Raw genomic sequence first — 71,900 nt, forward strand, 5'->3', positions numbered from 1 at the left:
CCATATAAACTATAACTCATAATCATTTTTGTACAATTTTTAATGATTTTCCAAAGTCAGAACAGGGGAACCCGAATTCATTCTGACCTTGTCTCACAAAATCTATTATATCTCATGATTTACAATTCCATTGCTCACATCATTTCTTTTATAAGAAACTAGACTCAATAAGCTTTAGTTTCATATTTTATTCATCCTCTAATTCAATCTATACAATTTTTGGTGATTTTTCAAAGTTACACTACTGCTGCTGTCCAAAACTGCTTTAGTGCAAAATGTTGATTTCCATTTTGCCCCAAATTTCACAGTTTATACAATTCGGTCCTTTCTCAATTAACCCCTCAATTAATCTAATTTTCTCAATTAGTACTTTACTAGACATTATAAGTTGTTACACAACTATTGAAATTCAGAATTTCCACATATAATTCTATCTTCAAACTCTTTTACTATTAGGTCCCAAACATTCACTTTCTATTCAATTCTTTCAATAAAATCAGCATATGAACAATTTAAAGCTCTAATTTCATGCTAAATCATCATATACTTCCAGCACATATTCATATCAACTTTTAACTTCTTTCATAAAATCAAAAACTAATGGATTTAACAAGTGGGCCTAGTTGTAAAAGTCATAAAAATACAAAAATTTCAAGAGATAGTCAAGAATTGAACTTACTTGTAATAAAAATATGAAGAACCAGCTTGAAGAAGCCCTTCCATGGTGTTTTAGCTGATGAGAATTCAGAAAAATGAAGAGAAATCTAGATAATTCCACTTGGGTCCTAACTTTATTAAGCAAATTTTGCAATTTTCCAATTTTGCCCTTAATTCTCCGTACTTTCTTGCTGATTTCATGCCTCTGCCGTCCAGCCCAAATAGACCTTGGGTCTATTTGCCTTTTAAGCCCTATTCCTTTTATCATTTAAGCTATTTAATCATTTCCCAAAATTTTGCATTTGTTACAATTTAGTCCTTTTAGTTCAATTAATTATCGGAACTTTAAAATTTCTTAACGAAACTTTAATACTAACTTTTTAACACTCCATAAATATTTATAAAAATATTTATGGCTCAGTTTAAAATCCCCGAGGTCTTGATACCTCATTTCGATTCTAATTATTTTAATATTTATTTCTAGTGCACTATTCACTATTTCAAAAATTTTCCTAACTTCATATTTAACTTATACTTACTAAATTAATAATATTTTCTACCCATTTGTCGAATTTAGTGATCTCGAATCACCGTTCCGACACCTCTGAAAATTCAAGCCATTACATTTTTTTTTCGTCGGATTTGTGGTCCCGAAACCACTGTTCCGACTAAGCCTAAATCAGGCTATTACAACTCTCCCCCCCTTTAGGGATTTTCGTCCCCGAAAATCTTACCAGATGGTAGGTTAATGGTTTACTTCCACAGTATATTTCAAATTCACACATGATTTTGGATTTTCATATCTTTTACAGATAATCACATAGATTCATAAGAAAATCAGGATAGCGATATTTCAGCATCTGAAGCTACACAAAGTATCGAAAAATTACAATCCATATAGAATGATATCCATTTTGATAACCTGAGTAGTTTTCAGAACTATCAAATATTTCTCTCTTTTTATATTGTCCTCATTTTCTAATTCATTCACTTTTCCGACCACATTATTATTCTCCCGTACACGAACTTCTGTAACACTACACTCGTAAGCTTATTCAACCAAAATCTCACAAATTTCATTGTAACATTTTACTAATATGGGGGTGAGTGTAGTAAAGCCTCAAATTTATCTTACACATAAATGCGCATAACACATACCATCACAAATAGCCAATTCATTACTAAGTTCACATTCTCAAAGCATTTAATAAACATTTGCTTTTAATCACTTTTGTTCTCAACACAAAATTCTAACTCAAATCACTAATTCACAATCAAAATTTCTATATAGCATCATAATCCAAATATCATAACTCATATGCTTGTATAATTATAACATTCATCAATAAAAAAATGTTTTATTCTTTGATCCATACCTTTATGAGTTTCAACTCATAATCAATACATTTTCACTCAAACATTTTAGTATTTATTTCTATACTATTAGAATTAACTCAGTTGAAAAATATATCTGTCTCATCAAGATAATTTTCGTCATAGAACAATTCTGATAAGGGGGTGATGGTGAAGTCATAAATCTTTCAACTTGCTCTCATAGATACATATACATATATATATATATGATTTTGTATTCATCATCAATGTAATACCATCATAACCACGTAATTCATTCCAAGCAAATTAACACATCTATTTATTACAAATGTTTTCTGTCACTCACAATTTCACACAACGAATTTACTTACTCAAGCTCAACGTTAATATCTATTTAAATTCCAATACTTGGCTTCTATTTTACTTACCGACATTTGCCAAATTAGAGAACGTCTTACGAAATTGTGTACTTCGTTTTCTCGATGCCATAGTCCAACTATGGTCTTACACGTAATCACAAATCACATACCGATGCCATAGCCCAACTATGGTCTTACACGAAATCACATATCACTTACCGATGCCATAGCCCAGCTATGGTCTTACACGGAATCACATATCACACATATCACTTACCGATGCCATAGCCCAGCTATGGTCTTACACGGAATCACATAATCACATGTTCACATGTTGCCATGGTCAAACCATGGTCTTTTCCGTCAATTCATCACATATCACTGAACGAAAGTACTCATTCCTGCGTTCTACTCAATTTGACTTCCAATTCAAATTTTCATACTATTATAATATTCATGGTTTAGACATAAAACAAAATATCTTATTATCTTTAATTTAACAATTAAACATAAGATTCTATCATATGAACATACTAATTTCACTTATTCAAGCAGATGTACATACACACGTTCCATCTATTTAAGTAAATTTGCTTATCATATTCACTTAATCAAATATGTTGAGCACATAGCATTATATAATCACCAACATACTTGGATGAGCTTGTCACAACATAAACTTTTTTTTTTAACTTATAGTCATCTCTTTTCATACATGAACACATCCATATCACAAATTTTTATACTTACCTTTCCAAATTCCAACATAACGTGAGCATATTTCATTTATCTCAATATCATTTTTAGCATTATCAAAAATAGCTCGATTGAAAATCATCTCTGTCTTAACAAAGCAATTTCGTTAGAGCCCGGAGATATCACATCATCAAGAGTAATAACGTGGCATGTATAGCTAGGCTCACATATGCTACGTTTGGTCCGAGAACCGACTAAACCGTAGCTCTGATACCACTAAATGTAACACCCCTTACCCGTATCCAACACCGGAATAGGGTACGAGGCATTACCAAAACACATACACTTATAAACGTATTTAACCGAGTTATAAAATTTCATCAAAATTAAAACTTTCAAAATAATTAACATGTTTCTATAACTTTTCACAATATATCCTCAAAATATTATAATCATAATAATTAGGGCCTGCGAGACCCGATACATACTCATGCAATTTAATGCTTCATTTCCATTTCATTCAATTCGCAATTTCTCATGCTCATAATTTAAATCATATCGCTAGCAATTTCCATTTAATTCACGTACAATTCAATGACATCAAATTCAAAACTAATACGTATTTACCATTTAACTCAATGTTTATTGATTATACCATTCAATAACACATTTATGAAATTCTCAATTTAGCAATGAAAATATCACTTTAGTTTGAATAACAACATCGTCCTGATATAAATACACTACCACTTATCCATTTACTTTAATTCTTTTGGGCCCATTTGTCACTTACCATCCTTAATCAAATTAGGGAACGGTCACGGAAAATTGAGTACTTCACTTTCACTTTGCCATAGTATAACTATGGTCTTACGTATGATCAATTATCACTTGTCCCTGATCAGATAAGTGTAGCCACCTATCACTTTGTTTCTTGATCAGATAAGTGTAGCCACTTATCACTTTGTTTCTTGATCAGATAAGTGTAGCCACTTATCACTTTGTTTCTTGATCAGATAAGTGTAGCCACTTATCACTTTGTCCCTTTATCAGATAAGTGTAGCTAAAGCTATCACTTATCACTTTGTCTCTTGATCAGATAAGTATAGCCGAAGCTATCACTTATCACTTTTCACTTGTCACTTGATCAGATAAGTGTAGTCGAAGCTATCACTTATCACTTTGTCACTTGATCAGATAAGTATAGCCGAAGCTATTACTTATCACTTTCCACTTGTCACTTGATCAGATAAGTGTAGCTAAAGCTACCACTTATCACTTTGTCACTTGATCAGAAGTACTCAAATCCGGCGTTCCGCTCAATTTGATCATTTATTCATATATCAGGCTTACCAACATGTGTTAATTCATAAACCATTCATGGTATTATTTCATGCCAAATCATATACTGAATATACCATACACACATACTATGAAACTTTATTTTCACACATGAGCTTAAACCATGATCAATAATGCACAAAAATAAGCATCATTCATATTTCATCGTTTATGAGTTATAATCAAACATATGACCATTTATACACGAATCATTCATATATTTCCCAATTTTCCTCCTCCTCCTCTCCATTCCACATCCTTAATGTGTATAACACACTTAAACAACATTAACCATAATTTCAATATTAACTAACATGTATATTCAAAGCTGTTTATCCGAGTCAGAGTCACTAAATTATTTTTATCCGGAGCTACAGAGCTCCAAATTAAGATCCGTTAATTTTCCCTGAAACTAGACTCACATATCTTCATACCATAAAATTTTCATAATTTTTGGTTCAGCCAAATAGTACAGTTTATTCTTTAAAGTTTCCCCTGTTTCGCTGTCTGACAGTTCCGACCACTCTTCACTAAAAATTAATTATCTCATTGTACAGAATTAGGATGATGTTTTAGCTTGTTTCTTCTAAAAATAGACTCATTAAGGATTCTAACCATATAAACTATAACTCATAATCATTTTTGTACAATTTTTAATGATTTTCCAAAGTCAGAACAGGGGAACCAGAATTCATTCTGACCTTGTCTCACAAAATCTATTATATCTCATGATTTACAATTCCATTGCTCACATCATTTCTTTTATAAGAAACTAGACTCAATAAGCTTTAGTTTCATATTTTATTCATCCTCTAATTCAATCTATACAATTTTTGGTGATTTTTCAAAGTTACACTACTGCTGCTGTCCAAAACTGCTTTAGTGCAAAATGTTGATTTCCATTTTGCCCCAAATTTCACAGTTTATACAATTCGGTCCTTTCTCAATTAACCCCACAATTAATCTAATTTTCTCAATTAGTACTTTACTAGACATTATAAGTTGTTACACAACTATTGAAATTCAGAATTTCCACATATAACTCTATCTTCAAACTCTTTTACTATTAGGTCCCAAACATTCACTTTCTATTCAATTCTTTCAATAAAATCAGCATATGAACAATTTAAAGCTCTAATTTCATGCTAAATCATCATATACTTCCAGCACATATTCATATCAACTTTTAACTTCTTTCATAAAATCAAAAACTAATGGATTTAACAAGTGGGCCTAGTTGTAAAAGTCATAAAAATACAAAAATTTCAAGAGATAGTCAAGAATTGAACTTACTTGTAATAAAAATATGAAGAACCAGCTTGAAGAAGCCCTTCCATGGTGTTTTAGCTGATGAGAATTCAGAAAAATGAAGAGAAATCTAGATAATTCCACTTGGGTCCTAACTTTATTAAGCAAATTTTGCAATTTTCCAATTTTGCCCTTAATTCTCCGTACTTTCTTGCTGATTTCTTGCCTCTGCCGTCCAGCCCAAATAGACCTTAGGTCTATTTGCCTTTTAAGCCCTATTCCTTTTATCATTTAAGCTATTTAATCATTTCCCAAAATTTTGCATTTGTTACAATTTAGTCCTTTTAGTTCAATTAATTATCGGAACTTTAAAATTTCTTAACGAAACTTTAATACTAACTTTTTAACACTCCATAAATATTTATAAAAATATTTATGGCTCAGTTTAAAATCCCCGAGGTCTTGATACCTCATTTCGATTCTAATTATTTTAATATTTATTTCTAGTGCACTATTCACTATTTCAAAAATTTTCCTAACTTCATATTTAACTTATACTTACTAAATTAATAATATTTTCTACCCATTTGTCGAATTTAGTGATCTCGAATCACCGTTCCGACACCTCTGAAAATTCAAGCCATTACATTTTTTTTCGTCGGATTTGTGGTCCCGAAACCACTGTTCCGACTAAGCCTAAATCAGGCTATTACAGTAAGTGGTGTTTTCAGTGGTAGAATGAATCAATGTATAATAAAAGCTTATACCTCAAAAAATCAATTTTCTTTAATTCCAATATATATATTTTAAAACTTATTTTACTAAAAATAGTTATATTTTTTACAAATATAATGAAATATTTTTATATTTATTTTTAATATATAAATTTCCAGTAAACTAATTTTTTTGTTGGGAGCAACATTTACAGCGTGTTTGGTTCGCCGTGTTGGGTATGCGATTACGCCTCTATTACGCGCGCCCCACCCATTCCTGCGTTTGCTTTGCTGTAATGCCCTATTAAGGGCTTATGCGGTTACGGACGTATACGCGATATTCTCTGCTTCCTGGCTGATTTGCATTCCCTTCCAAAAACCACGATTACCCTATTACGAACGCATTCCCGAAAACCTTCTTTGTTTTACCCTCGCCGAAATCGACCTCCAGTCTCTCCCTCTCCCTCCCTCCCGAAATCGCCGAAATCAACCTCCCAACATCAACAGAAGCTGTTTCTACAAAATCACCTCCAGCCTCTCCCTCTCCTTCCCTCTCGAAATCGCCGCTCCCGTTTCACTCCACTGTCTCAGATCTCCGACCCAACTGTTTCGGCAAGTGGTTCTTCTCTTTTTTTCATCTCGGATTTTTATTTTCTTCCTCATGATTTTCTTTTTTATCATTTTCTTTGTTTATTCCCACCGGTTATTCCCACCGGCCGAATGTTGTTTATTTTTAGAACTGATTTGCTTGTTCTGTCAACATGCTGCAGATTTCTGTTCTTCAAATGCAAATAAACCCCCAAAAAAACCTTTCCAATTCAATCAAGGTAAACATTGTCTTCCCTAATCCCTTTTATGTTTTTAATGTTGCTGATGAAAGATTCAACATTTGTAGAAATTGAATCATGCATTCACCTGTAACATGAGGTTTTAGAAAGTTTGATTCATCAAATTGAAACATGCAGTCACGTTTAATAATGATACGACATTTTTTTTCTGAAAACTAACTAGTTGAATTGAATCATGAATCTGCTCTCTAATGATGAAAGATTGCACTTCTGGTTTGAATTGAATCATGAATCTGAATCAGCGAACCAAACACGCTGTTAACATATTCATAAAATAAAACTTCATTTTATTTATGCAATTCTGGTTTGAATCCAACTTTTCATCATGAAAGCCTATGACTGTTTTGAATTTAGATGGAAGATTGTTTTGAATCTGATCTGCAGTCTATTGTTCTGCTGAAGTTTGTCTTATTTAGATGAAGGTGAAGTTTGTTTTATTTAGATGATTCTGATCTGCAGTCTAATGTGATTTCTTAGGTTAAATATCTGTATGTTGTTTGACATGGCTTGCGTTTGGATGTGTTCTTATTTAGATTTGAATGTGTTCTGTTTTGACATGGCTTGCAGTCTAATGTGAATTCTTAGGTCAAATTTTCTTATTTAAATTTGAATGTGTTCTGTTTTGATGTTGCCAATATGAAACATCAGATCATCATGTTCTGTCATCCAGCTTTAATTCTAGTTTATTCTTGTGCTTTTCCTTTGCTGCATGGAACTACAAGGTTTCAGTCCCATAAATTGAGAAAATAAATCTGTGACTTGATATTAGAAAGTTGTTTTTGTGTTTTTCATGAGATAATTTAGATTACATAGACATGTACTGTGTTTGATAAATCTGTGTAGGCACTTTGACTGAGCAAAAATGTTACATGTACTGTGTTTGATAAATCTGTGTAGGCACTTTGACTGAGCAAAAATGTTGATGGATTTATTTTCTCTATCTATAGGAAATAAAGCTCTCTGTAGCAAAAATGTTTTCTTTTGTGAACTATGTTGTACAAGTTTTATCTTATTGCATTATTTGACTAAATACGTGCAGGTATGAGCCATTATCATTTGTATTAGGCAATGAGTACTTTCTTCACGGCTACGGTCCAATATATGCTCTTTCAGCTGATGTTTTGCAAGTTTGGTTCCTCTAAGAAGCGATAGGTACTATTAAATCCATAGTTATCTGTTAAATCGATTCCCTCTGTTCTTTATGTGTCTTGTTTGTGTTTTGTCTATATTTGGGTCGTAGATCTTGACTTGCTGACAATGTTGGTTTTGTATCTTCCGCAACTGTTTCAGCAAGAGATTATTGAAATGTTTCTTTGTTATTGAAATTTGGATTTTGAGCTACTTTTCTTTTTCTTCAGTTTTGTGGTTTTACTGAGTTTGCAGTGGCTGATTTCTCTTTTGTTAGCTCTGATTGATTTCTCTTTTGCAGCGGCTGACAATGCCTTTTTAATGTTGTTTATAGTGATTTTTTTTGCTTTTACATCTACTCGTGTTTGTGCAAAGTACTGTGTGAAGTGTATATGTTGGTGATTTTAATCAAATAAGTTGGTTCTTTCACATGCCATATTCAATATCTTGAATGGGATTCTTCAAATGATATGGGAGACTGCTTTGGGGAAATATATGAAGATTTAAGACGAAATTCAATTGTCGTGTTGTAGTTGATGCACGGCTTTCCTCTACATAACGGACTTTTAAAGTTAAACTATTTTATCTAGTTTTCATTTGGAGACCATGATATCTATTTAAAATTATTTCAAAATATTTTTATACAATGTAATTTTAAAGATAATTTATTATTGTTATTTAAATACTCGCTCTATTATTATTATTTGAATAAGCTATTTTATCTAGTGCATTTTGTCTATAATATTATCTTAATTGATATTATAAATAACTTAATTTTTATATTACTTAAAAATTTATTAGTTGAGAAAATTTTAACAATATGATAAACAATCTAAATAAAGGGTAATTATATTATTAGTTGTAATGTTTTAACAATATGATAAACAATCTAAATAAAGGGTAATTGTATTATTATAGAAAATTTGTACAATATGATAAACAATACGATAAACAATCTAAATAAAGGGTAATTATAATATTATAGAAAATTTGTACAATATGATAAACAATATGATAAACCTTGTATACATTCTGTAATTAATATTGTATTTAGTTAATTTCCAACAGTTAAGAACCTGCTTATAAATTGCGAATGTATTTAGTAGAGCGTAAAAATAGAAAGATTGAGCGTAAAAATAGAATAAAAAAAATCTCAAAAGAGGAAATACATTCATTTTAGATTAGTTGCTTGGATATCAACTATGAAGTCTGTTTTTGTGTTATGATCCATATCACAATGTTTCTACCTTCTTATTTATTACAAGTATAATTATAGTTTTAATTTCTATTTTGTACTTTGTAATGATTCTAAATTTGTATTGTTCATTTTTTTTGATAGTGTGTTATTGCTTCCTCTTCTTCTTTGGATTGTTTGACTGCTTCCTCCGCCCCCAGTTGAGCGTCTTCTTTTCACACAATCATTGTAAGTTCTTTGGCAATTAAATTATTTAATTCTATTTTACTGTTATTGAAATTATGATTGGAGAAATGTGACCCTTTTACTGCAATTTGACAATATGGAACACATTAATATCTTGCAGTAATGGCTCGTCTGCCTTTAGTTGCACAAAGTGTGAGGCGTAAAAGAATTGGTATTGCATTGACAATATGGTTCAAAATCTGTAGAATTGCGAGTTGGTTCTTACTTACATTGAGTGCCAGCCTTAGCCTACATAGTTATAGACCAAGGATTAGGTCCTATGTTTTAGATTTTTATGCAAAATGGGATTATGTGAAAAGGCTTGTATATGCTAGTGACGAGACCTCTATTGAACAAGTTAGGATGAATAGATTTGCCTTTTTCAAACTATGTGAGATGTTACAAACGTTAGGGGGATTGAAGTCGTCAAGGCACATGCTTGTTGATGAGCAAGTTGCAATGTTTTTACATATCATTTCCCATCACATTAAAAATCGAGTTATCAAGCATCACTTCAATAGGTCTGGGGAAACTGTTAACAGATCATTTCATAGTTTTTTAAATGCTGTCATACGCTTACAAGATGTGTTATTTAAAAAGCTAGAGCCAATTACAGCAGATTCTTCAGACACAAGGTGGAAATGGTTTAAGGTATTGGATTAAGTTTTATATATAGCTTATACATAATTTAGTTGATTTAGATTTAAATTTAGTATCCTAACTTAAGGTTTTATAACATGTGATATAGAATTGCTTAGGTGCTCTTGATGGAACCCACATCAAGATTAGGGTTCCAACAATTGATAAACCTAGATATCGAACGCGAAAAGGTGACATAGCAACAAATATGCTAGGTGTTTGTACACCTGAAATGCAATTTGTTTATGTTCTTCCTGGTTGGGAAGGTTCTGTTGCTGATGGACGAGTTCTTCGAGATGCCATTAGTAGGAGGCATGGACTAAAAGTTCCTCATGGTAAAGTGGATAGTTAGAGGACTTTGAATTATTCATTAAGATCAAAGTTTTTTGGGAAATTAATAATTTTAAAAAAAAATTTAGAGGTTGTTATTATCTAGTTGATGCTGGATACACAAATTGTGAGCGATTTCTTGCACCTTTTAGAGGAAAACGATATCATTTGAATGACTGGCGTCAGGGTTATCAGCCAAGTACTCCGCAAGAGTTTTTTAATATGAAACATGCCTCGGCACGTAATGTTATTGAAAGATGCTTTGGGTTATTAAAAATGAGATGGGGAATACTTAGGAGTCCATCATTCTATCCAATAAGGGTGCACAATAGGATCATTATTGCATGTTGTTTGCTCCATAATTTTATTCGAACCCATATGAGTATTGATCCTATTGAAGCGGAGGTGGGAGAAGGATTACCTAGTAATGTGGTAAATGACGATGAATCGAATATCGTCAATATTCATTCATTGGATGCTTGGGCTACTTGGGGGATGGAACTAGCCAACCAAATGTTCGATGAATGGCAAGCATCTAGAAATTAGTTAGGTTTAGAGAGAAAATTAGTTTGAGTTAATTTGTTTATGTTATTTTATGTATCTAGTTTGTGAAACTTTGGTGGTGTTTTTGTGTTTTTTGTATTGTACTAAACTTGTTGAATTATAATTTGATTTCTTTTCATTCATCATGTGTTATAATTTTATACAGTGTTGAGTTTTTGATTCCTGATATTGAACTCAAATTTAATTTTATAAAGCGTTCACCTTTTGATTCATGATATTAAATTTAAATTTAATTTATTTTTTTTCTTAAGATAATTATGTCAGGTGTTTCAGAATCAAATGTTCCTTCCCAATCATCTCGAGGAACCAAAAGAAAATGGATTCCAAAAGAAGATACAGCATTGGTTTCCTACATGGTGGACTTGCACAATGTTGGAACATTTAACGCTGATACGGGGTTCAAAGCCGGTTACTTAAACGAGTTGGAAAAAATGTTAGAAAGGCTTTACCCAATGCAATGTTGAAGGCTAGACCTAATATCGAGTCAAGGATTAGGTTACTAAAAAGGGATTGGTCAATCGTGTATGACATGCTTAATGGCCAAAACAATAGCGGTTTTGGTTGGGACGACCATAGGTAGGTCGTTGTTGCTAAAGATGAAGTTTGGGACTCTTATTTAAAGGTAAGAATGAGTTCAAGTCTTTATTATCTTATTTTTACCAAACTTATAACTAATATGATTTCCTCATTTTTGTAAAGTCATAAAGAAGCCGGTCAGTTCAGACATCGTAGTTTCCCTTACTACGATCAACTTACTGCCATATACGCAAAAGATCGAGCGACTGGGAAAGACGCTTAAACAACCGCTGACGTTCTTGAAGAAATAAATGCTGAGGATATACCTACTGCAGATATTAATGAAGAAAGAAACGAATACTATGACTGCGATGCTAATGTCTCTTTGGATGGCATGGATGTTTCTGCTACGGAGCCGCAACCAGACATAAACCAAGGGGGTTCCTCATCTTCAAAGAGGAAAAAAAATAATTCTGATGCAACTGGTCATTTTTCTTCTTCAGTTAATGATGCTGCCACTTTATTGGCTGAAAACATGCGGGCCATTGGCGAACAAATTAGTAGGAGTATTGCCTCTGATGTGGTAGTTCACCAAAGGTCAGAAGAATACCAGAGCATCCAAGAAAAAGCTACAAATTTATATCCAACCTTATGTGAAATAGAAGGTTTAACTGTGGATGAGCGGTTTTGAGCATTGAGTAAAATTCCAGATCATCCAACTCAAATGCTCGTTTTCTTTAGTTTACCTTCTGATGTACGATTGGAATGGGTCAGAAGATTTCTTGCTGACCATTAAAAATTATGGTTTTGTTGATGACATTTTCTTAACTTTTTCTGTTTGTAATATTTGGGATGGTATGTCATTACAATGTTCTAACTTTTTGATGTGGCAAAACTGTATAACATATGGATTATGACATAGAATTTCATGAATCTCATTTAACCTTTTGTTAATATTCATTGTTATTATGTTTATGCAAAATATAATTTTAAAGTTATTTATTACTGCTAATATTTTTATTGTAGAATAATTAAATTATTTGTTCCACAAATGATATTTTAGCACATTAAATATGTATTGCAGTTTAATAATAATAAAGTAGATTATAAATTATATTTAATAATAATTATTTAAATTATATTTTATAGTATTATATATTATGATTGTAGTAAATTCATATAAGAATAAGAATTTTATTAAATTATATATTATTAAATTATATTTAATAATAATTATTTTAAATTATATTTTATAGTATTATATATTATGATTTTATTAGTAAATTTATATAAGAATATTTATTAACAATTTTATTAAATTATATATTTTTATTAAATTATATGTAATAACAATTATGTTAAAATATGATTAAATTATTTATTATTTATATTAATAATCTTATTAAAATTTAATAACAATAATAATAATCATCTACCCTTAAAAAATTCTGCTAAGGGTATTCTAATCATTTTAGTTTTTTTCTTTATGCTATTACACCTCTATTCTATTCAACCAAACACAAGAATACCATTACGCCTCTATTCCATTACATTCAACCAAACAAAAGAATTACTTATTACGCCTCTATTTCATTACGCCTCTATTCCATTACAACGAACCAAACGTGGCCTTAGTGTCAACGGGAGGGAAAGAAGTGTGAATTAAGGCGGTTGTGAAGAGATTAATTCAGCCATTGCGAAATTCTGGTGGGGGTAGGGTGAAGAGGATAAGAAAATTCATTGCATGAGTTGGGTTGGATTAACAAGAAGGAAAGAGATGGGATTCAAGGATCTCTTGGTGTTCAATAAGGCCTTGTTGGAGGGTTTTGAATAATAAAGAGGGTTTTTGGGTTAGAATTTTGAAGAGAATTTGTTTTCCAAAATGTTCTTTTATGGAAGATGAAAAAGGGAGGGAAGGGGGGGGGAGCATCTTGGGCTTGGGTGGGAGAGATATTTTGAAAGAAAATGTGCAATGGCGAAGGGGATAGAGTTTTAATTTGGGAAGACAGGTGGGTACAGGGTGGTAAATTGGAAAATGGGTAGAAGGCAGTGAAAGTGGGTGAGAAGAATGGAAGTTGGATAGCATTAAAGGTGAGGGTGAGGGTGATTGGAGAATTTGGGCGAGAGTTAAAGAGATTAGAGCAAGAATGTGGAATGTGGATGGATCAAAAGATGAGGTGCAGATGGTGTAAGGAGTATGGATTGATTGGCCCCCTTCCTCCTTGGTAATGCCTTCACTACTAACTTTTGTTATTGGAGTCTTGATTTGTTGAATATTGTCATTTACTAAGAATAGCTTTGGGTTTGACTTTGACACATTTCAACAACAATTTCTCCAACAATAACTACCTCTTTTTGAGTCAGTTACGGCTGCCTCTGATTTCCCAACTTCATCAAATCTTTGATCCAATGAATCTGTCCTTTTTTTTTTATTTTTAACCTTATTTTTCTCACTAAAATGGAAGAAATATGATGTGTTGGTGTTGTGAAGAAAATATTAGCCTCATAATAAGGAACCAAAAAAATCCAAAATCCCTGAGTCATTTGCAGTAAGTGACCGTTAGCCCATAACTTCTTAACGGACGGTCGTTGAAAAATGTATTTCCCCCGTAACTACTTATTAACTGACTGATGACCTCCAATTTTCCCGCTTTCCAAAACAAGGCCTCCATTCCCCCTTTTTCTCTTTCCCCCCCTTTTTTTTCTTTTATATGTCTGCCATTGCCATTCTTTTGTTTAACCATTGCTAGTTTTCGTGAGTATTGAGATTTGAGAGTGTTAGAGAAGAGACAAAAGGGAGGTTATTTCTTTGTTTTCAACAATGGAGGACTGTGGCAACATATTTGAGAAACAAGTAATTGGGGTAAGCAAAACCAAAGTAGGGGGGAAACCACCCACCAGGCTACAAAAGCACGCCCCAGAATCTCTTAAGCTTGATCAAATGAAAGCTGCCGAAGCTCCAATTCCCATTCCGCTACTCACACCCCTCGCTTCCTCGCCTATTTCGTTCCCCGAGACAGACGGTTTCATGTTTCCGATGCCAAACAACATGAATGCTCCAACACCAACAACATTTGGGTGGAAACCACCAGTTAGAGCAGGGTTTAATGTGGAGGCTCCCACTTTGTTAGCTCTGTTTCACAACAAATGTGTTCTTGTCAACGATGCAAAATGATTACAACAACCAGTTCTGTTCATTAAATGGGGGATTTTTTCTCCATTGTCGATACCAGTGCCCTTCCCATCTTTTATAATTCGTTTCCCGTGCTTCTAGGTTATTTGATGTTTGCCATTACCTTATCAATTATGTTGATTCTTTATATTCTTTTCTTACTCTGTTTTTGCCTTACAATGATAGCAATACAGCTTGTTTGGTTTTAAGATTTGGCTGTTGGTAATATGCTAACAATATATCAAGGCGAGAGCTGTATTTCAGCAACAAGCAAGTAACGTAGACGCAAAGCGTTGGTTTAGATTTTGAAACCAAGCGGACAAATACATACATGTAAAGAAAACAAAGGGACTCGTAATTAAATTTAACCAAAATGTCTAAGTATATGGTATAAATGAAATTACATATTCCATTGCAGAAGTTTTTAGAACTGCAAGAAGCTGTCTCAAGTAGTCATCCATTCTAAGGCCGAAAATGCTCTCTTCCTTTATGTACAATACGACAACCATCGAACCCAAGTCTTAAGGAAGACATTAAAATAAAGCATATCCCATGCCCCTCAATCAACCTTTCACTCTAATAATAATTAAAAGACAAATTACGAAACACAGAATAACACCCCTTGACTTGCTCTTTTAAGGCAACTGCTGCAATACGATGGCGACTACAGTTTTATCTAACAAAATCAGAAATCAAATTCGCCTGTTGCCTGCAAATAGATAACATCACAAAAACTAGGGTTAGGAACAGAACAGACAATACTGAAAAGGTGAAAGCACCAAAGAGAAAAAAAAAAGCCATATCAGTGACATGCAAACCTTATTAAAGAGAATGTCTTTATTGTTTATATGCATGATGCCATCCTTAAGTGTGCACTTCCATCTGCTCTTTGTACGAGTCACCTACAAAGAAAAACATAGTATGTCATCATTTCTTGCCAGCATGAACATTATAACTTGTATAAATACAATATGAATAGGTCATAGGCAGCAATGATGCATGCTGCACAACAAGCAAAATCACCTTGTCAAATTGAGCCAAAACTAGATGTTGTGTGTTCAGCTCCTCTCCCTGGTCCACATCATCCAAATCATCTTCATCATCATCATCTTCATTCAATGGTTCATCATCGTCATCATCTACTATATCATTTTGGGGAGCAGGGGCAGGTGTTGAAGCCTGAAGGTCTGGCCAGGAAACAAGAAAAGCAGGTCAACCAAAAAACCAAATAGAAGATGCAATCCTCAATTCATCCATTGATTAAAGTTACCATTTGGAGCTGGTGTGTTCACCACATTGTAGTCTTCATTAACAACTCCTTGATAATTGTATATCTTCAAGGTGAGAGAAGAAAATCAGAAGGCAACAACATTAAGTTAGCCAACTCTCCAATGATAAACAAAGAAAAATGTCCATTTCCATACCACATGCACAAAGTGACACTAAGTCACAGAATTACACAACAAGATTAGGAATTCATCTAAGAAAGTCTATGATACTTACATTGGGAGTAGAAAGCATATCTTCGTACGAATCAGGAATTGGACCATCCAGTTGAGGAATCTTTGACGATGACCTAGCTAACTCTGCTAAGATCTTGCTTTTTGCAGTGGTTGTTGAGTGTCGTCTATCCAGGAAATTACCACCCCTACTTCCCTGAGATTAGAAATATATGATTAAAAAGGGTGTATAATCCACTAATAATAAATTCAAACATTACAACATTGACTCTGGTACAGGAGTACCCTTCTGGTTTAATTAAAATAAAAAAAATTTCCTCATAAATATTCATCAAATTACACATAGTTCAGAGCTTAAACTATATTTGTTTTTGCCTTTTTATTACCATAAAAGGTAAGCGAAAAATGAAAATAATGCAGGGGAAAGAGTACACGGTATGTCTGAAGCAGATCCAAGTATCTAACAATAATGGATAAAATGATTTAGGCTAACAGATAAAAGGAATTCATATAAGTGAAGCTAAACAAATCCTCTTATCACACTGATCTTAAAGACTTGTCACATACCATCTCTGAAGAGTTTTAACCTTTGAGAACATTCAGTGTCAGATCAAAATCTAATCAACAACACATCATTTAACCTTTGAGAATATTCTTTTCTGATTCATAGATAATAACTACAAACCTAAAACCCGTACCTATAAACATAAGACCACCATAACTCCAATACTGTCCAGAATCAGAATTTCCAGGATGAGATTGATCTGTGTCAAGTACTATTAATAAACTTATCCCTACTCTATTCTCCATTTAAATAGAAGAAACTAGCCATACTCCTACCAATCACCAAAGAACCAATATTTGATCAAAATAACATGAAGCCATCACAAAGGAGAACAATAAGCAGTGCAAGTTAATCAGATTAATCTTATAATTCTCATTTCAATATTAGCATTTTAGCCAGATATAATTAACAGATAGCTTTCTATCTGCCAACAGCTTATCAAGTGATGTTAGATTAAGTTGGAAAGCTCTCACCTGCATAAGTAAGACCCTCTGCAGTGATAACAGCCAATGGGTAGAAAGCATGTAATTACAGTATTTCCAAGTTTTGCAATATCAAATCAATGGTTTAAATTACCATGATATTTTAATCTGTAACGTCATAGATTCAAGAATCCTTTTTCTTGCCCCGAAGAAAATTAAAAGAACAAAGGATTCTATAACTTTCTGGGGAAGGAAGGCAAATCCATGGTCCACAAACAATGCTGAACATGATATACAGGTACTAAACAAGAGAACAACTAACCTCTGCCTTTGCAACTTCAGATGTAGCATCTCCAGCTCCATCTTGTTGGGGTATATATCCACCATTTTGATATTGTGCAAAATCCTCACGTTTTCTCTTTCCAGATGACATCATAAAGAAGTCCTGGAATTTTCTCCGTTATTAAAATTAATCACCAGCTTAAGTAATACCAGTTCATTTAGATGGGAACAACGATTATTGAAGGAAACATATCCCAAACAATTCAAACCATTGGGATTTGAAATCCTTTCTATGCGACCCAGAAGTTCACCCAAACCAAGAAAAACAAGACAATCTCTATGCATTGTGATGCCACTCAAAACAGTAATCACCTGTGTCAGGGGTTGATTAGAGGTTCCCCTGTCCACCTCCTCCCGCCCTTCCACATAAGCTACAAGAAAATGGAAGTGAATATTAACAAAGCATAGTGGGTTAAAACTAATTGCTCTTTTAATGTTGTCATACTAACCAACATTAACATCAACACTTAGTGGGGTCCTTTGATTTGACCAAGGAGAAGGAGATTGCTGCATAAGGGGTAAAAAAAGAATACATCAGCAATAAATCTACAGCAATCTCAAAAAGCTACGTTTCCTTTATGTGGCTAGTAGGTAATTGCAACAGCCATACACAATGTCGCATAAATGAATGTGACACTAACAGAACATTACTTACCATATACGGGCTTGGCCTTCCACCTTTTATGTCAGCATTACTGCCATTATCATTCACGGGAGTAGGATAATCACTACCTCCAGTAGGGATGTTATACATAGAACCATCCGCACTACCCGGCAGTGGTGTAGGAACTGGTGTTTGCAATGGAGTCTAGGCAAGCAAAAATCTCACATAAAAAATATCACAAAACAAGAACATCCACCATGATTTATAAATTCATAAAAGCACTGGAAACAGAACTAAATTACCGGAGGGAAAAGCATATCAGCTGTAGGAGTTTCGTATTCCTCCGTCCCTTCATAAGGAACATTAAGATCGTGCACAGGAGTAATTGCGCTACCGGGAGTAGGCTGCTTCTGCGAAGACCTCTCTATCGGACCCAATATTACTCCCGCTTGCATCATCTTCGCTTCCCAAATCTAAGACCCAACATCCAAGGCAATCAATTCAACTATACCAGCTCCATTGAAATAAGATCAATAAAAAACCCTAGTACTTCAATCAGATCAAATCCAGACCCGAAAGGAGTACTAAAAATATGTATTTTCCCCCTAAAATAATGAAATCAAATACTAAAATTTAAAAAAATATATAAAAAAGAAAATAAGAGAAGGATTGTGTACTCCTTGGAGTTCGTTGAGGACAGCTTCGCCAGGTCCACCGTTGTTGATGAACTCTTCGCGAACCTTGTTGATGACGTCTTCGATGACGTTGATGTAAACCGAACTCGTTGTGGTCGAGGCCATTTTTTCACAAATCTTCTATCTACAGCTCCTCCTCCTCCTTTCTCCTCCTCGATTCTTATGTGACTTCTTCCAAACAAAGAAATGTCTCGGATTCTTCAGTTTTCTCGGGAAAGAAAATATTAGGAGAAAAGGGAAAGGAGCATGGGATTGGGATTGGGATTGTGAAGCTTAAAGAACTGATCGATCAGATGAAATTAGAGAAGGGGGGGTCTTAGGGTTTGAAGAATCGGAGCTGAGAGAAGAGAGAGAAAGTGAGAGAAACAGAGGAGCGGACGAGAAAAGGAGAATAAAGACTACAATATAAATAGGTTTGCATCCGATTATAAGGAGTGAGCCACGTGGCGTAATCTCAAGGCCTCTCTCCAGCCTCTGTAGTCAGTACAATTTTTTTGGTCCAAATCTATCCTCAGTCCATGTACTTTGACAAAAGTTAGGATTTAGTCCATGCACTTAAAAAGTTAAAACCTAAATGTTGTTAATTATTTTTATTTGAAAATCTCAATTCAATCATTAACATAGTTAGTATTGTTCATCAAAATTTACCAACTCGGCTATGAAGTGGCATAATGTTGACAAAAAGAATCATTTTAAATTAAACAAATTTTGACAAAAAATAGTAACAATATTAATGATAGGATTAAGATTTTAGTGTGAAAAGTAGATATCAAATTCTGTAAGAACACAGGGACTAACAGCATATTTTGACCTTGTTGTTATCCAATCGGAGTATTTTGTTTTGGGGGTTTATTTATTAGATGTAGTAATATAATGGAAAGGAAAGAGGAGTTTGATCACCGTCCACGTCCATTGGATACTTACTTTTGTCCATATATGGGGGAGACACATTTTTATCTCTCTTTTTAACTTCAATACAAAAGATTGATTTGGTTACAGTTGAGCGTTAAGTTAAATAGAGAAAAACATGGCATGGTTGAGCACATTTCTTAACCCTGTTTGTGCTTGGTTCCTGTGGAGTGTGGACCATGGCTATGGGAGTTTGTGTTTGGTGAATGGATGAAGCCTGAAACAAATATAAAGTGTTGACGGTCGGATCTGTCATTTTCTGGTGGTTCAACATATAAAATCTAATGTGCTTCCTCAACGACTGGTGTTCGAGTCTCCTTTAGTAGATAAAACTCTGACTACGTGGCTCAACTCCATTTGCTGCCTTTCTATCACCTTTCTCATCTGGATAAAACGCAATTCGATTGCCATTAGCCACAGAGATTGACTAGTATTAACAACTAAATGGACCTTAGATAAGCATAGAATTGGATTGAAGGAGAGAGTCGTCCCTTTGCTTTGAGTTGGAACAAATCCATGGCTCCATCTCTCACCTCCAATTCCTTTCTCTTAACCACCACGCCCCGCTCAAGGGTAAACCTCAAGTACCAAAGGCTCGCAGTGTTTGCCAAAGGGTCCGGTCCCTTCTCTCCATTTCAGTTCGGGAAAGCTAAAGACAACCCTGAAGATGGTCAAGCTGAAGATACAGGCAATTCTAGTCCTTTCCGCTTCGATTTTGGTAAATTACCTGATGTTAAGACTTTGGTCCCCCTCGTCAGTAACCCTTCCTCGGGTTTATCGTTTGGGAACGTTAGAAGAAAAGACCCAAGCACTGTATTTGTGGCTGGCGCAACCGGCCAGGCCGGCATTCGCATTGCGCAGACGTTATTGCGCCAGGGTTTCACCGTTCGTGCTGGTGTGCCTGAGCTTGCTGGTGCCCAGGAGCTGGCCCGTCTTGCTGCCCAATACAAGGTTAGCCACAATAAGCTCAATTTGCTAGTATGATTAGAGATTTCAAATGGTGTCAAGGATGCTTTAAATTATATATCAAATGTCACTTTATGGAGATGATATATATAATTCATAGATTTAAGGATCATGTAAAGACCTAAATTTGATCTATCAACACTAACCTTCTGTCAGCACAGATCATATCCAATGAAGAATCAAAGCGTCTCAATGCTGTAGAATCCACCTTCCAGGATGCAGAATCAATAGCCAAAGCAATTGGCAATGCCAGCAAAGTAGTCGTCACGATCGGCCCTGGTGAGAACGGTCCCACTTCTGCGGTCTCTGCATCAGACGCTGTGCAAGTGATCCAAGCAGCTCAACTAGCCGGCGTAGGCCATGTTGCAATAGTGTATGATGGTAACCCAGGGAATGGTTCTACTTACAATGTGCTCGATGGTATCACGTCCTTCTTTAGCAACCTCTTCTCTCAATCTCAACCACTTAGTCTGTCCGAGTTCTTGCAAAAAATAATCGAAACTGACGTTAGCTACACGTTCTTAAAGACAACCCTGGCAGATGATTATTCGGAAGAGAGCTCTTACAATGTTGTGGTGTCAGCTGAAGGAAGCATTGGTACAAACGACTACAAAGTAATGTAACATAATGTAATGTAATGTATGCAGTTTTGTCTGTTCCATTGTAAAAAAAAATTCTTTCTCGATCAGAATCTCTGTTTGTCTCAATATTTTTGAAAACTTTGTTCAGGTTGCGAAATCCCAGATAGCATCTTTAGTGGCAGATGTTTTCTCCAACACAGCAGTGGCAGAAAACAAGGTACATTCATTGAATCTGTTCTTCCTTCTCATGTTGATTTTTTATTACATATATATATGTCCTAATGGTTGCTAAATGAGGCAGGTTGTGGAAGTTTTTACTAGCCCATCAGCTCCATCGAAGAGTGTAGACGAGCTTTTCAGGTAAATTACTTGGGGACTTGAATTGAATTTTGTTACTTCAAATAGATGTTATAAAAAGATGTTATATTGGTGGGCAAAAACTATGTTGTAATTGATGTTTCTGTTACTTGCTTTTAAGTGCTATTCCTGAGGATGGAAGAAGGAAGGCGTATGCAGAAGCCACCGCAAGGGCTAAAGCTGAAGAAGAGGCAGTATTAGCAGCTGAGAAAGCTCGTGAGGCGGCCGAAGCAGCGAAGAAGCTAGAAGAGGAAGTGAAGAAGCTTTCAGAGCAAGAAGCGAAGGCTGCTAACCTAGCTGAAGAAGCCCAAGAGAAAGCACAGGTAGCAGGGGCATCAATGGAAGACCTGCTGAGTAAAGCAAAAGACTTCAGATCAGGACTATCTTGGGAAAAATTCAGTTCCCAAATAGCCACTGCAGTTCAAAAGGCTCCAAATGAGGAGAAGCCTAAAGTCCAGGTAGCCACAGTGAGGGGAGAAGCCAAGGCTAGAAATCTACCGTCACAGAAAGCCAATGTGAAGCAAGCTCCAATATCGTTTTCCCCATTGCCAAAGCAAAAGGAAGCATCGAAGCCGAAACCAAAACCAAAAGCAAAAGAGGCAGAGAAAACAGAAGTGAGGAAGGTGTTTGGTGGGCTGTTTCAGCAAGAAACCATATATGTCGATGATGACTGAGAGACAATCCTTTCAAACCAATAACTTTGTGTCGACTCTTTCGGATGTTTTCTTTTTCTTTTTTTGGTGCAAATATTGTCCTATTATTTGTGTAATAATTGTTGGGAAGGCTAATGTTACTTGTTCTTGTCTCCTAATCTGAAAAATAATTTTTCTCAGGCATTGCTTTACTCGAAACCTAAGTGAGTAGATGCTGACAACAATTCTAAACACAAACTATTGGCAAGTATTAGTCAAAATTTTTATGGTAATTAAATGAAACCTGTTATAATTGTTCTATTGTATAGGTATTTTCAGAACATCCATATTCACCTTTCCTTGCCTGTGTCGGATATAAACCCCAAGGCTGAAGTTGTGTTAATATATATTTAAAATTATAACAAATTTGTTCCTATTAAATGATTTTCAAGGGTCTTATGAGCTAGATTCCGTTTTGGACAAATTCTTTTTGCTATACAAATCTCTTTCATCTTGCTAAACAATTTGATTATTAAAATATCAAGTTTAATTATTATATAAGAGGTGTTTATACTGGTGTCGGGCTGGATTTGGAGTCATCATACTCCTCTAACCATGGTCGAATTGTGCTCAAGTAGAATTTGAGTTTGGGTTGAATGTTGGTATGATATTAATATAATTAATGTTTGTTTAAATTCGTTTATATTTGTAAATAACTAATCTTATTTGTTTTAAGCTCATTCTTTAAAAAAATAATTTATACTATATTAAATTAATATTTAATATGTATTTTATTAAGATTACAAACATAGACACCCTAAGGCATTCTTTAATGTTTATATTACAATATTATAGGTTTAATTTTTACGCGATACAAATGATATAGTATGTAAAAATAAAATAAAATAAAACAATATATTACAATATTGAAAACGAGTCAGATTCAGGCCGATCTCGGGCATTAAATATTGAAGCCTAAGTTTAACCTATATTTTAAATGGGTCTTATTCTCTTGTGTCCATTTTTTGAGTCTAATATTTTTGTCCAAAGCTTCAAATATTAGGAAGCACTTTAAACTTGAGTGACCAACTCTTGAACAAGTTTATATGATATTAATAGTGCAAACAATATATCAAGTTCTCTTTATGAAATAAAAAATAAATAACTTTTAAATATCATAGGTAATTTTTTATATGGATTAAAGTTTTATAATTAAAAAAAAAACTATAGTACTGCCAATAAGGCCTTGGCACTATTAGCAAAAGCTGAGGTACTAGTTTTATCCTGTTCTTGTTGGATTGGCATGACCTTTGTCAATTTCTTCATTCACTATAGATTATATTGGTTAAATTTTGTATTTTAATCAATCAGATGTATTGTAACAGACCGCCTGACGGAGTCTTCGTAATTGGTTACTGTTTGGCTTGTAGTTGGTAAAATAAGGATAGAGGAGTAAGTAAAGTGTTTATTTTAGCCAAGTATAGTATTCCGTGTATACGCCATTTGGAGAACTCTTAGGTTTGGCGAGTTATGTGGTTTGACAGGCTCTTTTATTAAGTATCCTCCCAACTCAGATGTCTTGGGTGAACTTGTTAAGTTTGTAGTTGTTTAGATTTGTTTATTATTTCAAAATTATGGTTTGGATAATTAAGTTGAGATTTAGTTAGAACAGAACTAAATTACTATAGATGATAAGACTTAAATTATGTTAAGTGCACTTAATCACGAGAATCAATAGTGTTAGTGGAATTATTTGACTTTTTCACTAATCTTTGTCTCCGTGTTTAAGTAAATAAGGCTAGCGGTGGTCTTTCTGAACACCTTTCCGTGTTTAAGTAAATAAGGCTAGTGGTGGTCTTTCTGAACACCTTTACGTTTTTTTCTTCCTTGATTTTCTATGAAACTCTTTGAAAACCTAAGTTCAGAAAACCTCTCTAGAGTGAAGATTCACAGTATTCAGCTAACTTATAAATTAGTACCAGCTCACTGGTAATTACTGATGAACCTTAGGTTACTCTCAAAGTTATTTACGTGTTTCTCGTTCTGCATGCATAGATCTTAGTATAGTGTGAGAAGAAGGAAACTTCCTGATTCTAGACTAAGTGTTGTTGGTTCTTGCATGCATGATCAAATTGATAGATTGATGATATGATATGTTTAATTATCTTCATTTTAGCTTAAGAAGCTAATGAAGGTCCAAGCGATAGAATCAAGGGACCTGCTTTGTAGATTGTGCTAGAGTTTCTGGTGAGTTCTTTCTTACTTCCATGTGCTGTAATTTTTTTTATTTTATAATTTGTGTAAGGTAAGCAATCCTCCTTTGTAATGGATGAAAGATGTTGTGTGGGTAATGGTTATCCAAAGTCTTCAGTATGAGTGCAACATGTCTGTAAGATAAAGTAAGTGTCATTCTTCATGCTTAAGCCACTACCATTTGCTTCTGATATGATATGATATGATATGTGGTGATGCAGATGAGGAGATATGTTTGTGTAGCCTCCGGTAGGAAAACTATATTGCAAATTGGATTGGCAAATCACGATAAAACATGCTATTTTGAATGAAAATGATATGAGGAGTTAATGGGGAGAACGTATGTGAATATGACTGAATGATATGCTTCTGATTCTGGGTGCATGACAGCATGAAGATAGATTTGTCTAAGTTATATTAAATTGGTGTACAATATACGCCCGAGTGAGAAGCAAGTTAGCGTACTAAGTCTGTATGTGTCTTGTATACGCCATTGAGCGTACTATGTGCATGTGTGCGAATCCTTCAGAAAGGTTCAGATGTAATATCAATAATGTTATGTATGATTTCTTTTTGGAACTCACTAAGTTCATTTGAACTTACTATGTTATCCTTTTTCCTTCTCAAGCTTGCTGACTGAAGGAAGACTTCGTAAGAAGGACTATGCCAAAGTGTTGCTTTTATCATGAGCCAACTGCTTTGTATTTGTATCATGCATGACTCGTGGGAGTGACACATAAGAGCATTTTGGAAATGATTTGTATAAAGAACTTTTGTTTTGATAATGCTTTGTTTTATAATACTTTTATTAAGTATTATTAGTACATGATTTTAAATTAATACATTTTGTTTAATGAAATTATTATATTTACACTTATATGTCAAAATGGATTGAATATTATTTAAACTATTAATGATTCCATTTAAACTGAGTAAAGCAACAACTATCAAATGATTTATATTTATAACTTTATAAAATTTTAAAAGCTTCCGCCAAAAATGTTTTGAAGTTAGTTTGATTTTAAGTAGTAACACACCATACTTGGATCCTATCATAGGGTCGAGTTTGGTGTGTTACAAGTTTGGTATAAGAGTTAAGGGTGAGTCGATTATCGAAAAACCAAAGGTTGAGTCACGTCCTATCATACATGATACGCCTCTGACTAAGTCCATGTGTGTGTTAAACTAATCTGAATTCTTTTGTAGTGCTAAAAAAAATGCCTGAAGGATCTAGAAATGTGACTGGAGAAGAAATTGAGAGTCATGTACCCCTGGTTCCTTAACAAGCACCTACAGTTAGTCAGGGAACTGCTGGAAATGCTTTTAGGAATGTTTTATTTATGATGATGACACAAATGTTCGACCAGTTTATGGGAAATACTTAAGCGCCCAGCCTCATCAACATCAGCAACCACAGCCAAAAGTGGTTTGCCTAGGACAACCTGCACTACCAGTTCCGGTTGCAACTGCACCTAAAGTAGACCCTGTGAAAGAAATTCGAAAGAGGGGTGCTAAAGAATTTATAAGTGATTAAAAATTTCCATCATTGGTTGTTATTGTGCTAACATGGATGTTAACTATCATTAAGTCAATCGTTATGATGTTGACATAGTGATCTACGTCAGTAAAAATAAAAAGTATTTAAAAAATTAAGTCTAAAATGAACTTAGACGTCCAATTGTTTAAGTTCATTTGAAATGGACAACTTTTTGACTAGATTCATTCTAGTTGTAGTTTTCTTTTAAAATTAAAAAAAAATAAAAATTGTTTTACAAATTTTGTAAAACATTGTTAAAATTATAAAAAATTATTAATAAAAAATAAAAACAAAAACAAAAACAAAAAGTAAATATTATTTAGAAATCGAGTCTAGAATGAACCTTAACAAATGAACATCCAACTTCATTCTACATGAGTTTTTAAATTACAAAAATTTTAAAAATTAAATAATTTTTAAAAAAAATTATAAAACATTATAGAGAAATAAAAATTAAAAGGAAAGTATATGTCTATGCTAAACTAATTTATATATATAGTTTTTCATTTTATGCACATGTTTGACCATAACTCTAACTGTATTTTTTGATATTATAGTTTTATATCGTACATTGAAATTAATAGTTGGTATAAAAAATGGTCCTGAAAGTATAAAAAACCAATACCAGAATTAACAAATTAGATAAAAAAATCCAATACTAAAAATTTCAATTCGATACTATTAATTTGTTAGAAAAAAATGAAAAACTATTAATTTATTAGAATTTCAAAAACATATGTCGAAACCATTTTTTTGAAAACAAAAAATTTAAAATTTTAGGTTGTCGACTTTTAAAAAATGAAAATTGGGAATCGCCACCAATCTTTTATTAAGGTATGATTGGGTCACCTAAAACGACTTTGGTCTACGAATTTTAGAAAAACGGGTCCGGGAGTCAGTTACGTACGAGGAAGAATTAGCACCCTCGTAACGCCCAAAATTGGTACCTAATTAATTAATTAGTGTCTTAAGGTCGAAAATTTTAAAAAATGTATATAATCTTTAAAAATTTAAAACGTTACGTATTAAGACACTTCTCATTTCAAAGAAGAAAAATGCCACACCCAATGCGTTAGGGCACAACATTTTAATTTCCTCCAAAATGAATTAGGTCAAAATACTCGTATAATAAAAAAATTAAAAGAATATCCATTTATCCAAGATTTAAGAAATCGCGGCCCAATACGTTAGGGCACAATTTCTTTAAAATCCCAAACTCGGAATATTTCCTTTATTATTTTTTTTTAGAAAAATCTTCATTTCGAGAAATCAATGCGTCACATCCAATACGTTAGGACACAACGTGTTGAATTCCCAATAATGAGCTCTTATTTTTTTGATTAAAGAGAAATGCTCGATTGCTAGATTTAACGAAAAAAATCGGAACCCAATGCGTTAGGGCTCAATTTCCTTGAAAATCCTAAATACGAACATTATCTCAATTTTAAAACAAATTTCTATTTTTAAATTTGAGTAAAAAAATGATGTAACGTTATTTTATATGCGCAAATGTCGTAATAACAATGATAACAAATACAATAATAGCATAGGAATAATATAAACAAATGAATATAAAATAATGACATGCAAAAGCTATCAAAAAAAAAGAAAAAATAAGTAAGATAATAATAAAAATATGCAAACATGAATTAATAAGCAAATAAAAAATATACCTATACACATTAAAAAAATACATGAGTTTTAAAGAATTAATATAATATTAAAATTAATTAAATAAATTAAACAGTGTATATAAAATATAAGTATGCGAAAATTTTTAGTATATAAAAAAACATAAATACATGCTTAAAATATATATATACATAAAAAAAAATAATAATTGCATATGAGAATTACAAAATAAAAATTAAAAGAATATAATTGCATTATCAAAAATATTGATTTTTAAAGAAACTATAAAAATGGACTAAATTGGATCGCCAGTAAAGATTCGGGGTAAATTCGCAAATAAATAAAGTCTAGAGGACTTAATTGAATGCTCGAATTACATAGAGGGGCTGGAAGAGCAATTTTCTCTTCTCCTCTTAAACGGCGCCGTTCGAAAGGATTAAATTGGAATTTAAAATAAATTAAAGGTCGAATTAAAAGAACAAAAAATACTTAATTAGAAATATGTTAAAAGGCGGAGGGGCTAAAAGCACAATTTACCCCTCCGCTCAAAAACATGCGGATCTTAGGCCGGGTCAGGTCGGAGTCGGGTCGGCTTACCCAAAACGACGCCGTTTTGGGCGTCTGAGGGCTCTCCAAAACGACGCCGTTTTGGTACCTTATAAATACCCCCAATGTTCCAAAAAAATCATTTGAAACCCTTTTTAAAAAAAAACAAAAAAAACCTTAAAGAAACACTCTCCCCTCAGTCCATCCTCCGGCCATCGGTCGGTCATCGGCCCTTCGCCGGCCACCGCACCGGCCGCCTATCTCCGTGCCGGCACCACCGTCCGCGGTGGCCGGGAAAGGGGAAAATTCCCCTTTTAACCTTCTCAACCTCCTGAGCCTAGATCCGGGCTCAAATCTCGCGAAATATTGACGAAAGGGCCCCCAGAAACAGAGAAACCTTTCGGCTTCCGGTCGTCAATCCTCGGTGACGACTTCCTCGGCCATCCGCAGTGGTTAGGCTCGAATATAGGTTTTTTCCTTCCTTTTATATTTATATTATTTATATAAATAATAAAAATAAATAGATATAACGGAAAAATAAAATAGAAATGCAAATATCAACCTTTAATCGACTATGCTCTCTGTATTGCGAAAGTAAAAGCCTCGATTTTTATTCGATTTTTCGATCTCTATTACAATGTATTTGATGTCCTTTTATAGTCGAATGAAAATAAATCAAAGAAAGAATAAATCTGAATATATCTTTGATTCTCAAATCTATGATTTTCTTTCCATATGTTGTTTGTTTCCTTGCAGGTGAAGATCGGGGAAGATTCGGAGGCTTGCGGCGCTGCCGAAATCCTAGGGTTTTTGTCTGTAGTTTGGGCCACCGTAACTTTGGGCCTTGTTTGTTTTATTATTTGGGCCATATAGGCCTATTTGTAATGCGGGTTTTTTTTTAACCCGGGCAAAATATGGCATGTACAACATACTTAAAAAAAAATTTACAAGAAAAGCAAGAACCTCCATTTCTTGTTTTTATTTATTTATGTTTTATAATGTTTTACAAAATTCTAATACTTTTTAAAATTTGGTATAATTTTATATATTCAAAATGAATTTGGATAAATGGAAGTCCAAATTCCTCAATGTCCATTTACCTATATTCATTTTAGGCTTGAATTTTTAATTAACTTTTTTTTTAATTTTTAATTTTTATAAAGTTCTACAAAGTTTTAATAATTTTTAAAAAAAATTATAATTAAAAATAATGTTTAGAATGAATCTAGATAAACTGGTGTCCATTTAAAGGAATTTGGACATCCATTTATTCAAATTCATTTTGGACATGAATTTTTAAATACCTTTTTTGAATATTTTTTACTAGTTTGTATCATCACAGTGGCATCATGATGACTAACTCAACGACAGTTAATGACCATATCAGCATAATAATTATCAATGGCGAAAGTTGTTGATCAAAAAACTTAATTGATGAATTTTTAACGTTTGAGGCTTTATTGAGTGTGTTCTTCACGGAAGAACTTAATTGATTTTTCAAAAAAAAGTACATGAATTTTTTTTACTACTTTAACCTATAATAAGAAATATAAGTTTTTTGTAAAAAAATATAATTATAATTGCAATCAATATAGTTTGAATAGCTACAATCATAATTTATAATGAAAAATCAAACTAAACATCAAAATACATTGAAGAGAGTTTACACATGATGGCATGATTCAAATATAAAACTTCAAAATTCACATGTCTCTTTTACCGCTAAACAAAGACTTTATTAGCAATAAATAAAAATATAAAGTCCTATATTTTTTTAAAAAAAAAGGTAAAATTCAAAATTTATAAGGTAAACTATACAATTGGTGGCTCAATTTTCATAAGTTTTCGTTTTGGGCATTGAAAATAAAAAAAAATTGCAAATTGGGCACTGTCGTTAACAATTATTTTCATTTTAGTCACTCAACTTTAATAAATTTTCATTTTGTGTACTCATTTCATCTTTTTTTTAAATTAGAATTAATTTTATTTTTTTCTAGTAAAAGGGAAAAGGCTATAAGGAATTACTTGGGGTTTTATAGGAAAAACTTAGATTTTTATGAAGAAAAATTATTTTATCATTTTAATTTATTTTTTTCTCTTTTTCTTTTTTATAATTAATTTAATTTTTTTAGTAGAAGGGAAAACATGGTATTTACATTAAATTATTTGGTTTTTATAGAAAAAAACAATTTAATTTTTTCCTTTTTAGAAATAAATTTCGTTTTCTCCCAATAAAAGGGAAAAACCTAAAGTTTTACTTCGGTTTTTATAAGGAATTTTTTTTATAATTAATTTTTAGTTTTTATTCAATAAAAAGGGTTGTGTTTCTTTAGGGAAAAAACTGGATTTTAAGAAAGAAAAAATGATTTTTTACTAAGAATTGAATTACACAAAATAACTTGGGTTTTATCTCCATACTGATTAACTCAATTTTTTTTTTATAAAAAAATCAAAAAGATAAATTTTATTTTTAAAAAGTAAATGAGTTATTAAAATTTGGTGATGAAAATGAAAACAATTGTTAACAGCAATCCCAATTTACATTTTTTTTTAATTTTCGTTGCCCAATATTAAATAAACATCTAATAAAGATTACAATACCATAACTAATGTAATTTTGGTCATTTAATTAATTGAGAAAAGGTAATATATATTTTAAATTAACAAAATTATAAATTTAAACTTCAAAATATGATCACTAAATTATAAAATCAAGTATATCATATTAGTATAGGCAGCGATGAAAGGATGGGTGGGTTTGGAGCTTTTGGATTTTTCTATTTATCCCTCATAATTTGGTTTGGTTACATCGTAATTTTGGATTCCACTTTGTTTTATCCATTTTGGACATTATTTGATAAACTTTCATTCTTTTTTATAATATTTAATTTTCAAATAAATAAAAAAAATCAATCATTTTTATGTGATTTTTATATTTTATTTTTAAGTTATATTCACTTTTTTAAATAAAATAATGTTTTTGACCCTCTAAAATTAAAAATTGTAGTTTAATATTTATTTTATGGTGGGGAAGGGGATTTACATCTTCAAATTTTGAACTACTATTCCCTTATGTAATTAGTATTTTTAGATCAATTTTGAATAACTTATTGGAATTTTAATCTAGCCTGAAACACTTCTTAAAAAATATTGCATATTAAAAAATTATTTTTATACTTTCTTAATGTATTTCTAGAATACCCATAAATAAAATATATTATAAGGTTTCTAAACAATTTATTTACTTTAAATAAATAAATAAATTATAAATATATATGAATATATCTTCCTACCCCTCTCTTTCCTTCCATCCTTTAGTCTGCTTTTGCCTCCTTAAGAAATGAGAATGTAGGTTTGAATTTCTAGAAGCACACTTCAGGATAGTAAAAATTTGCCTAAAGAGAACAAATTCGAATTATGCTCTCCCATGGTACAAAGGACCGTGCATGATTAAAATATAAAAAAATTGCATTTTATGTCAAGACTTGACTTAGCTTATTGGATGACTCGTGTGAAGGCATAAATTGAAATTTTCTTTGGACATCCATTGGTCCCACGAGATTTTGTCACCCTTAAGTACACGTGCACATATTTGAATCCACGTCCTCAAATACAAAAGAGCTCCATCTTCTGGAGTGCGCTCTATAGAACAAATTGTATTTATTCTAAATGACGCACTCATTTGTGTTTGAAAATGTGAGTTCGAATAGGTGGAAACACTCTTTTAAGGGTAACAAAATCTTAAATGACCTATGGATGTTTAAAGAAAACAATTCCATATTATGCTCTCACAACATGGTCCAATTTACTGGGATTAGATTGAAACATAAGATGAATTGAAGAGTACATTCATATATATTTAAGGATGTAGATTCAAATATCTTGAAGAGCACTTGAATTTGACAAAAATTTTAAGAATATACGAGTATCCAAATTATGGCACTAAGAAACCATTATTTCTAAACTATACTCAATGCAATATTTTAGATGTATATATACATATGGATTCTGAATCACTTCAGTTCAGTAATATATATTAGCTAAAATCTATACTTAGCATAGAATTTTTTTAAAAAAATCCAAATATTCTTCAATAGAATTTCTTTTATATATTCGGTGATTATACTTTTATATCATATTGGAATATCTGTTGTGCATGAATATATTTAAGGAAAATGTCAAATTGGAGAATTCAACATCATATATCAAGGCATGCAAGATTTATTAATTAGTTTCTTAATGAGGGTTCGTGCAAAAGAAGTGCATATGTATATTTGCAGAAGATTCCAGTGCAAATGATTAGTACAGCATCTGAATAGCCCCTGTCAAGTACTTTCATATATAAGCTAGTAAAAAATGTCACGAACCTCATTTGAAGAAATCGAAATTCTTTTGATATGAAACATATGCATTGACATGCATGCATTGCATGCTGCACTTGGAGTTAAACGTTTGTTGATTAATATATCTAATGATATCAAACTAATTTAGGCTTTAAAAAACCCTGCCCTTAAATCCATAATCAGTTGGTTCAAAGTTTTCAAGTCTAGTTTATGTTATGTAGTAAGGTCTCGGAAAAATCAACCAGAGACGAGTTTAATGAAAACCTGTCGTTAATCGCTGTCAGCTTTTGACAAGAATCACTTGTTTATAATCTTCTGTTTGGATTAATGTGTAAAACATTAGCTAAAAGAAATTCTGTTCTTTTACTAATCATTAATGTTGCATATTTTCATTGTTTTCGATTTGAACCAAAGCCAAACCCTAGAAAATAACGAAAACAAGAAATATCTCCAATGTTAATTAGCATAAAATTTGAGAAATAGAAGATTATATTTATGTACCAAAACAAGAAAAAGAAGAATTGATATTTAAATCCGAACAAACTAAATGTTAATTAAATACATGAAAGAAATTGGAAAAATAAATAAATACAATCATAATTATTTTGAGGTTTGAGGCATAATAGCATTTATCATCCGACAAATTTTTTTTTTTAAAATAATTACAATAACAGGAAAGAAGAAAACGTACCATGGTATATAATATGGATTATTGTTGTTTATGTGGAGGTTAAAAGAACTTTTTGGTGGTCTTTGGTGGCGATGAATCTTGAGGCTCAGGTCCCAATCTAAGTTCAAGATCCAATTCAGACCCTAATGGAGGTTGGGTGGATGAAAACCCTTTCTCAAGGCCCTCTTGAACTTGGCTTCTGGGATTTTGATCTGATTTGGAAGGTTTTTCATCAAACAAAGGCAGTTGTCGGATTTGTGATCCGACAATATGGTCACTGGTTTTGTCTGTTCTGGCATCAGCACCATCATCCTGAAGAACCCAACGCCACTTTCCATGGCTGCTTGGTGTGTGAGAATAGGAGGGGATGATCGTGGAGATGTCGAAATTAGATTGTTGGGTAGTAGCAGTAGTTTCACGAGTTGGAGAAGGTTGTTTGAGCTTGGCTTTGTCTCTACGGTGAATATTCATGTGGCCACCAAGGGCTTGTGCATTGGAGAAACCTCTCTTACAAAAAGTGCAGTCATAGGATCTTGCCGGGCTTGCACCCTGTTCATCCGAGGATGCCTTGTCTGGGTTTTCTGGTGCAGGCTGATCAGTCTCCATTCCACCACTGGGGAGAATCAAAAAGAAAAGGAAAATGAGACGTGGTCAACTTGAGGATAGTGAAGGTGTTTTTGTTTATATTTATAGAGGCCTGCAAATATTATTCTAGACTACTCAAATAAAATGATCTGTAATTTCCTGGACTTGGACTCCACCAAGGAACCAACTAGTGTAAATTTTTATATATTTAATTTGGGTTCTTTCATTAATTTAAGAGTTCTAAAGACTTGGTATCAATCTTAACTGTAACTTTAAATAAAATAATAAAAAATTAACTAGGTTAAATTGTAAAGAAATTGATGTATGAAGGGTAAAAGATCCCATATTTCTGGTTCTTAAGAACAGAATCTATGCTATGACTTCAAAACCAATGCAATGTGCGTAATTGTTTTGTAATTTTAATATTATCATATTCTTGAGCAATTCAAACATTTTTCTTCCCTACATTTGGCCTGCCCATGCAAAGCCAGTCCTACATTATGAGATCCAACACCATAATTTTAATTTTTATTAAAATATTAATCATCCGATCCCTTTTCTTTAACAATTTATTTTGTGTTAGTATTTACACGATGACATAGAATCTCTAATTGAATTAGTGTCACGAATTAATCGGATACCATTTCTTTTGTGAAATTAAAAAATATTTTGCATTCAAGTCAATTAATTTTTTGTATTTATTTACGAGAGTTATGTTTGTCATTTTAATATCAAAATTATGAATTTTATTTTCTATTCAAATTATATAAATAATTTATATTAATTACTTTAAAATATTTGAAATTAATATTTTATATATTATAATATTAATAAATTGATTTTTTTTTACATTACAACCTATCTAAAAGCAATATTCTAACTTTTTATAGTATTTTTTTTGACAGCAATAGAATATTTTAAATCTTAAGTCCAACTTTTCAAAATAATTTTTTATACAACAAATTTGTTTTTGAAAAGCAATACTAAACCAACTAAAATTGACAAATAAAATGGAGAAATTTCTTTGTATCTAATGTTTTTCAAAGGCTTAAAACATCATCTACTCCCTAAAGTATATTGCTCACTGCTCCATTAGTGATTGAAAATCTTGAACCAATCTTTCCTTTAATTTCAAACCCTAAATTTTGGTATATATCTTTCGTCAACTTAACATTGCTGGGTTTATTATATTATTTTTGCTTTGTTTGCAGGGAGATAAAAGTTTATAAATCCTCTTGGAACTATTGCTATATTTTGAGCTTCAACTTGTGATTGTGAATGGAGGAACCAAATATTTTATCTGCAAACCCTAGATTAAGATGAAGTTGTAGTCGTTTACGTAAGGGATGATAGGCATTTTCAATAACTTAAACTTTATCATTAAAATTACAAAGGTTTTAAAAAAATCTATTCTCACTTTGCATGCAACAGCTTACGGGGTGTATTTTATTTAAGTGTTGCTAAATTATAGGCTAACGGAAATGGAAAAATTCGGGTAACAAAATATAACTCTAAATATCTATTTGATCTAAAAAAAATTTAGATACTAAATTGGAAAAAAATAATATTACTTTAATTTTGTATTCATAATAACTCTGTATCTCATTCTTAGAATATAATTTCATTTTTCTATTATTTTAAGGAATGGTGTCCTACGGGGTGACAAGCTAGCCTTCCGCCCAATCTCTTTGAAGGAATGTAATTGACAATTAAGAGTAAAATATTTCATTACATTAACTTATTTTATATGTATATATTATGATCAAATCTTCCTTAGTTTTAATTTTATGATTGGAGTTAAAGTGAAATTAATTTAATTAATGAAAATATATAAAAATATTAAATTAAAAAGTAATTATTTTATTTAAATGTTTTGTGATAAATTCTAGTACATGTATAAGCGGTTTATTATATATATATTTATGTTACTTGAATTTGGGTACGAGTGTCGAACGAAAGGATTCTTAGTAACTAGTAATTTGTGTCGCTCTCACTCAAAGTGCATGTTCGTATAGATATCAATATATCACACGCCTTTACTTGTTTCAACCGTGCGATTTGAATTTAAAATCTAAACAGAAATAGTTTGAATAAAATCATAAGACTACCTATGTTTTACATTTTTCTTTATTTCCCTGGAATTGTAATTCAATTGGTTAGAGCACCGCCCTGTCAAGATGGAAGTTGTGGGTTTAAGACTCATCAGTCCCGACGAATACAATTAAAAGAATACATCAATTGATCCCTCCATTTTCTATCAAAGGAGATACAATTTACAAAATTTCATTCCCAACTATATCTTCTTCTTCCTTTTTCCTTTCTCTTTTTTTGTTGGAGTTTATTTGTAAACGAATGAAAGTGGAAAAGCAATCAAATCAGGGGCAAAACCAAGGGGTTGGCAGGAGCCTTACCCCCTAAAATAGAAAATTTTCTATTTAATCCCTTTGAAATTTTTAAAATTTTAAAGTAGTAAAGGTAAAATTATACTTTGCCCCCCTAAAATGATAAACATTTGATTTAATCCTTTAAAAATTATAAAGATAGATGCTATTAAAATGGTGAAATTGCATTTTTATTATCGTAAAAATTACAATTTAATATCGCCCGAAAAAAAAGATTCTGACTTTGCCCCTGAATCAAATGATAGATTCTTTTGATTGGACCAAGCATCACTTTTTGTATTTGGCATGGATACAAATTTTCCTATATTATACCATTCAATTGTCGACGATGAATTTATCTGATAGCCTAGATATTGTATGTGTTTAACATAAATATGTTGAATATTTTATATTTTTTTAATAGCTTATATTCGAAGAGTTATAACTTCCTATGAATATGGATATTTTTATAAAATAAAAACTCAAATAAATACAACTCAGAAACAATTATTGTCTTCCATTTTATTGAAGTCATCATAAATATTATACAGATGTAAACAACCAATTAAACATTAATAAATATACTAATTCTACACCGAATATCAATATGGTAATTTAAAATCTTTCTTTTTCGCGAAAATTTCATGTCTTTACAATTGTAAGCATTAGAAAAGACATCAAGTAAAGTCCAAAATTGCTCCACCTCCTTTGAATGATCAAGAGGTTATTTTAAGGACAAGGTAGCTATCAAGTTGACTTACTGTAAATTTTGTCCAAAAAAACTCCCAGACATAATTTTATAAGAAGAGACAAGCTCCTTTTTGGTGGTATCCCTGTTATTTGCATATGTTTATATGATGAATGGGTTAGAAGAAAACAAGATTTTGTATATGCGATTTCCATGTAAAGAAAGTGAAGTTTATACGTGATGGGAAATCTTCATTCGTTGTTTTTATGCAGATAGACAGTATGTTGATGTTTAACAACTTCTCCAATGACCAATTTTTAGTTGTTATAAATATTTCTTTGAGAAAGCTGAAATCCAGCATCAGCTTGGAGTCGGAAAGAATGAAGTGGAGGTTAAGTACTTGATGTGCAAGCTCCACTCTATTTTTGAAATCTCAAGCAAAGAGTTGAATGATAATAATATGGGGAAAAAATATTGAAGAATGAAAACTAGAAACATTCTGGATTTCGGAGAACAAAAAGCGTCTTTTCTTGAAACACATTGAAGGCTTTTCTATGGAATTACAATATGAACAAAAAAATAAGAACCAAATTTCAATTAATTCTTGGTTTAAAAAGATTAAACAATTAAGAAAAATTAGATAAATTTGTGAAAAGATGAAACCCAATTTAATGATGTAGGGTTTGATGTTTAGATTTAACACCAACAAAGGATTTCAAACGACTTCTAATCAAGCTAATTAAGCAATTTGAAGTTACGAAGAATTCTACCTACAATCCTTGAAAACTTGAGTTGAAATTTCTATCAATAAACAAATCTCCAAAGAAAACTCCCTTGAAGAGAAAATCAGAGATACATTATTGTCTATTACAAAAACATATATATACCTAAGCTACTTGGATAACAAAGAAACAACTCTTTCTTTGCCTAAGTAATTGATTTAGTTATAACCTTTATTCTTTAAGCTAAAGTAAACCTAATTATAATACATTAAATTGTTTTTGTGCATGATAAATATAATGCATACTTGAACTCATAAAATATCATAAATCATGTTGAGAAAAAGTTTTTGAGGTGGGTGGCTAAGTGCTAATGAAAGTGGTCACTTCTATCATCACTACGGCAGTTTGATTACTTGTCATATTTGAATTAGTTGGTAATTTATTGAAACTAAATCTTTGGGTTTTGAAAATTGTTAATTTATAGATGTGTGCAAGCCTAACTTTGAAAACCAATCCATTTGAAGCAACTTATCTTAAAGATTGGATTGGATCATATCAAAGAATCGGATTTTATTAGTATTGAAGATAGCATTGAAGAACAAATCTCCAACAATTCACATTATTTTGGTCTTTATTAATATTTTGTATTTTATAGCTATTGTTGATAGGGATTGGATTGTAATTGATCTCTAGTATGATACCAAGTCTCAAAAACTCTTATATATTGAGAGACTTAGTTGTTCATCGTGGATCGTATTTTGTGACTGCATTTGAGAGAATAAACAAATTTGTTTATTTCCTAAGTTCTTAGGGGAAGAACTTAGAGGTGAGTGATTTACATCTTTAAATACAAAAGTGAGGTTGCTATATTGGAGAGTGATAGAACTTAAATCACTTGTTGCATTGGTATTCGAGATAGTGGATTTACTCACTGAGCTAGGCTTCACAAATGTAGGGTGTCATTGTTTATTTTGTATTTTTGTTTTGTTCATCGTAGTGGCAACTAAAGTGGCTACTGCAATTAAGCATTTTCCATTAAACATTTTATTCTTTAAGTAATTAGCAATGATTCGATTCAACAATTGATATTAGAGCTTCCTACTTAACATAGATAGTGGTGTTTCCTGGTGTTGTTAATTGTTAGATATGGAAGGATATTTAACTACTCAGCCCTTTATGTTGGATAATAACAACTATGCCTACTGAAAGATAAGAATGAAAGCCTACATCAAGTCTACTGATGAAAATGTATGGAGATCTGTACTCACTGGATGGAGGCAACCTATAAATCAAATAAAAGCTAGAAGAACCCTGAAGTCTAAGTTGGAATAGACCGCTGATGAGAAGAAACTTGCTAATGCCAACTCTAAAAATACTTTGTGCTATCTTCTGTGGCGTTGCTCAGTAGGAGTTTAAGAGGATTTCAAAGTGCACTATTGCTAAAGAGGCATGGGGCATCCTTGAAATTGCCCATGAAGGGACTATAGCACAATTAAACATGTTGGAAAAAATTCACTTTAAAAAACAATTTTGTTGCATAGCGGATTTTTTTTCTAAAACTGAGTGATTGTGACACTTATAGCAATATACCCATTACCAAATTCGCACCTTTGTTTTGGAATAGGCAATAAAGAATGTTCCCGGCTTTCGACCAACACGATCTTCTCTACTATTCTTGAAACTTGACTTACTTAGAGTGTAGGTTCTAATCACGAATTGATGAACACTTATAATCTTCAAAAACAATCCAATGAGTTAGATTTTTTTTCTATTCTCTACTATAGTTTAATCCACAAATCTAATATATATATATACAGACTATAACAATATGAGGCTATAAAAAAAAGAGAGAAACAACTCCCATGTGACATAGTTAAACTATCATTTGTCACAATAATAATCTGTCATGTGTGACTGTTCACTATATTTAAAAAAAATTAATTCAAGGCAAATTCCTTACAAAAAGATAACGACAAATTTGGGATAAAAATTCCTCATATTTTTTTAATATCTGAAAAAATTTAGAATAAAAAATTAATTCAAGGTAAATTCTATATAAAAATAAATTTCCACTAATTCGATACATTGCTTACTTAAGGAAAATAATACATGTTGTTATATTTAATTAATTAATTAATTTTAAAAACATGTATATTTATTGTTCACAATATCGATGCATTTAGACTTGTTTTTATTATATATTATATTTTTATTCAATAAAATTAACAAATTTTATATGAATACAAGATTATGCATATATAAATATATTTTATTTTTACATCAATATTTTTGTGTGATATTTAACTTAAATAATACACGCTTTAACTCTATCTATAATTAAATATGCAGGGATATATCTATATATAAATGTGCAGGGATATGCTAAATATACATTAAAAATTAATATCAAAATTAAAATTATTTGTAATTCTATCTATAATTAAGTTAAATAAATTATAGGAAATAAAAACTATAAAGCAACTTCACACAAATATATAGTAAATTTTTAAATTCAAAATAAATATTTTTAAATATTAACTCTTTTTCTTTTGAATAAAAATATGAGATAACTAAATTAAATTAAATGATCAAAAGCACCACCCAAGAAAGTTAATCAACTCCCTAGGTATACTTGTTATTATTTGCATACCATCTTTTCCAACAGAGGACATTTTAGCTAAACGATCAACGACTTGATTTCTCTCCCTAGGGACATGCCTAAGCACCCAATGTTCCTTGCACTGTAACATCTGTTGACTTTTTCGAAGCAAAGCCGAATTCAATGTCCCCAAAAAGCTATCTTGAATAGCTTTGACCGCCTCCAAACAGTCTGTTTGAATTAAAACCTTAACATATCCATTTTCTTGTAACAAGAGTAAACTATCCTAAATACTCCAAAATTTAGCATCAAAGATAGAACAATTATCCAAAATATGATTAAACCCGACAATCTAGTCTCTAAACTAATCTCACACCACACCACATCACTAGCGGAGGTGGACCTTGTGCTCACATTCACTGCCGCATCGATATGTAAATAGACAAATTTGCCTGACAAAGATTGAACTGGAACCCTACTAAGCGTCCTATTTGTATGTACAATCGAAAATTGTAGAGCCCAACATAATGAAACTTTAATTATCTCTGGAGCGTTCCAAGACAATAAAAAATGAATAAATTTTTATTCTTCCAAAGGCGCCACGTGACTAAACCAAATAGGTAAAGACCAAATAACATCCGCTAGAAGTGCCCTCAAATGTGAAGATAAGTTAGAAACTAACCAATCAACAAAGTTGGAAGAGAAGAAAATGGTACCCTGATTTAAAAGCATGAAGAAGAGTCTTCATATGCATGGTCGCAAACTAGGCAAGAAGGATCCTGTCTAATTCCTCCACATTCGTGAGCAATCGTTGCTTTAAAGCGAGCCACATAAAGATATGAACTTGTAATGTATACAATATTAAAACTAATTTACACCAATTTGTTAAACTCAAAATGTATCTTTAAATGAAGACACGTTTTATAACATTGATTAAAGTAAATTTACAATTTTTCAAATATTATTAATTAATTTAAACATAAAAAAATTATAAAAATATTATAATATGAATACACAAAAACAAGCAAGAATCCAAACTAGTTATACCTATTTGAGAATTGCATGCAAATAACAATTCACAATCTAAACCTTTGACATCATTGTGTTCGCTTTGTTAATTTAGGGAAAACTTATATTTGATGTTCTACTATCTTCAAATATAAATTTTAAAAATTCATTAGAAATAAATAAACATCATCAAACCAAACTAGACCTGTCCATGGGCCAGGCCGGGTTCGGGCCGGGCCCAAAAAAATTTTCGGCCCACCTCCTAGGCCCGGGCTCGGCCCGGCCCGAAATATGGGCTTGAAATTTTGCCCAGGCCCGGCCCTAGAAAAATATCATAAGCCCGAGCCCGGCCCGGCCCATTTTAAAAATAAACATTAAAAATTTATTTTAAAAATAAAAAAAATTATTTTAAAAGTATTTTAAAATTTAAAAATAAAAATAAAAAATATATATTTATTATATTTGGGCCGGGCCGGGCCCGGGCCAAAAAAGTGGTGCCTGAGGCCCGGCCCGTTTTTTAAATGGGCCTCGTTTTTTTGCTCAAGCCCATATTTGGAGCCTATATTTTTACCCGAATCCTCCCATATTTCGAGTGGGCCGTCGAGCTGGGCCCGGCCCATGGACAGGTCTAAACCAAACATATATACCATTTGTTTTCTTTCTCAATACTTGTGAAGATAATAAGTCTCTGAATCAACTGTTCAAATAGATTCTTTTTTTTTTTTGGAAGGATTCAAGACATTTTAACATTGTGCATTCCTCCTTCATAGGTATTCTTCTTAGTTTAGGTGAGCTCTCAAACTTCTTTTGAATGATGACATAAATTGGATTGTATATATTTATATAAAAATTTCAACCACAATCTCATTTATTCTTTTACATTAATTTTATATATTTATGTAATATTTTAATTACATTGTGGGTATGTCATAATATAGTGAATATAAAAAGTTAAAAGGTTAAATTCTACTTTTAGTCTCTATAGTATGCGTAAGTTGTGAATTTAGTCATTGTAATTTAATTTGATCCATTTTAGTCCATGTACTTTTTGAATTTTAAAATTCAATCTTAACCTAAATTTTAGTCCATGGTTAAATTATGTTTTTAGCCTTGTACTATGTTTTAAGTTGTAGATTTAGAGTGTATTCTACAATTACACCATCTTTAGTCCCTATGCTTTTCGAATTTTAAAATTTTAGTATTAATGCAAATGATAACTATTAAATCAATTAACTATATTTTTTTAGTAATATGTAGAAATAGCAAGTTGACATTTACCATTATACACGTGATAATTCTACACCAGATTTTGGAAGTAGCATAAGTTAATGAATTAATAGCTATCATTTCGTCAGTATTAATATTTCAAAATTCAAAAAAGTATAAAACTAAAAATAAACAAATTAAAGTATAAGGAGTAAATTTACAATTCAAAGTTTAAATGAAAAATTGACTCCAAAACTTTAATAATAATAATAAATCAAAAGTGATGCTTATGAGTAGGAGTGTTAAAATTTTGGTTAAAATCGAATTAACCGACTAAACTGATCTGATTCAATTAATCGGTTAGTTAACCAATCTAATTCGGCCGAAAGTCAATTAATGATTTTTTAGAAGTTCAATTATCGATTAATTTGGTTTGAAATCAAATAATTAATCAAACTAACCAAAATAAACAATATTAGCAACCCACAGCCCACCCAGGCCCCAACAACTACCCAGCTAACCCAACCCAATCGAAATAATTAATTTAATTATAAATTTAATAAAAAAACTAAAATTCCTAAAAAACTGAAAATAACTCAGCAACTCACAAAATCCTTAATCGCAGACCTTCCCTTGGTTAAAGAAGAGGTTTGTTTGTTTTAAAAGACATTTTCTGTCTATTTACTTCTTTTTTCTGTTTCCTTACCTTCACTCTTTGACTGGAAATGAGTGTTTGAACGTATTTTTAATTAGACTGATTTTCTATTTGGTTTTCGAGAAAGTAAAGGAAGAGTGTCGAGGATTTTGGTTGATAGAGTTTAATAGAGCTGGGCATTTTACTTTAAAGTGGAGATAAAAGATTTTTTATTTTTTGAATTTCTAAAGTTTAACAGGGAGAACTTTAAATTTCTGTTTGATTTTCTAGATTATGCGTGAAAATGTGGTAATGCTGTAGAATGTAGGAGATGGGAGAGCTTTCACCGAATGAACCTTGCTTTTGGAAAGTGTGATGGCAAAAGTGAAAATTGGCATTCAATTAGGCCATGTTGCTTTGGTTTCTTTGTAGTTGGATGCATTGTTTAATTTGGTTGTAACTTGTTCATGCTTTGTAGAAAGAGTTGATTGACTATGACTTTAATTCTGAAGATTGTTGACCATTATAAATTCTAGGTATAAGCAAGTTTTGTTAAGTCTTAAGATTTCATAGTGGTGATAATCATTTCTCTAGAACTGGAAAGTGATCATATCGAAACATTGTTCTGCAGTTAAATTTTCTGTTGTATGTTAATTATGTTTTGACAAGCTTTTTGAGGTTAAATTGTGCTTTTCAATCAAAGTTAATTATGTTTAAAATATTTGATTTAATCAAAAACAAAAACACATAAATTTCAGTTAATTCATTAACCGACCGAATTATTTTTTTAAAAAAATTTCAGTTCGATAAACTAAAATTTTCCATTACACTTTTAGGTTAAACATTTGCTGCATTAACAATCTCCCTTAGCCAATGAGAAATGGCAATATATATATATACTTTCCTTTTTCTTCCTTCTCTCTCCCTCTTTCCAGGTTTTTATTATTATTTATCTTCTCCACGTTTTGTTTCAATATGTTGTTTATATGAAGGTAGAAAATGAGGCGTCTTATAGTAATAATGATTTTCAGCAACTTGATATGCTTGAGTAATAAGCTTTTGTATATGAGAGTAAAATAAAATCAAATGCAATGAAGCAAGCATTTGTATATTTAAAATGTATGCGAATCATGCAACAAACTTGAACTGAAGGAAACCTTGGTAGACGATGTCGTTTCTGTTTAACGTTTGATGCCTTTACTGGAACTCGATTAGGTTAACAGTTGATTAACCATGTTTCTAAGTTTAAACATGCCTGCCATAATAATTTTTGGAGTTCTTTTCTTGTTTCATGGTAATTTTCATATTTTATTTTAATGGTTTATATTCGAAGTTAGTAGTTGTGGTGTTGGGAGTACGAATCCCTGCTCTCCCATCTATCTGCATCACTTTCAGGTGTGAATCTTACAACTTATGATGATGGAATTCCATCCATTGAGTGTAATCAACGTCGCAGGTGCACCATGCTCCATCTTTTCACGCAAATAGACAGGTTGCTTCGTCCAGAGGTACTAAGCCAGAGCTATCAATTATTTAAATCAGGCCATATTTTAGTTCCTTTTACTGGGGAGAGGAAGAAGAAAGAAAGGAAAACACGTGGGGGGGGGGGAGAGAGGAAAAAAATCAATCGAAGTTAATTCTTTTTATTTTTTTTTATTTTAATAAAATAAAGAATTAAAACAATTTTATTTTCATTATATAATTATTTGATCTACATAATATTAAATGATTTTCTTCTCAAAATTTGATAAAGTATCAATCATAAGTTTAATTCGCTGGAATGAAATAGGATATTCCTGTATAATTTGATTTGTTGAATGAAATAAATAATTAATAATATGATATTAATAAATAAGTAAAGAATAAGCATAAGATAACATTATTATCCTCAAACTAAATAAATATATTAAATATAGTTTATAAAAATATAAGAATAAATTAATAAAAACATTTTAATGAAAGTTAATAACGGTTAAATTTCACAAGAAAAATTAGGAGGTTTACAAGTGTCCAATAATATTATAGTAAATTATTAACAAATACATCTAGAAAAAATAATATGTCAACTTTTTAAGATGGTTTGTGGAATAAATAAAAAAAAAACACTACTAATATATCAAATACTCACTCAAGTTAATATAGGTGGAAAGTATTCATCAATATAAATTTAAAAATATTTTAATCTCATTTGATCTTTTTATTTTCTCTATTTGGTCCTTCTTATGAAGGAATCATCTTCTAATTTCTAGGCTTCAGCATGTCACCGTCACCACCACTATCAACCTTTCATGAAATTTCATTCACAAACACCATCTTTTTATTTTTCTAAAAGCTTACCAATAAATCTAGAAGTACAAAAATAATGGGTGGGTTCCAATGCACCAAATCTCTCATTATTGTCTCTGAGCTCAGAACCCCTTCTTTCTATCCCAAATATATTTAGAAAATGTAAATCTAATTATTAATATTATTAAATTCAGACTAAATTACAAATATAGAAAGCATAGTTAGAGAGTCTCTCTCCATCCTTTGCAAAAATAATATGGTTAGGTTTGGTAGGGAGCATGTTTAATACGGGCTCATTCAATGGCTGAATAGCCATTCCCCTCGGAATTGACCCGAAATTGGCCCCAACCAACCATAGTGTTTGAATATTTTTATTTTTATTTTTTAAAGTAATGAATGAACTTTTACCATTTAGTAACTACCGGTTTGACACTTGATAATATTCAAATGGATTGAAACGACGTCATTTGACCCATTCTTAAGAACACGGTTTGCTTAGTCACTTGCTACGAAGTGCTAGGCATCGGTTAAAGGTTTCATTTGGTGACATTAAATTAAACCGAATTGGCAGAGTTTTTGTTCAAAATAAGCCGGGAAAAAAAGAGAGCAAAATTTTAGCTGTTATAGAATGTTGATGGAAATAGATTTCACGTCTGATAAAAGAAGGGAAAATAAAAAATCAAAGGGGCCATATGTCAATCATGTCTTGTCTTTTGATTCAATATGGTTATAAATAGTTTTAAACAGATAACCCGTACCCTTAACATGAGGGAGTAAATGGTCAGATCTTCATGGAGCTCCAACACCAACACGACCTAATCTTTCAAGTGGTTTCTTCTTAAATCACAAGTGGGACTGCAAGAAATATGTCAATATCAGCATACACAAAAGGGTATAAATTAGGTTCACAAATTACAAAGACAATGAAAAGTTTACAATGAACTATGTTCAGACTCATGATGTTAGTATTCAACATGAGCATATTTAATTTTGTCCCGAGTTTTTTTTTCATGCATTTAGAGGGATCATATCTTCCAAATACGTAGGTCTCGGGAGTATTATAGCCGGTGATCACAAAAATCATTACATATGGGGCAAATGAATAGTTTCAACTAAATATTCCATGCTTGTTAAAGATATACTATATGCTGACAAACAACCTATGTATGTAGTATTCCACGAGAATTCCCATAAAAACACATATATGTATAAACACAAGAAATGATAGCCGATGACAAAATCAAAATATGTCAATTGTAAGCATATTTATCTGTCACCTAGGTGACCCATGTCACTGCTAACAAGTTCTTCTTGAGTAGAATTACATAATAATGTTAAGAAATTACCCAAAGGAACATGGAGAATTTCAGGTATGTAACTATTTACTTGCTAAAACAATAAGATGAGCAGATATAATTAGTTATGAGGACTCCCAGTATGCCGATACTATATAAACTGTTTCTGAACCAAGGTACTCCTGAAAATCATTGCATGACTGCAACAGATTGGTCCTTACAAAACAGGGGCAAAGAGATGAACATTAAGTAAAACAGAGACGAGTTATGCTACAAACAATGATATTTTCTGTACTAGGGTGAACTAAAGCTTTTCTTTACTGAGATAGAGACTCTTATGCTTCGTCACTGAATTATCTCACTTTCTTCAATGTTGACTGTCGAGTTTCTTCTCATAACACTAACTAAAGTTTTAAAGAGGAAGAAAGTGATAGATTCAACTTACATCAGCAATTCTTCGTAGGAACAGAGACAGCAATCATCGTGTCCCTCAAATGAACCTGGACCTTTTATCTGCAGGCTTAAGAATTTGGAATGAACACATTAGGCTTTCATCGACACTCATCATTGCACCAGCATTGTCAAATTCACCACAATAGTTGGGAGCAGAAAATATAGTAACAAGCTGTCTGTCAGCGAAAAATTCATATCCATCTTCAACAACCTGAATAGAGCATTACGGTCAGCTACTTAGCTTACACTCAGACGCATAAAGGAAGAAAAAGTAAATATCCCTAACCTGATGGGCACGGCAAACAAGGTCCATGTCATTTTTCATTAAGAAGTCAGAGACTCTATCTGGGCCATAGGTGAATGAGACTCCTCGATCATTCATGCCCCAGCCTTTGATATCCCTACCAGGATCTGACCAAAGTAAATCACAAAGCAAACCAGAATCGGGAACATCAGTTGGTCGGGTTATACTCCTAATTTGATCCAAATTTGTTAGATCAGGAGAAAGGCCACCATGCATGCACAATATTTTGTCATCTATTAGAGCAGCCACTGGAAGACAGTTAAAACAATCAGTAAAGGTTTTCCAAAGTCTCACATTGAACCTTCGTTTGCATTCATCATAAAATCCATAAATCCGATTAATAGAAGCACATTCATGATTCCCTCTCAAAAGAAAGAAGTTCTCAGGATATTTAATCTTATAGGCTAGCAAAAGGCATATTGTTTCTAGACTCTGCTTGCCACGATCAACATAGTCCCCAAGGAATAAATAATTAGCTTTAGGAGGAAAACCCCCATATTCAAAAAGCCGCAGAAGATCAGCATACTGCCCATGAATGTCCCCTGAAAAAAAAAACCTGATTGTTAGAAAGCTAAAACCAATTGTCAGAATTAGGAAGAAATATTTCCAGAATTGATGTTCAAAGTAGCAGAATATCAAGCTTGTATTCTATGTTTCTTCATTTTACCATTTTGAAATGGGTGCCACCTTGACATAAATTGAAAGTGAAGTTAGTTCAACTACAACTCTAAACAGTTACAATATGAGGAACTAATAGACAGCATATTTCCAATATTTCTTTAGGCTACTTAGCCTTATCTCTCCATGATTGGAACCACCACCTTATCTCTCCATGATTGGAACCACCAAGTAATACAAAACAAGTATTATTTCATCAGTTCGTAGTAGTATCCTTCTAAGGTTAGGATTGAAATAAAAAAGATTAGCAGTCATTTAGTCCTACATGTACTTATACCAGAATCCGTCACAACAGTATAAAGGATTCCTCACCATTGATTTTTATAAAAATCTTATTTAGCTTTCAATATATAAGAACTTTGAGGTTAGTTAATCGGGCACCCAATATCAATTTTTCTATAGAAGCCATCATAAAAGCCCCATGCGTATAACATAGAGAAATGAAATGCAACAGACCGAAGCTTGCAAGGTGGATATTCCCATTATTGCATAGACTTGACAACCTTCAAAACATAAAAATTGTAAAAAGAAAAGGTATCAAATAAGATGTTTACTTGCAAGTACTTATTTTAACTCATATAAAGGGCATATATTAATTTATTCTGTCCTAAAAAGGCCATTCAGCTCATCAATTTAATCATCTAATCAAATTGATAAAATCCAAAATATATCATGTTTGTCGAATAAATCTTTGTAACAATCTCCTCAAACCCTCCCAAGAAAAGTGATTATCAATATATATACCGTCCATCATCAGCAATAGCTGACTTTTCTCCACCTAGGAGACTTTCCAGCCAACAGCCACGGCATCATCAAGTAAGATAAATAGAAGCAACTACCCAGTTTAAAGCATCCTTCTATCCAGATTGTAGCCCCAGCCCTAACCCCACAAGCATTAAAAAGCTATGAAAATCTAAAAGAAGCAATTAATCAAGACGGTTAGAATTTCAAATAGACCATCAATGTCAACTAATTGAGATGATATGCGTAGCAGAGTTAATCCATAGCTAATAAAGTACATATTCAACCTCATTTGCAATCCATTATAAACCACAATTTCAGACAAAAAAATCTGGATACGAAACCAACCATACCAAGAACGAAGACATAAACATAAAATTTAAATTAATGCAATTTCGGAAAAATCCTCAATGCAGCTCCTATGGCTATGGATATACATCATTCAAAAGCAATCAATCCAAAAAAATTCAACTTTTCCATTATCCAATCAAATTCCTAAAAAGAAAAAAAAAAGGAAAAAGGATTCTTCTAAGTTTTCAAACTTTCCCTCGAACAATCGAAATTTAAACACCCAAAGCCAAAAACTAAATATCCAAAGACCCAAGAAATGAATTTCCATCATTTTTCAAATTCAAACGAACCAGGAAAAGAAAAAGTGACAAAGTCGTACCACAAATCTTGATGGGAGCTTCAAGTTCAAGAAGATTAGGCTGTTGAAGAAAGATTTCTCTTGCAACGGTGCAAAGCTGACGGATCTCACCTTCCATTAGCTGCACTTGCTTCCCGGGCCTCGCTTGCTTAAACTCCAATAAACGACATATTATATCATCCAAAAGAACAGGGTCAATCGAAGCAGATCCCATAATTCGAGCAAATGATAGAAATCTCTCCCCCCAAAAAAAGGCCTACTTCTTTGCTTTTCTCTTCTGGGTTTTTTGAACTGAGTTTTCCCTTCGGGGATTCTTTGAAAAGAAAGAGGCGGAGAACAATGTGGCCTGTCTTTTCTTTCTTTTCCTTCCTTTTTAATTAATTAATATTTTTTTTGGTGTGGGGGATAAAAGTAACATTACTATATATAAAAATAAAAAATGATTAAAAATATTAAAATATTATTTTTAAAATAAAGAAGGTGGCGAGTGGTGACTGCAACTCCGATGTGGCGGAGAAACCTATATTTTTATATCTACGAATCAAATTTTCGCCGGGGTCGATAAATCCGCTCTTTTCCATTTTCTTTATATTAGGCCTTTGGAAAAAGCATTTGTTTTGTGATAAAATTTCGAAAACGCCCTTTCTTTCTTTTTCTTAAGCGTAAACTGTACAATAATCGTAAATTTTTATTTTGATCACTCAACTAATAAAATTATAATTTGATCATTAAATTATTTAAAAATTTTCATTTAAGTTATTGAGTTATTAAAACGATGTTATATGGATTTCTCTATTAGCATTGTCTACACCACTCGAAATCTCTCTTTCTCATTCTCTTATATAGTATAATTCTTTTTCATGAAATAACTTTGGACATTACATAACAACAAATCAAAATTCAAACAACTTTTTTCTTCGACCTCCGACTTAACCGTCAAATCGACTTAGATTTAAGGTATATTTTTCTACTCGTCGATAGGTATTGATCCACCGTACCAATAGCTGAATTGTCGATTGGAACTCGCTAGCGGAACTTTAAAAAAAAACCTTGACATCCTAGTGACTTAAATGAAAATTTTTGAATAGTTTAGTAGTTTCAATGAAAACTCTCGAATAGTTTAATAATCAAATTATATCTTTTATTTAGTTAAGTAACTAAAATAAAAATTTACTCATAGTCTAATGATTAATGGATGTAGTTTTTTCGTTTCTTTTCTTACTAATAGGATAAGGATTTTTTTTTTGTTATTTTCTTAACTTATATAATTGTTAGATAAATTTGTTTTTTTAATAAATTGATAAATGTTCAAAAAGTTACTGAATTATATAATCAAATAATTCAATTATTAGTAAAACTAACAAAATTTTTAAAATTATTAATTTAAATTGCTTTGATTACACCGATTAAATCAAATAATTCAATTAAATAAGATATATATTTTTATTATGTTTATTTATTTAATAAAATAACAGCATCGCTTCATTAGTTAATGACCTAATGCCAACGAAAGAGATACATAGATACATAGCGAGAGTAAAAGGAGAGGAGGCAAACTTATTCGTACATACATAAAGGTTGCAATTGTTGGATTACAAGAACTAGGTTGGGAGTGAAAAAGTGAAAATAAAATAAATTCTAAGTGTATTTGATTGGGAAGAAAAGTAAGAGAAAAGAAAATAGAAGAAATATCATTTTCCAAATTGGAAAGACGAGAGAAGAGAAAATGTGTATTTTAGTTCAAAATTATGAATTTTTTAAATGTTTTATTTTATTTTTTTTCATTTCATTTTCCAACTCAACTAAGCAATGAATTGAAAAAGAATTTAATTTTCATTTTCATTTTTTCATCTTTAAAGAAATATTATTTCCATTTTATCAGGTAAAACTTCAGATGGGAGATGTACCATTTCCTCTCATTGGACATCAGCGAGCAGTAAAAACGCAAAACAACCAACGAAAGATAATGTCCCCATCCTTAATTGGCTCACTGAAGGCGAAGGGTCAAAGGCTTCCCCTCCTCAATCTCCGTTGTTATTACTAGCTAAATAAACTTGCACTACACCATTTTCATCTTTCCTCGGTTTAAGGATACTCTTTTATCACTTTGTTCTTATTTAATATCTCTGTTTGTAACATATCATTCACTACTTTGAAACTGGATGCTTGTTTGGTTTGTAGAAAGATATTGAAATGCTATTTGTGATTCATCAGAAATTATCGAGTTTTAAAACATTATCCATAACTACATACATACTCTTCATCACAAATATTCAACTCCATAAGATGTGTTTGTTTCATGGAAAATGATTTACAAAAAATATTTTCTATATTTTTCAATACTTGTTTCATGAAAAATAGTTTAGTCAACGGAAAATTAAATCATTTTTACAAAGAAGAACTCATTTAAATAATTTTATTTTTATATAAAAATTAACTTCAATCAAACCTATATTATTATATTAATAATAAGTTTTTAATTTTAAAAATATGTAAAATATTAACACCCAAAAGAACTCATTTATACCTAATTTTATTTTTATATAAAAATTTAGTTTAATATTATTATATTAATTATAAAATTTTAATGCCTTTTGAAAAGGGTAAAGCCTTCTTTCGAACTTCAAAACTTGTTAAATTTGTATTGAATAACTTAAAAGTAATATCTTTTTATAGTGCGAATGAATTAAGGAGAGTAAAAGTAACTTCTTTCATTTGAGTTATTTACAATGGTTAAACTCTTTTATTTATTTATTTATTTAAAGGTTTAAGAGTAAAAAAGTCCTTATAATTTTCTCCAAAAACTCAATCAAACTCCATGAAAAAAAGCATCCAAGCAAGCCTTTGGATGTTAAAAACACATCTCATTAATGCTTTCCAATTTTGTGTTGATGAGGCTGTAAAAGCCGTTGCGATTGTAAGCAGCCTTGACTCAGTCATTGAGATGTTAATGTCGACAAAAATTAAAAATTAAAAATTAAAAATTAAAAATTAATAAACGAATCAAAGAGAAATTTCATCTTTTCTCTTATATAAATATATTGATATTTTCTTTTTGGTTTGTATTTTGCTCAAAAGTATAGTTAATTTTATATAGAGTGGATCGCGCTACACTGAACAACAATGACATCGAGTCACATTTCATGATTTTTGTGAAATTGATGAGTGGTTTGAAGCAGTGGCAGTGGGAAATAAGTATGCCTTGTGCAAAGAGAAGTAAATGATTGTTTAAAGGCCTCCATTATTTGCAACTTTCTGCATCATTTTCGACTTAATTTCTTCTCTATACAAAATAATTCACCAAAAGCTTTTGTATTTCTTAGCTAGAAATCGAGGAGTAACCAATTTGTATCTTTCTATATATCATGTTAAATTATTTTCAATAAAATTTTTAAGGTTAAGGGTTAATAAGTGTGTTATAATGGTATATTAAAATATTAAAATAATATATATTTAAAACAAAATGACACATACCCATTTTTTAAGGCTACTTATGAAATAAAATATACATGCAGAGGAAGGAAGTAATACGATTCGAGCCTGTGCCAAAAGTTTTAACCACCGCTCCATTTAATTTAAGACAAAATTGTAATACTATTAGTATAACCAATGTTAAGTTTTTACAATTTGTTTTTAAATTAGTGTAACCAATATTTTATTTTTTTTCATTATAAATGTATTTTTAGAACACGTTTTAAAACTTTCTTTTAAAAAATGTTTTTAAAATTTTTTTATTATGTCTTCAAAAATTGTTTAAAATTTTCAAAATTTACAAAAATATGTTTTGAAAATTGCTTTTAAATTTTAAATATTTATTATTTATTTATAAATATATGAGATGTATTTAGCAAAAATAAATAATAACTACTACTAATAAGTCTAAACTAATATAATGCATACATACGTATTAAAACTAAAATGCAAAAACGTGAACCAAATTTTAAAATTTATATGATACCTTGATAATAAGTAGAATAAATAACATATACATTAAAGTTACTTTTAAATAACAAAAAAAGTACATTATGAATTATATTAATTTGATTTATACACTAAATTGCAAAGAGAACGGATTTATGAGGTATACAATCTATTAATTAGAATAGAAACAATATCCAGTAGGTTTAAAAAAATAAAAAATGAAATGAATATTTAATTATTTAGGTAGAATATTATCCAAACCATACTCTTTCCCTACTATCTAAAACTTCTCCTAAAGTTTCATTAACATCGTAAAAGTGTAGGTTGATTTATAAGAATATGCTGAAGAAAATTAAAATTTGAGAATGTATACTATATATGTTATTTTTGGAGAGAGGGAGAAAAACGCGTCGTATAGAACACATTTTCAGGCTAACGGAACTATTCCCCCAACAGTCACAATCCCAACAACTATAATACCCAACATCCATATTTTTCCCTATATAAATCACTCCAAACTTCATTCTTTTCAACTCAGTTTTTAATTCTCAATTCTTTTTTTTTAATCTTTCTTTGAATCCTTCGATTCTATGAGTAACATCCCACTCGACGTAATCCTAGTGTTCGAATACTATTTATCGAAGTATGGTGTTTTGAATAAATTCTGAGTGGATAAAGTATTAATTGTGACTAAGTATGTAAGTATGTGAGTGCGTCTTTGGGCGAAATCTGTATTGACCGAGCTTGGTGGTTTGACGAACTCCCCTATAGAGTATACACCGCCCCAACTATTAGATGAATGTGTTTAAGTCTTTAGTTCGAAAGAACTGATTACTATATTATTATTTTATTATTCTGATTGAACAATTTAGTTAGACAAATGAAAATTGGTTAGAATAGAATTAAGTTACCGTAGCCGATAAAACTTGCATTTATAATGAGAGAGAAAGTTTTTAGTCACAGGAATTGAGGAGGTTTGTAGGATAATTAGATATATCCACTAAATCTTGTTTTCATGTCTATCTGTATAAAGTTGGTATTAGCTTATTGAGCAAAAATTTATATCTTCTCTTGCATGCACACTTTCTTTCTAAACTTTCTCTACACTTTTCTCTCGGAAAAGCCTAAGATCAGAGACCTGCTTGAAGATTTGGGTTCACTATACTCAACCAACTCTTTCATTGTTTTATAATTTGGTAAATATCAATGAACCTTAAGTTATTTACGTGACCTTTGAGCTGCACGCTTTAGCGTCAATTCTGAATGTAAGAAAGGAAACTTCTTAAATCTGAGTTTTGTGATGATGTTACTTGCAAGTTTGTTTAGTTTTCTGGTATACAGTCTGATAAGTGTAACTATTTATATTATAGCTCAAGACACTCCTGAAGGTTCTCGTGATAAGAGTAAGAGTCCTGCTGTTTGAACTTGTTGCATTTTCTGGTGAGTTTCTTTTTACTCCATGTGTGTGTAATTCAAATTAATTGAGTTGACGAATCTTATTTTACCATCCTAACTCGAATGAAATAAAATTCGAGTCGAGTTGAATCGAGTGAAATTATTCGAGTTAAAATAAAAAAATTTAAACATATCAAATTAAAATATTATTACAGTACAACTAATTCCATGTTAGACTACATAAATTTGAAACCATATATATTTGAAAACTTTTTCAAAGCAAAATAATAATAATACACATTAGTATGATAAACTTGAATAATTAATTAACTTATTTAGGTCCTAAAATTATTATTTTAAAAGTTTAACTTTGGTTATATATTTTTAATTTTTTTTAAAAATTATAATTTTTAAAAAATATAAATTTTGGAATTTTTATAAATATTTTGAATTTTAAAAATTATTTTGAAATTATTTTTATAATTTTGATTAGTTTACTCATTTTCAAAATTAACAGGGACTAAAAAGGTATTTACACCAATCTGTTATTTGAACTATTCAAATTATTCGAGTTATTTGAATTGTAAAATTTAACTGAACTCAAATTATTTATTCGAGTTGACTTGAATAATTCGATTAACTTAAAATTTAAATTTTTTTTATTTTTTCAAAATCAAATCTAATTTTAGTCGTCCTAACTTACCTAAATCTTCCTTAGGTTAGGTATACATATTATTCGATTTTAATTTGTTATTTTAATGTGGCAACAGTTTGGTCAGCCAAATCCTTTTCAATCGCCATCTCGCGCTTGAGATGTAAGCATTGTCGCCAAACGCAGACGTTCCAATTGTCTGGAACTGGAAACTCTTGAAATTTGGAAATTTATGTATTGTCAATGAAACCCGTCAATAAAAAGAAGAAAAAAGGGGAAACTACTAAATCAGAATAATTACTCTTTAAAAGTTTACCTGATCATAGCTGAGATTCTCATATTACCTTTTTATTTTCCCTTTTATAATCTTTGACCTAAACCCAATTCATAAAAAGCAAGAAGAGTCTCCATTGCAATTCAAAGTTCTTTTTTGTCTATTTTTCAGCTCTGGGTTATCAGGTAAACTCTTCATCTTCACTGCTGCTTTTTCATTTTTTTATTATTATTTTTGCTTTGGGTGTCTGTATGTGTCTGGGGCCTGAAATTGGTGTTTTCTTTTTCATGTATTGGATTTGTATGCTCGTCTAAGTGGGAACATTTCAGTGTTGATTTTTTGTGGGCAAAGGTTTTGTGTTTGTTAATTTGGTTTAGTAGACTCCTAATTCTATGGCTTTGTTCCAGACTGATGTTTTAATTCTTGGCTTAGTATTGTCCGGGTAGATGGAAGATGGCGAAGTCTCCATTCAAAGATTAAAGGAAATTGAGATGCCAATGGTATCTGATGGAAATACTGTGATTTCAATGACCCCAGAGTTGAAATGCTGCTCTGGTTGTGTCTTTTCCGGGCAACCAAACACTGCTTTGGAATCAAAGGAACCACACAAGTCAGTAACCAAACTTTCTGGCCTCATACTTTTCTATCTTATAGTTATATTAGTAGAGATTATTGGTGGAGTGAAAGCCAACAGCCTTGCAGTTATGTCAGATGCAGCTCACTTGCTCACTGATGTGGCTGGATTCTGTATATCTCTATTTACAGTCTGGGCTTCCGCGTGGAAGGCGACATCCTACCAATCTTTTGGGTTCAATCGTCTCGAAGTCCTTGGTGCTCTTTTGTCTATGCAACTCATATGGTTTATATCTGCTCTCTTAATATACGAAGCACTTGACAGGATTCTCCATGAAAATGATGAGGTAAACGGGGCACTCATGTTTGCAGTTGCTGCTTTCGGATTTGTGATCAACTTGGTTATGGTCCTTTGGCTGGGTCATGACCACACTCACCATGCTTGCAGGGGAACAGTTCATCATCGACACCACGACGACCATCATAGTGATTTAGCCACAGAAGAGGAGACTAGTTTGGTGCCGAGTGGTCCAAAGACAAACAAGATAATGAACATAAATCTCCAAGGAGCTTACTTGCATGTCGTGGCTGACCTAATTCAAACCGTTGGGGTGATGATCACTGGAGCTGTTATTTGGATAAAACCTAAGTGGTTGATTGTTGATCTTCTCTGCACACTCATCTTCTCTACCGTTGCTCTCAGTACCACTCTACCTATGCTGAGAGATATTTTTAGCATATTGATGGAAAGGACACCAGGAGACATTAATATCGACATGCTGGAAAGTGGTATCAAGGGCATCGATGGAGTCCAAAATATTCACGACCTCCACGTATGGGCTATAACCGTCGGGAAACTTGTATTGTCCTGCCATGTCAAAGCTGACCCAGGAACTAGCTTTAATGAAATACTCAGTGAGATCAGTGATTACTGTGTAAAAACATACAATATTCATCACATAACTATACAAATTGAGTAATCTTTTGGTAGTTTCTTCGGCTTAAATGATATATCATTGAGTTAATGACTTGGAAACGCTGAGCTTGTCCAGGGCAATGGACATTGCGTTCAATACCATATCATATGGCTCATTTTTTTGTATTGGTCAAACAGCCGACAGCTTTGGGGAATAATATCACACACATATATGTGCTATAATAGAAGCTGCTGAATTCACGCAGAGATCTATTATTTGGGCCATTCATTTCTCACAGCCGAAAACGTTAAATTAGCCATACATTGTCTGGAAGATCTTGTCATGTTGAAAAAGATAGGGAGAGCAAATATAAAAGGAGACACTTTTAGTACAAGTGACTTGTCAAAAAAATGAAATCAATTTCGTAAAAATAAGTAATCTAAAAGACTCTCTCAAAGCTAAACATTTGAATAGAAAAAAGAAAGAATAAAAAACAAGGGGTTTAGAAAGAAGAATAATAAAGAAATGATAAGGCCTGCTTGCTAGCAAATATAACCTATCACCTTATTTATTTATTTATGTAGAGCAGCATCCTTTCTTGGTGTTTCCTGATGCATCAGCGACATTAATGGTAGTTCCTTGCCCGGGAAGCTTGGTGGTAGCCGCTGCTTCCTGGGCTGCCAATGCCTTTTTACACATGATATGATAAATCTCAGTCAATATAGTTTGGAATGCCTTCTCAATGTTGGTTGCTTCCAGCGCAGACGTCTCGAGAAATGAAAGACCTTCCTTCTCGGCCAAACCATGACCATCCACCTCAGAAACAGCTCGAAGATGATTCAGGTCAGATTTATTTCCAGCCATCATGACGACAATGTTAGAATCGGCGTGTTCCCTCAATTCACGCAGCCACCTTTGGACGTTATCAAAGGTTTGCCTCTTTGTTATGTCGTAGACAAGAAGTGCACCAACAGCTCCTCTGTAGTAAGCGCTAGTTATAGCTCGATATCTCTCCTGACCTGCCGTGTCCCAAATCTGTGCCTTCACAGTCTTTCCCTCCACCTATATTATCAAATAGAAAATAAATTAATCGCAAAATACAAACCAGATCAGAAGCCTACCAACCTGCATCTAATTATTTAGATTCGAACGAATGTTATATACGGTATGCTTAATTTATTTTTTAAATTTCCAAGGATCATACTAACAATTAACCATATTCAATTACTTTAAGAAAAACCAAGAATCTAGGTGGCACAAACAATTAACAGAGAATCAAAAGAGGTTTAATAAATCTATACGACAGGCTGACAAACACAAGAAATTGTCTTTTTATCAAATGTGTAGAATAGATATTGGATTCAATTACTTTAGGAAAAACCAAGAATCTAGGTGGCATAAACAATTAACAGAGAATCGAATGCGGTTTAATAAATTTAATATGACAGGCTGACAAACACAATAAATTGTCCTTTTTATTTTTCTCAAAATCAAATACACAGCTATGTCATGGGCCTACAAAAAACAATAATGTACTCTCTCTCTCCCTCTTTTTTGAAAGCAACAATGTACTCTCTAATATTGAAAATAGGATAAAACAGCATAAAAACAGCTTGGATTAAGTACATAATTTTTCATTTTCAAAAGGATTTGTTTTTCAATTTAATAAAATAATATGCCAACATAGAGAGAAAATTGTTTTCTCACTATTATAGAAATCTTCTACTCCTTCCAACTACTAGTAATAATAACAGAAAGAATAGTAATAATAACCTTCCTAGGTAAAAACAAGTCTCCATTCTCTCTCAACTTTGATATTAAATAAATGGTGCCCCTTCAAAAAAAAATCAGAGCAATTTAATCCCTATCGATTTCGAAAGCGAGCAACTAAGAATAATTAATCACAACTTAAATGTTTTTCGTCAATTTAACACAAATATGACTGGTATAATAATAAATTTAGCTCTTATAATTTACACATTCTATCAATTTAGTCATGATTTAACAAATTTAGCCAGCAATATTTTTGTAAATGTGTAAATGTTGGGGCTAAATTTGTTATCATACCAATCAAAATTATGCATGATTGACAAACGACATTAGCACCGTAATTAATTACCCTTAATTGCTCACTTTCAAAATTGACGGGATTAAATTGCCCCAATTTTTTTTTTGAAAGGAACTAATTTACTCAATTTCGAAATTGAGAGGGATTGAGAATGTCTTTTTACCACCTCTAGAATTTTTGTTTCTAAATATAGAAATGGAAAAATCAACAGAAATCACCTATAAGCTTTCAACTTTCAATGTAAAATCAAATAACGCGAAAACGCCTCGAAGAGCATTTTGTTTTCCTTGCATTATTTCCAAGCTAAAATCAGAGTGCAAGAGAACGGGATCGGAATCGTCAAGTAATAATAGTGATTTTTTTTCTTTGCATATGCTAATAAATTATCCAGATAATTAACAAAAGATCTCGCAGTCAACTTAATCATGCAAAAAATTCCAAATATGAATCAGATCAGAAGTATTTAAACACACGTTAAACTATCAAAGGTAAAGAGAATTATATAAGGTAAAATTTTAGAAACTTCGATAACTATTGATTTTTCGACAGGAAAAATAAACATATAAGAAGATGAATCCAAGAGAACCTGGAGAGTTCTGGTAGCGAACTCGACGCCGATAGTGGATTTAGATTCCAAACAAAACTCGTTTCTGGTGAATCTAGAGAGAATATTCGATTTTCCAACTCCAGAATCGCCGATCAGCACAATCTTGAAAAGGTAATCGTACTCGTGATCTACTCTATGTGCCATTCCAAATTTCTCACTCTCTGTTTCTCTCTATCTTGTCTCTCCTTTCCCAAACCTGCAAGATCCCAAAAAACAATCAGCCAAAAGAGATGGAGCAAAAACTAAGAGAGAGATCTGGAAGCGTTTCAACTTACTCGAAATGGATAGATCGAGAAGAGAAATTTCTCAAAGTAAAAAATTTGATAATTTTAGAGAAACTATACTGAAAAAGATTAAACGAATGAGAGAAAAGATACAAAAAAACTACGACCACCGGAGAAGGTGGGAAAGGGGGAGCTTTTATTTTGATTTCTGAAACGGGCAATTAAATATTGGGCTAAATTGTTTGAAGGTCCCTCTATTATGTTATTTTATGAATTTAATCTCTATATATCGAAATATGTATTTTCAATTATTGAATTATTTTTTAATTCAAACAAATAATTTAACATAGTTTACTTTTGTAACACATGCTTACAGTCACATCCCCTTTGCAACGACTGTCTAAGCTGAATATGATGTTAAGGGTGTAATTGAGTCGAGTTCGACTCGTTATTTAGCTGGAACTTGATCAAAAGTCTATTTTTATGTTTGAACTTGAATTCAATTCAACTCGTTTATTAATTTTTATATTCAAATTCAAACTCCACCTTAAGCTCCAACTTGAGCTCAACTCAATTATTTAACATGATGGGTGTAATTTAGACACTTTTGTTATTTAATCTGTTTATGCATCCTTTCTTATTAAAAGTATATATACGTCTTGCCATTCTTTGTACCGTTGAATAAATATTAGACCATTTTCTTCTTTTTCATCATTTTTAAAATATAAAAGAAATGTCTAAATGTAAAGAAATGTAAAGATATATATAATAGGTCACATTATCGCAAAATAAAAAACAGTGGGTTTGGATGGGCGATTGGGTGCGGTGCGGTGCGTTTAGTTTACTTTTTGTCTCACGCTACAGTATCGCTACAATGTCTAATCTCACAGCCACCGCTGTTTTTACACTAACCGCAGGTAAACGCACCGCCCATCCAAACTCACCCTTAATCTTAGAATACATATTAACAAAAGAAAATTCTAAAAATATTAAATAATAACAAAGAAACTAAATTCACAAAACGAAACTTTCATAAAATTCAAACTTAAATATTATGAGTTTATATTTTAGGGTAAATATTTTTTTTTATCACTCAACTGTAAATTTTTTAGTTTGGTCATCTAATTATTATCTTTTTTGGTCACTCAATCATCTTTTTTTTTTTTAATTTGGTCATTTAATTAATCGATATGGTTGTTAAATCTTTTATGGGAGAGTGACATGACAGTTAAAGAATCAGTATAATAACAAATTTATCCCTTAATTTTTATATATTATATTAATTTAGCTATAATTTTAAAAAATTAAACCTCAAAATTTACAAATGATTTCAATTTGATTATCAAAATTTATATCTGTCCTCCGCTTCCCCACGCCACTACTATCGTTGCCTCTACCTCTACCTCTACCTCCACCTTTCTCCAAAAGGAAGTGCTTACAACTGGTTGCTCCTTTGTACGATTAGCAAATTTGGTTGGCTGTTTGCTGCCATTTCAACATATCTCAAGCTTTTCTTGTAATTTACAGCCAATGAGGAGGAAAGCTGAGAATTTTGCAGGGATAACTTTATTCTAGCTTGGTGAAAGTTAAAATTAACTTATCTAAGAGATGCAACATTGCTCGGTATGTAATTTTAAAATTTAAGAATTGAATTGAGTTTCAATAAAAAAACCCGACATCTATTAAATTGTCCAATGTGGTTATATTTACATTTTTCCACCAGATGCCCCTGAAAAATCTATTTGTTAAGCTCTTGTGGAGTATATACATATGTATATAAACTTTGAGGATTAAATTGAGATTCTTTCTAAATTTTAAAGGTTAATTTTTTAAAATTATGATTAAATTGATATAATATATAAAAATTAAATTTATTATTATACTGATTTTTTAATTACCTTTATCATCTTTCGGTCAGAAATTTAAAGTCACTTAATATAAATGAACCAAAAAATAATCTCAATTAATTGAGTGATTAAATTAAAAAAATAATTAGATAACTAAATTAAAACCATAGTTAAGTCAACTTTGGTGTACTTTACCCTTCTATTTTATTACAATTTTCTACATTTGTGAGGGACTGAATTTTTAAAGTCCGTATGAGGTGGCAATGTGTAAGAGCAGGCTGGCAGGGTGATTTGATTTGAGTGGCAGAGGGATTTACGATCCCTGCATTTGTTCTTTTCTGGAGCTTCAATCTGGTGCGGCGTGCACTAAAATCCTCAATGTTTTTGTAAATAATTTCATAGTCCAAGTATCGTCCGATTGAATCACGATCGGATTGATATCTCTTCATGGTATATATCTGCTAATCGAATGTTGCTATCAATGAACAAAAAAAAAAAAAATCGCTATCATGTCCTTCATTGTTTATTTAATTCATGTGATGAACGGCATCAAGATTCCTTTGTTATATGATTGGGAAATAATGAGTTTAGTTAAGTAGTATTTTGTTATTTAACCAAAAAAAGGGTAGTATTTTGTTAGCAAAGATGATGTTTAGAAAAATATTTTATTGAAATAAAGATTTATGTTAAAAATTAAAAAAGCTTTTATTATTAATAATTCTGTATTTGTTTCTATTTAATCTCATTATTAGCTTTTTTAATAAAAATAATTAATTATTTTGACAGCGATGATTCGAACTCAAATTACTTTTATAGATGATGAATATCGGTAAATAGACTATATCTTGAGATTCAAATAATTAAATATTTCGATTGATAATTATTTATTATTTTAATTTCGTTAATAATTTTCAAATTAAACATTTTTATGAATTAATATTATTAATCTTTCAACACATTTGAAGTACAGGTTACAACTTTCGTCAAACACTAAGAAGACATTTGATTTGATGGAAAGTTCTTACTTTCTAAGGAATTTAATTAGTTGGTGTTGCAAATACATTAGAGAAATAAACAGTAATGTAAAATATTGATTTAAATCACAAGATCGAATCAAAACAATATAAATACATATATAATCTGAAAAACAAAAATTGAAAATAAAACTGGATCGAAATTGTGTACTCATAGGTAGGCAGAAATCCGACTAGTAATTGAGGCATGTTTTCACAGTTTCCTTAAGACAGATTCGGCCGCTCCTTTGGTGCTGGAGAAACGTTTGTCGACTGTCTCCTAGGATACAACAACGAGATGAGCACAGCAGTAGCATGGCTACAGTGATCAACGAATTGTAGCCTAGCTTTCTTCTATCATCAAAAACAGGTTCAAAATATGCAGGGAAAAGATCTCAATTTTTTTCTTTGTAGGAAAAATAGAGAAAAATTCAGTGTGTATTTTCTAATGTTTGAATTAAAAGAGCCATTAAACTCAATTTAATATCTGTCCTTTTAATTCCAAATAGAATTTGAAGAGATAAGCTCTGTTGAGGAAAAATAAAATTAGATATTGGGCTTAAATTAATCGCAGGCCTTTGCGTTACCCACGACCGTGCAAGTGCACGCCTCCAACTCCGGCGGGTTTTGATTTGCCCCCTACGCGCGAGGAAGAATATTAGCTTAGTCATTCAATAACCATTAAGTTGTTTCATATATATTAACATATTCCACACTTGATACATAACCAATGTGGAACTAAGCCTTCCATTTTCCTCAACATAATTCACAAGTGGCTTACTTTGAGCATCAATTTCTTATTCATCACTCAACCATTTTGAGCATATGATATACTATTGTAAATGTCTCATGGGGTAGAATATAAAACCAGAATTTTATGATTCAAATCTCCACCTTTATTAATCGAGAATATGCCTCAAAGCTTCCAAAAATATATATTTTTCCAACATTTAGAAAGTAATTTCAATGTTTGATACGAAACAAATTAATTTACTTCGTTGGGAATGTAACATTCCATTAGAAGTTACTTTCTCACAAATAATGGGAAGTTCTTGAGCTTTCATTTCTCTCTGTTGTTCTAGTTCTCAATGTATTTGTTCTATCTATTTTCCTACTCTAAAGCTTAAGACTTTGTTATCGTAGAAAGAGAATTGAGTCAATTTCTGTAAGTTTGTGGACCTTTAAAAGGTATGCAACTCATTGAGATGGTGTTGTAGAAGTCTTAGAAGGTAATTACATCAAAATCACGTGCACTAAGTGGCATGCAAGTTCACCTTAAGGCAAATGGTTCAATCATTGATAATGACATTAAGTTCCCTCTTCTTCAAATCTATTCTCAACAAACAAGTCTGTTATTCGTAATAAGTTCATTATTACTGTTATTATTTTATTCCGATTTAAACAAAGTTTACAAATATTGGAGTTTGATTTCTTTCTTTCTAGGTTGAGAGTTTTTCGCTTTAGTATGAAATTCATAATCTCTTCTTGGTCGTAGCTTTATCACTTGGTCTTTCGACACAACATAATTTTTAGGGAAAATGACATGTTATCCTTGATTCTTTGAGGAAAAGCTATATCATGTTATTTTCTAATTTGGAAAAGAACAATATCATGTTATTCCCTAATTTTTTGAGAAAAGCATAGCATGCGCTTCCTAATTTATTCTTTTAGGGAAAACTAATGGCGTTTTATTCTTAAACTTTTTATGGAAAAGTAACATATGCTCTTTCCAACTTTCAGAGAAAAGTAATAACATGTTATTCTCAAAATTTTAAAAAGAAACAATGTAATGTTATTATCAACTTTTTTCCTGATATCTCGATAAATATATAAGAAAAGAAACATGTTTTGACAAACACTTTGTAACACCCCTTGCCTAGTTTGGTCGCCAAACTTGAGCTATAAGAGGTTACCACACAAAACTTGCATATTTTAAACATAAATGGCGGACCATGTCACGAACTAATAGATGGATCACTCCAGCAAATTGATTAGCTACGCCCAGTATTTCAGATTGCTAAACTGTGGATTATTCCGCGGACACAAATTTAGCAAAAAGTATGGTGGACTATTCCGCGGATACCCCACACCATGGAAAGTCCTATAAAACTTAAAGTGCGAAACGTAATAAAACTAAACTTCATATTTATTATCATACATCATGAAAACTCAAAATAATCACCTTCAAAGTTTAACAAGCTTGTTTACAAATAACCACTTAAACCAATTCAATTGAACCAGAAGTCTACCACAATTTCTGGTAGATAATGTGAACTTTGTGCTGATCTGATCAAGGTATTCTGTATGCTCAAAATATACAAGGTAAATACAATCTGGTGTAAGTATTTAGAATACTTAGTAAGTTCATACAAGCTCGAAAGTTTACTTACCTCACATAATGGTTATATGATAATTTAATATGCAAACACAATTCACCTATCAGTAAGGTAAGTGCATATACTTCATCACATTCAATATGTCGAGTTTACAGTATGATACAATAACACTTTTCATATCCAGCTCATTCTCATAACCTTCCTTTTCTCTTCGTTATCTAACTTACCAATTTCACATTTCACATGTTTTGTATTACCCAATGAATAGTGTAAAAGAACTCAGAACACAAGTATGCTTCACATCAAAGGTTCGTTCGAGCTAAACACATACAGAGGTGTTAGGTTGCCTGTCCAGACTAAACCTTTATTGACACAATGAAAGCCTGGTCAGGGCTCTATATACATGTAAGGTTATCAGTCTAGTCTAAACCTTTAAAACGACATCAGATTATCAGTCCAGGCTAAATCTGTGCTATATGTATCTTCAAGTCCGCATCAAATGCTAGATCTCGAAATCATCAAGAAATAACATGTAACCGTGTGTTTGATTCTTTTACTAAGTTCATTGTGACGCTGCCATTTTGCATTTCCATTCACATTCTTTCATAACATAATTCAATATTTCTCCTCTATATATTTAGCAACCAATCTACTTACCACTTTTCCTTTCCCACGATCTTTTCTTGGCGGATTTAAGTATTGATCTATAACATGGTTTTAATTCAATTTTTCTTAACCAATATCATTCATTAGCTTGTAAAACACATAATTCATTTAAGTTCTATCGCTCAAAATTCCCTTAAGCCTAACATGTTATACAATTGAGCTCTTTAATAACATATTTTATGGAAATTTTAAACTGGTTTCTCAATATCTGAACTTAAGCCCTGATATTCAGAATTAACAATTTTCATTTTATCAAGTGGTCCTTTTTCATAGCTTTATTTATAATTTGATCATTTAACACTACAACTTCAAGCATTCAACAACGGTAATCCCATAAAGTCCTTAACGATTTTAGAAACTAACACTACCGTTAGCTAGATTTAAACACAACAATCTCAAAAACATAAAATTCATGCACAACTAATTCGATTTAGCTTACCATGCAAGAGCACAATGGTTTCAGTGAAATCGTCTTGTACCAGCCCGTTTTCAGTGAAATCGGAACAATGGTTTTGGGACCACAAATTCGAGTCCGTAAGAAAAATTATTTTAAAATTATTTTATGGTTTACCATATGATAGGAACATCATATAAAAAATTTTGTTAAGAAAATTTTACCGATTACATGATTAATTGATAAAAGGACCAAATTGCATAAAATGCAAAAGTTGAATTCTAGTAGGTAAAAGGATCAAATAGCTATGGAATTCAAAATTTGAGGTCCTTATATGGCAAATAGAACATTAAGAGGAGTTAGTAGATAATTTTGATGATTCATCCATGGAAAATTAAATAAAGAAAAGGACTAAATTGGAAATAGAAATAATTTTAGTAGTTCTCTGGAGCACTAACTGTTTGTGAGAAGGTACTGTTAGCACTAGATGCATTTCTATTCGGTCGTTTTCCTTGAGCACTAAGTGTTTGTGGGAACGTATTACTAGCTCCTAAGCATTGGGTGACTGTGAGCATATATTGGTGTGATAGTAGATAATCAATATATCCGTCTTTTAGTTCGCGTTCGGTTGATAGGGGCCACAATATAACTTATGCTTGAATTGGTTAATTGAAAAGTAATGCAAATGAAGTGATAGATAGCATGTGAAAGACTATGCACCATATCAGATAAAAAGCCTTGGGGGCCGTACAAGACTATATAGATGAAATAGACTATTTGATATACGAAATTGAGGTATAAGTGATGATATGGAAATTTTATATGCCTGTAAATGAGATTGAGATATGAATGATATTATATTTTAAATCAAATTGTTGAAACTTGAGATCAAAATGCAAAGCCCTGAGGGTGTATCAACATGTTAAGATAAAGGGCAAGAATTGAAGTAAAATTCATTAGAAAGCACAAAAGAAATGAATTATGATATAATGATCTTTAGTATAAAATTGATTATAAATGAACTTATGGCATGTTTACTTAATTTGTATATGCATTGTTATCAAATTATGTTAGCATCACTGAGTTTTTTTGCTTTGTGTACAAGTTTGTTTGTTTCCGTGCGCAGGTGATGATTAGGTCCTGTGGAGTTGAGTAGATCGCCGGCATCCAGGACTCACTTCTTAGCTCAACAGTGTTTGTATTGTTTTTTTGAGTATTAAGTTTGAGTTGGCATGTACCAAGTGTTAATAAAATTTAGATATTTTTATAAAAAAATTATCAGATATTTTTATAATCTATTGGTACATGTACATGTACATGTATGTATAACTACTAAACAAATTATTAGATATTTTTAATTTGTTTAAAACTCAACATGAATGATCTACATAAATTGAACATAAAATTTAATGGTCAAATTGTTAAAATATTATTAGAGCTAGCCTATTTTGAACCGACACGAATTCGAAATAATCCAAGCTCAAATCAGAAAAATTCTGAACCCTAAAAAATCTAAAATTCGAGTTAATCGAAATCCAAAACAAAACTACTCCTTTGCATTTTAATATGTTTTCTAATAATTGTTTATTTAAAAAAATTACTCTTTTCTTAAAATAGAGTCAAAATTAATTAAAAAATAATATAAATCTACAAATTGCCTAACGTTTAATATCTTAGAGTTAGCCCCATTAGTTTTTAAATTGTCCAATTTGATGAATAGTATAAGTCCAGAAACTGTGTACCTTCCCTAAATTAAGACGAGTTTGAGAAAATAAGGGATTCCTCCTCCTTAATATTAAGAAAGCAGTATCAGATCCTCGGAAGTAGTCAGCAATCTTTAATACTAGCATTCTCTCTGGTGTCAAAGCTTCTGTTAATCTTTGTTTTGTAGTTGTAAGAGAAAGGGCGATGATCCCAATTTTCTTCAGCAACCGAAGGAGCTGTGTCTTCGATCCCTTCTCTCTGGATTTTCGGGATCCATTCAAGGACTTCCCTTTCCCTTCTTCACTCACCACACGAACATCTAATACCTTTGCTTTTGTCAACGCCCGAATCGACTGGAAGGAGACCCTAGAAGCTCACGTCTTCAAGGCTAATCTTCCGAAGTGAAAGTTGAGATTGAAGATGACAGGGTCCTTCAAATCAACGGACAGAGGAATGTTGAGGAGGAAGACAAGAACGATACCTGGCATGGGGTGGAACGTAGCAGCAAGCAGTTCATGAGGAAGTTTAGGCTGCCAGAGAATGTGAAAATGGATCAAGTTAAAAGCTTCCATGGAAAATGGAGTTCTTACCGTTACTGTTCCTAAGGTAGAAAAGCAAAAAGAGCTGATGTCAAAGCCATTGACATTTCTGGTCAAATTCTCGTGTTTGCAGGTTTTGTTAGTTAATATCTTAAAGCTGTTAATATTATCCGTCTATCTGTCTTGGTTAGAGTGATTTTATTTTATATTTTTAATTATATTAACTCTCTTGTAAAAGTTAAAAAAATAAATGCCTAAAAGCATAAATGTCGATTTATAATATAGTGCAACAGAAAGATCAAACATAAATACTTCCAGCCATTATCTCAACTAAAATCCGAATGTTTTAACATCATTGTTGAACATGTCAAATCATCAACGAGGTTGTTGAATTTGATCGTACAAAAAATTAAAAACTGTCAAAGTCTTTTAAGTACTCAAAAACTTTACTAAATAGAATGTTTTTCAAAAAATTATTTTTAGTGCTTAGGAACCTTTAAATTAGTTAATATTTATAGTGGTGGTTCCGATCGAAAACTATCAATCTTACTATTACGCATACACTCACCAGCACATAAGCAAAATATTAATGGACAACAAGAGTGAGTTTATTTTATATTTTTAATTATATTCTTGTCAAAGTATATGAAACTTTATAAAAAAATAAATGCCAACATATCAAAGTGTCCCTATATGTTAGTAAAATTTCATTAAGGAAGGATAGTTGGAGTCTTTTTAGTTATATGAAAATCCATTAAAAAATGAAAAGATGAATGAAAGAATATATATATATATATATATGATATTTTGATTAATGTTTTAATAAAAGAATCTACATTATACACATGATAAATACATGTTGTTTTATATTAAGCATAAATTAAAAATAATAATATATATGCCACCATAATGTTGTAAGATTTAGTATATATAATTTCAAATTATGTAATTATACAAAACTAATAAGTTTAGTTATCTTATTAAAGAAAAGGCATTAGGTTGGTTCTTATATTAAAGGATTAGAGTGATTGGCTTCTTTATGCATTTATCCAATTTCAATTTGGATTGAAGTCATGGAAATACATTGGTTGAAAATTATATTAAGGAGAATTAGAATTTTAGATTTGGATTGAAGTTATGGAAATAGGTTGGTTGAAAATTATATTAACGAGAATTAGAATTTTAGCCACAATTGACGCCAATTAGTTCCTAAAAAAAGGAAACCAAGTCCAAAAGCATGTTCTAAATTACAAGTTTGGACATGTTAGCGATTCAATCTCTAAAGCTAATGAATGTGGTAACAAATAGTTTTGTTTGATTAGCATAACTACAATTAGAATGAGTTTTGATCCTATTATTATACACCGATAATATGAACCCGACTTTTAATTAGCAACTTCCAATTTTAAAGTTTCACGGGTAAAAATAAGCTATTGTTATGTGTCTGTGATGCACTAATAAAATTAGTTCTAAAAAAAGTTTAATGGAAACTAGTACAGTCTATTGCGTATGGAGGATGAGTTTGAATACTCTTAATGGAGTTCACAGTATATTGTATAAATGTGATCTAAAGCAATGGAAACAATAATTGAACTCAACCTATATAAACATAAGAATTGGTGTCGCTTCAACAAGTAGAGTTAGGGTGTCACCCATAAATGTTTATTATGAACAAGATAAACATATGGCTATAATAGTGCTAAAAGTGAATAAATGAATGTTATATATGGTGTATTTTGAGTTTAATATTAGGAGTTGTGGTTTAATCTTTGGACACCAACAATTTTATTAGAACTCTGAAGTACATCGGTTAATTGTTAGTTCAAATCGAGAAATATCATCTTGTTAGTATAATAATTGTTTGTGTGAAAAATTATAAAATAAGTTGCCAACATTTTAAAGATTGCTAATAGTTTATAATATTGTAAGTTGAAACGTGTAAAACACTTTGTTTTAAGGTTTTTATGTTATTTTGGTATAAGTTATCTTGTAAGTTTGAAAACGGTTATATTTGAGTATCCTTATTTTATTTTCTTGTTTCAACATAAAAAGTGCTGGTATCAATGTAATCGTTCATTCATTTTTTTCCCGCTGTTCTACTTTTGGATTCAAATTGTCTTCTTTATTCAATTTCGATCATATTGATGTTGATTATATACGAAGCTATAGATCCAACCAACAGAGAAATTATACTATACACTAATTTTATATGTTAAGTGGTGGCTCTAGAAGGTCAGTAGACAATGATGGGGTTACACAGTTTGAGGCAGCAGGCATTGACTACAGCAAAATTAGATACTTACAAGGCCACAGCCCAGAAATTGCATGTTTTCGGCAAAGAAGATAAATTTGATGTGCGTCATGCGAGTTGACATGTTTTCCAGGAGCCAACTTTTGGAGAAAAAAAACTATTTTTAATATCCAATCATTTCATCTACTCTCTTTTTAAATATGGATACTTGGGTTTCATGTTTCAAATAACTTGCCGCACCAGAACATCCAAAGAAACAGGGAAAAAAATGGAGAAACAACAGAAATCCAGTCATTTGGTGCTTGTTATGCTGCCCTTTCAAGGCCACATGACTCCCATGCTCCAGCTAGCTAGTATCTTGCACTCAAAGGGCTTCTCAATCACTATAGTTCACCCTGAATTGAACTCTCCTAACCCTTCAAACCACCCCGAGTTCACCTTCGTATCCATACCAGATAAGCTCACGGAATCTCAACTCTCTGATAAAAATGTTACAGGTCTTGTGTGGAGTCTGAACAAAACCTGTGCAGTACCGTTACGGCAATGCCTCGAAAAGATCTTGCACTCTCATCACCATATTGCCGCACTCATCTATGATACACAAATGTATTGTGCTCAAACTATCGCCGACGATCTGGGGCTACCCGGGATAACTTTGCGTACAAGTGCTGCTACAACATTGCTATTATATCCCGTCTTTTCTCAACTTGATGAGGAAGGTATATATATTTTTAACGTCCGGTTGTAACAAGTTCTATAGCATGATATCTACACCTAATATTATAGTTGTCTCCAAAATTTTCTCCAGCT

General features: G+C 31.7%; 7 protein-coding genes, 1 long non-coding RNA gene and 1 pseudogene across 12 annotated transcripts in view; 5 read left to right on the forward strand and 4 right to left on the reverse strand.

The window, feature by feature from the left end:
• Positions 1-7,115: 7,115 nt before the first annotated feature.
• LOC107907039 (uncharacterized) lies at positions 7,116-12,711 on the forward strand. The gene is made up of 5 exons (XR_005916144.1): positions 7,116-7,176; positions 8,237-8,349; positions 9,665-9,748; positions 11,530-11,900; positions 11,978-12,711. It is a non-coding gene; the product is annotated as an uncharacterized lncRNA (long non-coding RNA).
• A 2,613-nt stretch (positions 12,712-15,324) lies between these two features.
• Positions 15,325-19,454, reverse strand: LOC107954225 (transcription initiation factor IIA large subunit). The gene is made up of 11 exons (XM_016889722.2): positions 19,037-19,454; positions 18,662-18,832; positions 18,411-18,563; positions 18,205-18,262; positions 18,068-18,126; positions 17,736-17,858; positions 16,470-16,622; positions 16,237-16,300; positions 15,990-16,153; positions 15,785-15,868; positions 15,325-15,675 (listed from the first exon to the last, which is right to left on the reverse strand). Exons 1-11 carry the CDS (start codon positions 19,157-19,159, stop codon positions 15,652-15,654), a joined length of 1,176 nt encoding a protein of 391 aa, XP_016745211.2. The 5' UTR covers positions 19,160-19,454; the 3' UTR covers positions 15,325-15,651.
• Positions 19,455-20,270: 816 nt separating this feature from the next.
• LOC107954224 (protein PLASTID TRANSCRIPTIONALLY ACTIVE 16, chloroplastic) lies at positions 20,271-22,699 on the forward strand. Its single transcript, XM_016889721.2, has 5 exons — positions 20,271-20,914; positions 21,091-21,543; positions 21,659-21,727; positions 21,812-21,870; positions 21,989-22,699. The coding sequence occupies exons 1-5, from the start codon at positions 20,480-20,482 to the stop codon at positions 22,539-22,541; spliced, it is 1,569 nt and encodes a 522-aa protein (XP_016745210.1). The 5' UTR covers positions 20,271-20,479; the 3' UTR covers positions 22,542-22,699.
• A 10,753-nt stretch (positions 22,700-33,452) lies between these two features.
• Positions 33,453-34,121, reverse strand: LOC107956044 (transcriptional regulator TAC1). The gene has a single exon (XM_016891798.2). The coding sequence runs from the start codon at positions 34,084-34,086 to the stop codon at positions 33,541-33,543; it is 546 nt and encodes a 181-aa protein (XP_016747287.1). The 5' UTR covers positions 34,087-34,121; the 3' UTR covers positions 33,453-33,540.
• Positions 34,122-46,282: 12,161 nt separating this feature from the next.
• Positions 46,283-50,281, reverse strand: LOC107954223 (serine/threonine-protein phosphatase PP1). Its single transcript, XM_016889720.2, has 4 exons — positions 49,731-50,281; positions 47,624-48,183; positions 47,330-47,548; positions 46,283-46,444 (listed from the first exon to the last, which is right to left on the reverse strand). The coding sequence occupies exons 1-3, from the start codon at positions 49,921-49,923 to the stop codon at positions 47,375-47,377; spliced, it is 927 nt and encodes a 308-aa protein (XP_016745209.2). The 5' UTR covers positions 49,924-50,281; the 3' UTR covers positions 46,283-46,444; positions 47,330-47,374.
• A 5,517-nt stretch (positions 50,282-55,798) lies between these two features.
• LOC107954221 (metal tolerance protein B) lies at positions 55,799-57,514 on the forward strand. 5 transcript variants are annotated; one of them, XM_041097543.1, is made up of 3 exons: positions 55,804-56,136; positions 56,359-56,561; positions 56,646-57,514. In XM_041097543.1, exons 2-3 carry the CDS (start codon positions 56,398-56,400, stop codon positions 57,502-57,504), a joined length of 1,023 nt encoding a protein of 340 aa, XP_040953477.1. In that variant the 5' UTR covers positions 55,804-56,136; positions 56,359-56,397; the 3' UTR covers positions 57,505-57,514. The 5 variants fall into 5 exon arrangements, with proteins under 5 accessions (XP_016745204.2, XP_040953477.1, XP_016745206.2 ...); XM_016889718.2 differs by having other exon boundaries at positions 55,805-56,136; positions 56,384-56,561; XM_016889715.2 differs by having other exon boundaries at positions 55,799-56,136; positions 56,384-57,514.
• A 197-nt stretch (positions 57,515-57,711) lies between these two features.
• LOC107954222 (ras-related protein Rab11C) lies at positions 57,712-60,567 on the reverse strand. Its single transcript, XM_016889719.2, has 3 exons — positions 60,392-60,567; positions 60,096-60,312; positions 57,712-58,503 (listed from the first exon to the last, which is right to left on the reverse strand). Exons 2-3 carry the CDS (start codon positions 60,258-60,260, stop codon positions 58,018-58,020), a joined length of 651 nt encoding a protein of 216 aa, XP_016745208.1. The 5' UTR covers positions 60,261-60,312; positions 60,392-60,567; the 3' UTR covers positions 57,712-58,017.
• A 7,724-nt stretch (positions 60,568-68,291) lies between these two features.
• LOC121219422 (17.3 kDa class I heat shock protein-like) lies at positions 68,292-69,120 on the forward strand (annotated as a pseudogene).
• A 1,934-nt stretch (positions 69,121-71,054) lies between these two features.
• The window catches only part of LOC107954220 (UDP-glycosyltransferase 76E2), a 2,951-nt gene continuing 2,105 nt past the window's right edge, over positions 71,055-71,900 (forward strand). Inside the window, exon 1 of the mRNA XM_016889713.2 lies at positions 71,055-71,809. Coding sequence (XP_016745202.2) covers positions 71,308-71,809 — 502 coding nt within the window. The 5' untranslated portion in view covers positions 71,055-71,307. The remainder of the gene's footprint in view (positions 71,810-71,900) is intronic.

This window comes from Gossypium hirsutum, chromosome D07 (genome assembly GCF_007990345.1).
Source record: "Gossypium hirsutum isolate 1008001.06 chromosome D07, Gossypium_hirsutum_v2.1, whole genome shotgun sequence".
Classification (NCBI taxonomy): Eukaryota; Viridiplantae; Streptophyta; class Magnoliopsida; order Malvales; family Malvaceae; genus Gossypium; species Gossypium hirsutum.

Bases quoted from the DNA above. Each gene is read 5' to 3' on its own strand.
- LOC107954224 (XM_016889721.2), top strand. From the start codon at position 20,480: ATGGCTCCATCTCTCACCTCCAATTCCTTTCTCTTAACCACCACGCCC. The intron at 20,915-21,090 runs GTTAGCCACAAT...CTGTCAGCACAG, and splicing joins GTCTTGCTGCCCAATACAAG to ATCATATCCAATGAAGAATC. The intron at 21,728-21,811 runs GTACATTCATTG...TAAATGAGGCAG, and splicing joins CAGCAGTGGCAGAAAACAAG to GTTGTGGAAGTTTTTACTAG.
- LOC107956044 (XM_016891798.2), bottom strand. From the start codon at position 34,086: ATGGAGACTGATCAGCCTGCACCAGAAAACCCAGACAAGGCATCCTCG.
- LOC107954223 (XM_016889720.2), bottom strand. From the start codon at position 49,923: ATGGGATCTGCTTCGATTGACCCTGTTCTTTTGGATGATATAATATGT. The intron at 48,184-49,730 runs GTACGACTTTGT...TTTTTTTTTCAG, and splicing joins AGCTCCCATCAAGATTTGTG to GGGACATTCATGGGCAGTAT. The intron at 47,549-47,623 runs GTTAGGGATATT...TGCTCTATTCAG, and splicing joins TTGTTTGCCGTGCCCATCAG to GTTGTTGAAGATGGATATGA.
- LOC107954221 (XM_016889715.2), top strand. From the start codon at position 56,398: ATGGAAGATGGCGAAGTCTCCATTCAAAGATTAAAGGAAATTGAGATG.
- LOC107954222 (XM_016889719.2), bottom strand. From the start codon at position 60,260: ATGGCACATAGAGTAGATCACGAGTACGATTACCTTTTCAAGATTGTG. The intron at 58,504-60,095 runs GTTCTCTTGGAT...TTGATAATATAG, and splicing joins TCGCTACCAGAACTCTCCAG to GTGGAGGGAAAGACTGTGAA.
- LOC107954225 (XM_016889722.2), bottom strand. From the start codon at position 19,159: ATGGCCTCGACCACAACGAGTTCGGTTTACATCAACGTCATCGAAGAC. The intron at 18,127-18,204 runs GTTAGTATGACA...ATTTTCTTGTAG, and splicing joins AAGTGTTGATGTTAATGTTG to CTTATGTGGAAGGGCGGGAG. The intron at 16,154-16,236 runs GTAACTTTAATC...TTTCCTGGCCAG, and splicing joins GAACACACCAGCTCCAAATG to ACCTTCAGGCTTCAACACCT.